The sequence below is a fragment of the Panicum virgatum genome, chromosome 4N, assembly GCF_016808335.1.
Source record: "Panicum virgatum strain AP13 chromosome 4N, P.virgatum_v5, whole genome shotgun sequence".
Classification (NCBI taxonomy): domain Eukaryota; kingdom Viridiplantae; phylum Streptophyta; class Magnoliopsida; order Poales; family Poaceae; genus Panicum; species Panicum virgatum.
Genome location: NC_053148.1, coordinates 22122095 through 22194183, shown reverse-complemented (window position 1 = coordinate 22194183; position 72089 = coordinate 22122095). Strand labels below are relative to the sequence as shown.

At 43.7% G+C, this 72089-nt stretch overlaps 2 protein-coding genes across 2 annotated transcripts; one reads left to right on the top strand and one right to left on the bottom strand.

The window, feature by feature from the left end:
• Positions 1-36524: 36524 nt before the first annotated feature.
• LOC120669750 (aspartyl protease APCB1-like) lies at positions 36525-40743 on the top strand. The gene is made up of 9 exons (XM_039949595.1): positions 36525-37196; positions 38108-38225; positions 38441-38646; positions 38745-38984; positions 39461-39605; positions 39688-39770; positions 39893-40004; positions 40125-40197; positions 40279-40743. Exons 1-9 carry the CDS (start codon positions 36685-36687, stop codon positions 40419-40421), a joined length of 1632 nt encoding a protein of 543 aa, XP_039805529.1. The 5' UTR covers positions 36525-36684; the 3' UTR covers positions 40422-40743.
• A 462-nt stretch (positions 40744-41205) lies between these two features.
• On the bottom strand, positions 41206-46906 carry LOC120669235 (aluminum-activated malate transporter 9-like). The gene is made up of 7 exons (XM_039949018.1): positions 46731-46906; positions 44635-45185; positions 43220-43357; positions 42844-43113; positions 42507-42643; positions 42281-42427; positions 41206-42201 (listed from the first exon to the last, which is right to left on the bottom strand). Exons 1-7 carry the CDS (start codon positions 46904-46906, stop codon positions 41623-41625), a joined length of 1998 nt encoding a protein of 665 aa, XP_039804952.1. The 3' UTR covers positions 41206-41622.
• Positions 46907-72089: the final 25183 nt, after the last annotated feature.

Below are 72089 nucleotides of genomic sequence, written 5' to 3'. Positions count from 1 at the left end.
ACAAAACATCATTTCATCACTTTTTATCACACTAACAAGCATCACATATTAGTTTAAAGCATCTAAACATGGTTCACCACACAATACAATTTGTTCTCAAGTCCTCAAGAGCTAAAACAAATTTATTACATGGCATGTGGCATCCCACACCCACTTCCGGATTTGGAAACCCGGAACCTCCGGGTTTGCCTGACCAGAAACACTGAAAACTGAGTAGAAGCTTTAATCTTCAATAATCTCTCCCTATTTGTCATCTATCACCAAGAAGGGCCTGAGGGGAGTCTTTCTGGGGCTTCTACTACTGATCATCATCCTCATCGTCTTGTCTTCCATCTTGCCTACTCGAACCTTGGACGGCATCACCAACATGTTGGTCAAACATCCAAGCACCATAAGCATCGAATCCATAAGATGGAGGTGGTGGTGGAAACTGAGGAGCCTGAGGCATGAAAGGAGTGGTCGAGGGGTCAACAACAGTAGGGTTAACATAGGATGTGGTGCTATTACCATAGAGCTGCACCCAATAATCTTCTTGTTGATATCTAGTATTCATTTGCTCCATAGTTTCAGGCTCACTTTGCTATCCTTCTGAGCCAATGGGTGAGGGAGGATCATTGGGCAACATGGCTTCTTGCAATTTCTTTAGCTTCAAAGTGTCTTTCTTTCTCCTTTCCCTCTCCTTGTGCACCACATCATTTGTGGACTTGCACATCCCAAAAATCATGTTGAACATCTTTCTAATTGGAGAGGGAGGCTTTTCCCAATTTTGAGATCTAGAGCCACCACGCCTAGAATAGGAGCGAGTAGGGACATGTGGTGCACTAGAAGCATGTGTAGGAGCATGTGGGGCTGTATCACCATCACCTGAAGCTGCATCTTGCTCTCTAGGTGCAATAATTTCAGCAAGAGTGGGTCCGGGGTGTGAGTCCATCTTGACATCAACAGGAGGATGTTTGTAATCACACTCAAATCTTTTGTTGGTCTTTTGATCAATCATGAACATGAGATAAGCTCCAAAACCACAACATTTTTGAGGTGATTCAGATATGGATTTGATTTCCTCCCATATGTAATCAAACACACTGAACTCTGGCTCACTAGGAGTTAAAGCATATATCAAATTCTTTCCATATGACGATATATTGTGAGCATCACCCTCTCTAGGAGCAAGTGTCTTCCTAAAGAACTTGTTAAGATATGCATAAAATGGAATTAGTCCTTTAGGCCCCCCAAACTCTGACTCCCTGCCAGGTAAGTACATGCATTTCATTTCTTCTTTGGGGAGAGGAGAGCTAAGGAGAAGTCTAACTCTTTGTGCATCAGCTCTCCCAAATCCAAACATGACTGCAAACTCAACATAATTAATTTTATACCATTTTCCCTCTGTCATCCAATGGACACATCTCATATCATCATGCGTTTCAAAATAGCAAGTGGCATAAAATTGGGTAATCACTTCTATGTTCCAATCATATTGAAATGCCATGATTTTGTATATGTGCTTAGCCTTGCATGCACTAATGATCTCATTAAAGATTGGATCTTCCATTCTCTCAAGTTTTGGCCAATTCATAAATTGAGAGCGTGCCACTTTGTATTTCTTGCTAAGAATTGCACTCACATAGAAGTCTTGATGGAATTTGGTTTGAAATCTATAATCAACACTTCTTCCTTTCTTAGCACGCAAAGGATTCTTTAATCTTTCTTTTCTTACTTTATCTGTCATTCCCCTCTTCATGTAATCAGTCATGATATAGTCATGGGGAACACTTGGCTTTCTCAACATGACTCCAGTCACAAAGAGTGGCTGACCGGACTGCTGTACATGTTCTTCTTCCTCTTCTTCATCGGGTTGAGCACTACCACTGCCAACTCCATGGCCACCACTGCTGTTGCTGCCCCTCATTTGCCTACCACTTGTTTTTGTTCCATGGGGAGGTGATTCATGATAATTTGGATCACTTTCCTCTCCATCATCACTTGATGTGCTATTCTCTTCTTGAATTTCTGGCTCATCTGCAATGTGCAAGGTGCCTCTGGAAAGTTGCCTCATGGATCTTCTTGTCCCAATAGAAACATTAGGATTTTTGCTCCTTCTCCTCAAAACAAACATTTCCTCATCTGAATTATCTGTGAAAACAAAGGAGGAGCCTTGGATTTAGGACAGGAAAGATTTTGAGTGAAAGAAACCGATAATATGGAAGATCAGAGCTGGATTCCAGTTTTCTGGGTAAATTCGGAACTTCCGGATTTGAAAACCGAAACTTCCGGGTTTGCCCAGAAAACCCTAACTTCGAGCACCATCAAAATCGACCATGGAAACATGATTCTTTTGCTAGGGATAACATCTATGGTCTAAATGTAGGTGTTCTACCAAAGGAATCAAACAGATCAAACCTAGGTAAAGAGATCGGGCAAAAGGAATGATTTTGTACCATTACTCATGGTGGGAAGGATTTGAAATTGATTCCGGAGGGTGGATCCAGAACCTCTGGATTGTAATCACCAAGAGCCGCCCTTCAATCCTTGAAATCCTTGATCAAATGGCCGAATCGCCCCAAAATCGCCTCTCCTGAATAGTGTTTGGGTCGGGCAGTGAGTGGCAGAGAGAATGAGAGGTGAAAGGGTAAGTCACGGGCTGAATAGTGATATACCGGTTGAAATCCGGAACTTCCGGGTTTAGAAAACCGGAACATCCGGGTTTCACATTACCCCTCGGTCAAGACTTGATATTGGAGAATTTGTCCGAGATAAATGTGAGTTCCAACTTCCTAGATATCCATAAAAATTTTGGAAAAAATATATCCATGGAAATTTCTCAGAACTTTGGTGGTGAATATTTTTACCCATTAAATCCAGAACTTCCGGGTTACAAACTCGGAACTTCCGGGTTTACTGCAGTACTGGGTAAACTCCAGAGAATCCGGGAGAAAAGCCAGAATATCCGGGCCACCCCAAAGTATCCGGGCTGAAACCCAGAGAATTCGGACTATTCTCAGAATTTGGGCAAAATATCTCAAAAGTGTTGATAGAGTTTGATTTCTAGATGAGAGGGCCTCGACAAGAGAAAGATTTTGATATTTTGGTTCCTTTGTCTTAGATATCCATTTGAAATAGGAACCTAGGCTTGAATTTGATGAGAGATAGCATTTCCAAAGAATATACCCCTTGAGATGAGATTGGAAAAGATCCTATGGACTTGAGAGAGTCTTGTTGCTTTGTGGTTAGTCAACAATCAAACAAGTGTAACTATAACCACAAGGCAACTTGACATGGTCACAAAGACCAAGAACCAAAAGTTTCCAAACCGCAAACAGCCTAGCATACTAGTTGGGTTTTCGAAAAATCTATCCTATAACACTCATGTATCTAGTAACTCAAGTCAAGCACCGTCCTTAGCATATTTAGCTCATACCTCACAACAATTTAGTTCTCTTGACACTAAGTCAAATTCAAAAGAAGGTATCAACCAAATATCTAAAGTTACACTAAATGACTTTGAATTACTTGATACAAAACATGCACACACTAGCATGTAGAGGGCCTAGATGCAAATTATAAATACTTGACCCTAATAAAACATACCTTGGCCCTTTAGGTTCCATGTCCTTCACAAGAGAAGGATCTCACATACATGGCTTGCACATAATCATTATAAACATAACTTGAACTCTTTTCTTTCGATTAATCATGAAAAGCTCAGAAGTCCAAGTAAATCACATTAGTAGTACATGCCCTAGCTTTGTGCTTGATGATTCTTTAAATGTGGAAGGCAATGAATCGTCAACTAGTAAAGCCTCATAACATGGACTAAGTTTCTCAAGAGTGAATAATGAACACATGTATATGGAAGGTAAGTATATGTGCATCTTTTGATTGATTAGGACCAAATGAGGAACTTAAGCCATATTATGGAGAGCAGCCACACAAAGTGATAATCAATCCAATTTTGAGTTTAGATACACCTTTTTCAAGTTGGATTGGTGACCTTGAAGTCAAATGGCATACTCGTAGTGAAGCATATTACCCTTGTGATCATGTATATGTTTTCTACACACATGAAGCCTTGAAAGCAAGGTTAGTAGCAAGACACAAAATATGAAATAAGCTCCCTCTAAATAAGTGCATCAAGGATAGAATTCTTGAGATATGCACTTGTGATCAATAAAGACACTTGAGGATACTCATTTCATATCTTGGTCAACTAATCAAGAAATATGTCTAGAATATAGAGTAGGTCAAGAATGAACTCACAGTCCCTTGAGTAATGTAGAAATCAAGTCATGGCTACTGTCTGTCCACAGATATCACTCAACAGTGATTCTTTTGGAAATCCAGAACTTCCGGGTTGCAAAATCCGGAACTTCCAGGTTTACCAGACTTTCTTGAATGAGGGTAATCCATGAATTCTTGATCTTTCTTGAATCTTCAATACTTGTAGATGCTCCTGTAATATTACTAAAGCACTAGCTCCACCAAAGAGCTTGTTAAGAGCATCACAATTGATAATTGCATATATTTTACAAATTAACAAAGTGAGCTAATCAATCCCTTTTATTTGAAATTACACAAAGCAATCTCAAATTTAAGAACTTGATTAGCACAAGAAAGAGGTACGTGTTACCGGAGATGCATTGGAATGATGGATCGGTTTGAGTTCAACTTGGCGATTTTCTAGATGAACTTTGGACAATGATATTGAGGTGAAGCTCTTCTCATGTTCGCCAAGTCCACAATGCGTCTCTGAGTACCTGCTAATTCTTTCAAGCACATTTTGGTACCCAAGCCAAGTTGGGTCCACGAAAGTTAGTCAACAAAGATTTGGAACCCAAATGGCTCTTGGGCGAGTAGTTGATGAACTCATCATCCTACCAGCACCAACACCATTTGAAGGTCTCCTATAGCATAAAGTTACATTGTTGATCAAGTTTGGCTTAGAAGAGTTACCGTTTGGACAATCCTTACCAAGATGTCTTTTTTCTCGACATGTAAAGCAAACTTTGTGCTTGATGTTGCTTGATGGATTGTTCTTATTGCCTTTAACTGTTTTCCTCTCCAAATATTTTTCTTGAGCCTTCTTGGAACCTTTGTTTGGTTTGAAGTGCCATTGTGATTTCAAAACCGGAACTTTCCGGGTTGTACCATCCGGAACTTCCGGGTTTGCTTGACTTGTCTGGGCAAGTTGCAATTTTGTGTCCCATTTTGCAGCAGCCAAAGCATCTTTTTTTGGCAAGGCTTCTTTGTCTCTTGGAGAGGGTCTGCTGGCCTTCTATCTTGATTGAGCACACTGAGGCATAATGTCCCATGTTGGAGCATTTGTAGCACTTAATATGATCCATATTTTTCTTCCTTGCTTGAGATTTGCTTTCCTTTGACTTGTGTATAAATTTGCATGAGTTTTGCACGGTGGACCCCTTTTCAAGCTTCTTCACCATGGTTTCACAGTTATCTTGAGAAGGTTGCACAACACTCTTGCCTTTTAATTTTGACAAGTCTTGTGAGAGCCTCTCAACCTCTTGCTTGAGCACTTCATTTTCTAGGGCGAGGTCATCATTGCAATCTTCCACGATCACTTGCTCACACCAAGATTGTTTCTTTTTGTTCTCATTTTGTGAGTAAGTGTTGTCAATTTGCTTGTATGATTTCCCCATTGTAACTATGACCTCATGAGCAACTTCTAGATTGACAAATGAATCCACAAGTTGGTCATTGGAGCACTTGAGTTTTTGATGCAGATTTTGAAGGTCCATATGCTTATTAGTAAGCTCTTCCAGTTCAGCCTTGAGAGCATGATTTCTCTCTTCTACTAGAGCAAGACATTTGATTTCATAATCCTTTTTGTTGAGAACCTTCTTTTGTTTCTTTATTTCTTTATCTTGCTTCATCACCTTTTTCATCAGCTCAAGGATTGTTTCTCTGCTCTTCTTGCTCACTTTTCTAAGTTCAAGCATTAGCTCCTCGTCATCATCATCATTTTCACAATTACTACCACTATCAATATCTAAATCTGAATTGTCTTCAGCTGTGGCCACAAAGCACTGATGATGACCATAATGTGATTGAGCAGAACCATTAGAGGCTGATTCATCATCTGATTGATATATTTCAGCATTATTCTCCAATCCGGAACTTCCGGGTTCTGAATCCGGAACTTCCGGGTTCTGAATCCGGAACTTCCGGGTTTGCTGTAATTTCTGGAGTTGAGTCACTGGTTTCTGTAACTTTGTCTTCCCAACTCTTATCAGATGATTTTTGATAAGCTGTGCTGATTACTGATAGTACTGAGCAATCTTTGTCATAAAGATTCTTGAGAAATTTCCAAATGAGATGAGCATTTTCTCGCATTTCTTCATCCTCAAGAATGATATCATTAATTTCTGCGCATACAATACTCAACAAATAATCAGTGACTAACACGTTGAGTTGCATGCAATCCATTTCCCTTTTGTTTGTTATGTCAACATTTTTCCAACTAAAATTTGGAGGAAGGATGCTTGCAACTACAATCCGTTCAGCAAGCGGACCAAGCTTCCGCAAATGTTTACAAACTTGAATGGACCAGGAAGCATAATTTGAGCCATCACTTACAAGCGGCTCAATGGGTACCTCATAGGACGTTGACCTCGTTTCTTCACGGCGGTTAAGCTTTGATGTGAAGTTAGGCTCTAATACCAATTGAAAGGACCGTGATGTCACCTAGAGGGTGGGGTGAATAGGCGCACCTATAAATTTTCACTCAAATGCAGCGGATAAAATTGTCTGTCTACCAAACCCGGAACTTCCGGGATTCAAATCCGGAACTTCCGGATTTGGGCTAGACAGTAGGTGAACTCGGAACTTCCGGGTTTGAAAATCCGGAACTTCCGAGTTCACTCAGAACAGAGTGAACACAATAAGAGTAGTGCTAATAAATGAATGTAAATTCAAACCCCAATTGTGGAGTCTGCTCAGAGAGGTCCCTTGAGCAGGTTCATGCAGATCCTGCACAAACGAAACAACAATATCTCCAAGACACAAGTGTCTAATGGAGAGCTCCTCAAATCCTCAAACAAATATAAATGCAATGAACACAAGGATTTGTTTTACCGAAGTTCAGATTCACCCGTGCACCCACGTGTGAATCCTAGTCTCCATTGAGAAAGCTTATATCGACCCCAAGGTCAAGCTATTTCCTCCTTCCACTATATGACCATGCGCCCTCGTGGCACAAGATCGGTGCTGCAACAAACTTGCCGCTGCTCACCACAATCCTTGGGAGCTAACCGGCGACACCTAGCCGTCTAGGAGGCTTCACCTCGAATCACACAAATCACGGCTAATCTCAAGTGCTCAAGGTTTGCTGTGCTCTCTAGTGCTCTCAAGCAATCACTCTCTCAACCCAACTCAAGGATATACACTAAACACACAATCTCACAAAGAGAGGTTGGGGAGAGCTCAACTATGGATACCAAGCTTCTTGGGACGACCAGCAATTAACAGAATAGAGCCTGGAACAGCAGCCCACCAAGGAGGGGGCTAAGGGGTATAAATAGCTGGTCCCAACAAAACTAGCCGTTAAGTGATAGTTAGAATCCGGAACTTCCGGATTCTACAACCCGGAACCTCTGGGTTTTCAAACCAACTTCCGGATTTTACAACCCGGAACCTCTGGGTTTTCAAACCAACTAGCCGTTAGTACCACTTGTGCCAAATCTGGAACTTCCGGATTCCAAATCCGAATCTTCCGGATTTGCCCTGGCAGCAAAGTTAAAATGTGTACGTGAGGCTTTTGTGTCTCTCTCAACTCACATGGGTTACTTGAGCACTGAGACTAAACCAAAGACCATTGTGATGCATCCCTCTTGATAGTACGGCATACCTAAACTCAAGATCAAAGATAAATTACATTTCAACTTCTTGAGCTTCTGTTTTTCATCCTATGCCATGTGTTGATCAATCACAATCTGAGGCATGCATCCCACTTGGCTTCTTTACTTTGAGCACATCTTCCTTGAGCTAGTGACCTTGAACCTTTATCATTGAATGAAATCCACTTCTAGTTCAAGTCACCGTCTTCAACACAAGATTCTAGAAAGATTGATACTTGCCAACATGAACACCACACATGACCAAGATTCTTCAAGTTGAACCCAAAGAACATTTCGTCACCCAAGCATTGGTTCCTCGGCACAACCACAATTGCCCTTCTCCAAGCTTAGTACCTAGAAACCCATTCCCGAATTCCAACTATTCATCCTTGCATCACATATAGCTTCATGTAAGCTTGTATCACATTTAACTTACAATGAAATCCATTTTGATCATGCCATCCTTTCTTCAGTACTTTGTGGGCATCAACATCTTCATTCTTTGAGCATACCCGCTTTGAGCTAGTGACTTTGAATCTTTGATTTGCATAGGAGTGAAATCCAACTTGATTCACAAGTCACTTTCTTTACTTGAATAATGACACTCTTCAACATAGAGCTCTCCTTGACTCTAGAATCTTCGGCCTTTGACCCGTATCGGTTTCTTTGCTCCCCCCGAAGCCGTCGCTTGCGTAGCCTCTTGAAACTCACCTCTCGGTCCTCTACCTTTATCCTAGCCGTCCATCTTGAATTCATATTGATTTGTGTCATGTATGAAATCTTCATTGTCAGTTTGAATTCTCAGTTCAATCTTATATGCAAGCTTTTCAATTTGAGACATCATATATGCATCAACTCATGTCTCATCTCTTTTGTCTTGCTTGCTTCTTTAGTTAATAACCATTTATCACATGTGACAAGATCTTCCACATTTGAGATTATGCATAAGCATATCACATCTCATTCACAAAACCTTTACTTGTCACTTTAAATCCCATTTTAAACCGAAACAAGCCTTCTCATATTAGAGCTTTTATATCAACCATGAATACCTTGCTCTATTTTCTTTTCTTGTTTTGCTTGTCACATACACATTTTACCAATGGGAGAAACACACTTGCTTGCAACACATGAGCCATCTCATTTAGTACCCATTACTTAATTAAATACCTGCTCATGATCTCATGCAAACAAAGTCCTTTAATCGTGTTGTCAATCAATACTCCAAAACCCACTAGGGGCCTAGATGCTCTTTCAATCTTAATATGATTGTATCATCTTGATGTAATTGTCTAAGATCAATAAAGCTTCTCTTTTCAAAAAAAAACAGAAAGTAAACAAAAGCTAGTTCTATTTGGTAGGCACAACCGAAGGAATCCCAATGCAACAATACACTATGGAAGTACTATTATTGAAGGCAAGGACTAATTTTGGTACTTTCTAGAAGATGCATATGTGCAAAACTAGGATGGGAAAAGCTATGGAAACTACTTACCCAGTTGATGTTGATCAATATCATCAAACCATAGCCAGTTTATATATGATGCTTTCCATGATATATAGATGCCCAAATACCCCTTTGTAATAATAATAGTGTAGGAACAATTTTCACTAATTTCTCAGATTTAAATCAGCTTAGGAAAAGCTAAGTACTGGAGAAGATTTGAAATCTAAGCCTGTGGATGTTGTTACTTCCTTTTATTATAGTGTATTCTATGTTCTCAAATATATTCTGTCAGAGGTCAAAAACTTTAATTTGACCACTAACTACTACCATTAATCATGTAGAATTATATATATTAGTAATTCTGATAGTTATTGTTTAGAAAAATTAGTTGTCCAAAGACATGGTGTCTTGACATTTATGTCCAAAATGACAAGTAAAATAAAAGAATTGACTGTGTAGTACTTATTTTCTAAAAAAAATTGTTACCTATTTGACAAAATAAATCTCATGTTATTACAGGCAGAGTAAATGAATGAAAAGAAAAAATAAGCATGTCAACCAACTATAACTGTCGATTGCTTGTAAGAAAGGTGCACTCCACTACTAGAAAACGGGCCAAAGGTCGGCATTAGTACCGGCTGCAACAACAGCTGGTACCTTTGGCCAGCGGCGCTCAAAGGCAACATGTTTGGTACCGGGTTAAAGCATTACCCGGTACCAAAACCCAGGTTTATAGGCGCCGGTTAGTGCCACCAACCGGTACCAAAAGAACAAGGAGGAATAGGTACCGGTTGGTGGCACCAACCGGTGCCTAAGGAGCGGACAATGGCACCAGGTTTTGCCATGATCCGGTGCTGCCAGGTGCCCTTCACAAAGGCACCGGTTGGTAACATGAACCGGTGCCCATGCCTAGATTTTGGCACCGATTTAAGAGCACCAACCGGTGTCTTTGTGCCCCCACTATAAATACCCGGGCCCCTTCCCCCCGCCAAGTTGCTATAAACTCACTGTTCATGGCAGCTGAGTGAGGGGAGGGGGGCGAATTTTTCAAATTTTTTTTAAAAAGTTAGTAAGATTGTTGTCAATACTATTTAGCAAATTAAATTTGTAGATCTAGTTAGCATTTGATTTAGTTTATACACATGACTAATATTTGCAGATGTATTTTGGACCTGATTTAGTTTTATGGTATTATATTATTGTTATAAATTATTAGGCATAAGATGATAACTATTTATTTATATATAGTTAGGATTTGGATTATTTTATTTTTATATTAGGCTTGCATTATATTTATATTTATAGTATATAATTTTGATGACACTCCAATTTAATTTGTTTTGTAATCAATCATTGATTCATTCAATTTATTATTATTATTACTTCTAATGTTTATTTAAAAATGATTTATGTTGACACTAGTTTGATGTTAATAAATGAAATGTGCACCTAGATGAGTCGGCAATGGATGTACATGACAAACCGGCGTTCAATGGAGTTCATCGATGGTGTGCATGAATTCATAAAAGTTGCTGAGAACTACAAGTACGGTGGTTTTGTTCATTGTCCATGCAAAAACTGCAAGAATGAGAAGGATTACTCATCATCAAGAATCATCCACAGTCACTTGTTCAGTAGTGGTTTCATGCCGAACTATTATGTTTGGACCAAGCATAGAGAAAGAGGAATAATGCTGGATAATAATGAAGAAGATGATGATAGAATTCCTGACTTTGCAGGCAATTATGGTGCCTTTTTTTATGACACTGCAATGGGTAAGCCTGAAGAAGATGCTGGAGGACACGATGTACAAGATGATCTCGGTCAGATGCTGCGCGAAGCTGAAGAAATTTGTGAAATAGAAAAGGAATCGAGAGATCTGAAGCGTATATTGGAGGACTACAGAACATTGTTGTACCCATATTGCAAACAAGGCCAAAAGAAGTTGGGTACCACATTGGAATTGTTGCAATAGAAGGCATCAAATGGTTTGTCTGACAAGGGATTCGAGGAGTTGCTGAAACTTATAAAAAACTTACTCCCTGAGGGTAACACCTTGCCGGAGACAACATACGAGGCAAAAAAGATTGTTTGTCCTTTAGGATTAGAGGCACAGAAGATACATGCTTGTCCTAATGACTACATCCTATATCGAGGTGAGTATGAAAATTTGGATTCATGCCCTGTATGCAACACATGCCGGTATAAGATCCCTCGACATGATCCAGACGACGTTGAGGGGATGCGTGTCAAGAAGAGGGTGCCTGCCAAGGTGATGTGGTATTTCCTTGTAATACCACGTCTGAAACATTTGTTCATGAATAAAACGAATGCTAAATTGATGCGATGGCACAAAGAAGAACGTAAGCAAGACAATATGTTGAGACAACCCGTTGATGGGTCGCAGTGGAGAAAGGTGGACAAAACATTCCCAATATTTACAAATGATATGAGGAATATAAGGTTCGGCTTAAGTACGGATGGCATGAATCCTTTCGGTGAGCAGAGCAGTGGCCATAGTATCTGGCCTGTGACACTCTGTATATACAATCTTCCTCCTTGGTTGTGTATGAAGCAGAAATTCATTATGATGCCGGTGCTTATCCCCGGTCGTAAGCAACCTGGTAACGATATAGATGTGTATCTGAAACCACTGATTGAGGATCTTCTATTGTTGTGGAAAGAGGAGGGTGTTCGTATGTGGGATACGCACGCAGAGGAACATTTTAACCTTCGTGCATTGCTTTTCGTAACCACCAATGATTGGCCAGCACAAAGAAACCTCTCAGGACATTCCAATAAGGGTTATAGGGCATGCACCCATTGTTTAGAAGAAACCGAGAACACGTACCTCAAACACTATAGGAAGATCGTGTATATGGGTCATCGTCGATTTCTTCCAATCAAGCACCCATTAAGGAGGACGCATGCTCACTACGGTGGAAAGGTAGATCATCGTACCAAGATTAGGCACCGTTGTGGGAAAATGGTGTTTGAAATGGTCAAAGATACAAAAGTAGTATTCAGAAAAGGACCTGGTAGCAGATCAGTGCAGAGTGATGACAGACGTGCACCTATCTGGAAGAAGAAGAGTATTTTTTGGGAGTTATCTTATTGGGAAGTCTTAGAGGTCCGCCACGCAATTGATGTGATGCACCTAACAAAGAATCTTTGTGTGAACTTTCTAGGCTTCCTTGGTATTTATGGTAAACCAAAGGATACACTGGAAGCGCGGCAAGATCTTCAATGTATGAAACAAAGGGCCGCCCTACATCCAGAAAAAAGGGATAAAAGACATCATTACCTAGGTCCTGCATGCTACACTCTTAGTAAGGAAGAGAAGCAAAGTATGTTCGACTGTTTGAATAGTATCAAGGTCCCATCAGGCTAATCTTCGAACATAAAGAGGCTACTGAACCTGAAAGAGAAGAAAGTCGCACACGTAAAGTCCCATGACTGTCACGTGTTGATGACGCAATTGATTCCAGTTGTACTTAAAGGTATTCTACCAGCTAATGTTCGAGCAACAATCATATTGCATGTCAACCAACTATAACCGTCGATTGCTTGTAAGAAAGGTGCATCCTCTGAAACAAAAACTATTGACCTGAACAATCCTACCATCCAGATATGTCTAAACCTTCTGATGTACTAGCCATGGTATAGCACAATAGTTACCCGGGAAACAAATTCCTCAACCCTTGCACCCTTGGTGAACATAGAAGCGTATGTAATTGGTGCCGTGCCATCATATAAATATTAATTGGTTGCTCTAGTGTGAAACCCCTATCCTAAAAGAGTTTAGCAACCTATAGTCTTTCCTATCAAGAAACTACTCTATGAAAGTAAAGGCACACAAATTGCTAGTATAAAATGTGGAAGCTTAAAGAGAGAGATAGGAGAAAGCAAACATTTGACGCGGATGTTTATCCCGTGGTTCGGTTAGCCACAAAGGCACACCTACATCCATGTTGTTGTAGCACTCACTAAGAGTATTGCTACTCGGCCACCAAGTCTCTTCCGTGAACACAATCACGATCACCTTGGCCTCGGGTTCCACTAAGGAGCTTCTCCACAAAGGATGGGGGTCTCCACGTCCCCCGCACAATGTTGTCGTTGCCGCTCCACACCAAGTCGGAGGGTCGATGACGTGCCAGCGAGCCTTCAAAGCTCTAAGGTGCCGGCGCACCGAATTCTTCTTTTGGTTCACTAAAGAACCTCAGCACAAAGGCACTTGTCCTTGCAATCTCATTCACTAAGAGCTAATTCTTTACACAACACTCTCAAAGTGTGCTAAGGGCTAAGGATATGAACACTAAGCTCTTGGATGGCTTGGATATGTTCTTGGGTGTCTATGAGGATTGTAGTAACTCCAGCCAACTTCAAATGGCCGGGGGATGGCATATATATAGGCCTCCAAGTCGATCTAGCCATTTAGAGCCGTTGGCCACTTTTCTGCGAGGGCACCGCATAGACCGGTCAGGTAGCACCGGTGTATCCGGTCACACACGGCTCTGACTTAGCCGTTGGCCCTCTGACAGCCGACGTGGCTGTCACTGGTTAGATCGGTGTGATGCACCGGTTCATCCAGTCCTGAATCTTTTCTCTTTAGCCTTCCTGATATTGCACCAGTGCATTGTTCAGGTGGGCTCCGGTGTAACCGGTCCTGAAGTCCTCCTCCCTGGCCGGCTTGACATCGTCTCTGGTGCATAGCATAGTGATTGCACTGATACCTTCAACTTGCCACCACCGGTGCATCCGGTGACACTTGAGTTCCTCCACGTGGCCTGGACTTTGCACGGCCCACTACACCGGTCATAGGGCACCGGTGCATCCGATGCCAACCAGTTAGACCGGTGTGGCATCACCGGTGTATCCGGTCCTACTGTTGCTTGTAGAACTCGTCCATTTCAACCTTTCTTTGAGTTCTTTTCTCGTGTTTTGCTTTGCTTAGCCTTTCTACTTCATCCCTGGGATCTATTAATGTTTACTTGACAAACGCATTAGTCTCATTGATTGTGTTGTTACTCAATCACCAAAATCACAAAACAATGGCTTAGCGAGGCCATTTTCCTTATAATCTCCCTTTTTTGGTGATTGATGACAACACAATCAAAGCAAGCATAAATTTGCAAAAATTTACAAATTGATACTAATTAAAAACAATTGAAAACCAATTACACTTGTTTGGATGCTTACCATCATCCAATAATGACTTGGCCTCCCCCTAAATCCATTATCCCTCTTTGTTTCTCGCAATTTTTTCTTCTTTTCTTCCCCTTTTGAATCAAAGTTGCTCCCCCTTGTGAAGATATTCATTTGCACCTTGCTTTGATCCAAAATTCTCCTCCTTTGGAATCAAATCACCTAAAAAGGCTTTTGGCAAAATAATATAGCTCAAAGGGAAAAGTTAGTAGCCTAGAGAGTTAGTCACATGAATCATGATCCAATTGTATGATATCAATGAAGATACCAATTGAGTAATTACTAAGGTGGATCACAAAAGCATGACACTAGCATGACATGAGCTAAGCTTTCCACAAAGAGTATGCACAACATGATAATGTGAAAATCAAGTGCACAACTAGATATTGAATGAGAAAGCTTAGATCATATCATGCGTGGAGGTAGCCCTAAAAAGCATAGAATTGACAAGAATACCAATTGAAGGGGTTATAGACCATACATGCCTCCGGGGTCTTTGTTATCTTGCATGTACCAATTTAAAGGTGACTTATCATGATACCAATTGAAATTGAATACCAATTGAAAAGTCCTTGAATTGAAGAACACTTGGTACACCAAGATGAACTATGAGCACATAGCCTATGATCTTAGATATGGAATTTAGTTTCATAGACCATGACTCAAAATGAGACTACAAAGGATAAGCTTGTAAATATGTTAGTATCAAAATCACAAATCATAGGATGAACTCCCTCTAAATGTGTGCATTTAGTGTTTAATTGAATCACCAAGCAAAAGTATGCACATTGTTTATGACAACAATAGGAAGTCTACCATATAGCTTATGTTCATAGTACACAAATGAAATAATACCTTATGAAGTCCAAGTACCATGAAAGGGTAACCTTGTGTAGTTTTCTACACACTTATCAAATCATGTAGGTTGCTCATGGGTTAGAATCATGACACAAGCAACCCACCATATATAACACTAGGTGATGCAAATGCAAACAATCTAGCAAGAGCAATGGAGCTACATGATGCTTGAACTGAAATGTAGCTACCATTATCTTATGGAAGATTTGGGCAACAAATATCTAAAATTGTGAGCTCAGCTTCTTAGCTTGAATCCTTCATCTTCTAGGTAGCCAAGCCTCCAAATCCCCCAAAGCCGTTCTTGGGCTTCAAGTCTCCTTTGGAACCCACCCCATTTTAGGCCCTTCATATTGGTGATGACATCCTTGGGCACCTAAATGGAGTGATTCCAACTCCTTTCTTGCTTCCCAATCTTGTGAGCAACCACCTTGCTATTAGTTTTCTTTTTGATCACATAGGAGGTGCTATGGCTCTTGTTCCTCCGGTTGGGCTTGGTGTAGATGAGAGAACTCTTGATTGTGAGTTTCTTCTTGTTCTTCTCATCCGAAAGCTTCTTCTTCGGTTGAGAATACTTGTTGGACTTGTGGCCTTTATGATGGCACTTTGAGCAAGTCACGGTGGACCCCTTCTCAAGCTTCTTCACCATGTCTTCACGATTATCTTGAGAAGGTTGGACATTGCTCTCTATGCCTTTACCCTTCATCCTAGGCAAGTCCTTCATGAGCCTTTGTACTTCTTGCTTGAGCTCATCATTTTCTTTGACAATGAAATCATCACAAGATTCTACAACAATATCCTCAAAGCATTTCTCATTGCAAGGGTTAGATTTATCAAGGCAAGAAGTTGAAGCATGGTTAGTGTCATTAATGCTCTCAATTTTTAACTTGAGCTCTTCATGTTCTTTGCTAAGCAATTTGAATTTGCATAACAAATTTTTATAATTTGTAGCGAAGATAGCATTAAGATCATTAAGAGCATTAAGATTTTCAATTTTATTTATTTGTTTTTTGATTACTTTTTAGTGCTCATGAACAAGTTCAAGAAGTTCTTCATAAGAAGGAGAATCGGAGTCATCATCACTTACATCGCTGTCCATACCTTTGGCCATGAGGCAAGTGTTGGATGATGATCCCATGTTAGTGCGGGTGGTGAATTTCTTACTTAATTCATCATCACTTGAGCTAGCACTTGATTCTTCACCACCACTAACTCATTCACCAAAAATAGCAAATGATTCATGCTTGGGCTTCTTCTCCTTCTTTTCTTTCTTCTTCTTGAATCTCTTCTCAACCTTCATGAGTTGGTGATGAGGCACATCTTTGAGGAAGACCATATACCCCATTGAGTTGATTTCTTGCAAGTATTTGTTCATCTTTTTGACTTACATGTAGAGGTTGGGGTCCATTGGCTCTTTTTCATCATTTGAGGAGCTTAGGCTTGCATCATCTTCACTTGAGTTACCTTTGATGGCCAACTTCTTCAACTTCTTGACTTGTTTGCATGCAAGTGCGCTATGAGTTGGTGAAGAAGGTGGCGCTCTTGACTTGATGTCATGCCGTAGCTCATGGGCGATCACCTTGTTTAAGACTTGATTTGGTGTCAAGGTGTTGATCTCTTTCTCATAAAGAATTGTGATCACCAAATCATACTCCGGCCTTCGAAGTGACTGAAGCATCTTGCGAATGAGCTCCAAATCATCAATTTTTTTCACATCTAAAGAATGAATCTCATTCACAAGAATATTCAATCGTGAGTACATAGTTTAGGCATTTTCATGATCAAGTTGCTTGAAACTATTGAGTTTATCAATGAGAACATTATATTTTTCATTTGCAACATCTTTAGTTACTTAATAGTTCTTACTAATAGTTTTTCACAATTCATTAGCATTTTTACAAACAAACACACAATTGAACACATTATCACCAAGAGAGTTTAGAATAGCACATTTGGCTATAGCATCATATTGCTTCTCTTGTTGACTATTGCCCTTTATTCCCTCACTAGTTACCCTCCAAATATTTAGACCCTTTGCTTGGAGCTGAGATTGCATTAAGATCTTCCATCATTGGAAGCCCATGCCATCGAAACGTGGAAGAGGTCCTAAAGAATCCATCCCTTCCCTCCCTTCCCCTAAAAGAGCTAACTCACTACGGTGAAGCCTAACCGATCTAATGAGTCGGTAAACACAAATTGCCAATGAAATTGGCTTTTTTTATGAGAGAGGTGAATCCCGACTCTGATACCAATTGGAAGGACCGGTAGCGCGCTCTAGGCTAAGAGGGGGAGGGGGTGAATTAGGCAAACTAAAAACTTAGACCTATGGCTCTAACTATTTACACAATATTAAACTAAAACATGCTATCTAGATGTGCAACTATGGACTTTCCTATCCCAAAAGAGTTTAGCAACCTATAGACTTTCCTATCAAGAAGCTACTCTATGAAAGTAAAGGCACACAAATTGCTAGTATGAAATGTGGAAGCTTAAAGAGAGGGATAGGAGAAAGCAAACTCTTGACGCGGGTGTTTATCCTGTGGTTTGGTTAGCCACAAAGGCACACCTACATCCATATTGTTGTAGCACTCACTAAGAGTATTGCTGCTCGGCCATCAAGTCTCTTCCGTGAACACAATCACGGTCATCTTGGCCCCGGGTTCCACTAATGAGCTTCTCCACAAAGGATGGGGTCTCCACGTCCCCCGCACAATGTTGTCGTCGCCGCTCCACACCAAGTCGGAGGGTCGATGACGTGCCGGCGAGCCTTCAAAGATCCAAGGTGCCGGCGCACCGAATTCTTCTTTTGGTTCACTAAAGAATCTCAGCACAAAGGCACTTGGCCTTGCAATCTCACTCACTAAGATCTAATTCTTTACACAACACTCTCAAAGTGTGCTAAGGGCTAAGGATATGAACACTAAGCTCTTGGATGGCTTGGAGATGTTCTGGGGTGTTTATGAGGGTTGTAGTAGCTCCAGCCAACTTCAAATGGCCGGGGGATGGCATATATAGGCCTCCAAGTCAAACTAGTCGTTTAGAGTCGTTGGCCACTTTTCTGCGAGGGCACCGGATAGACCGGTCAGGTAGCACCGGTGTATCCGGTCACACACGGCTCTGACTTAGCCATTGGCACTCTAACAGCCGATGTGGCTGTCACCGGTTAGACCGGTGTGATGCACCGGTTCATTCGGTTCTGAATCTTTTCTCTTCAGCCTTCCTGATATTGCACCGGTGCATTGCTCCGGTGGGCTCCGGTGTAACCGGTCCTGAAGTCCTCCTCTCTCCCTAGCCGGCTTGACATCGTCTCTGGTGCATAGCATAGTGATTGCACCGATACCTTCAACTTGCCACCACCGGTGCATCCGGTGACATTTGAGTTCCTCCACGTGGCCTGGGCTTTGCACGGCCCACTGCACCAGTCATAGGACACCGGTGCATCCGATGCCAACCGGTTAGACCGGTGTGGCATCACCGGTGTATCCGGTCCTATTGTTGCTTGTAGAACTCGTCCATTTCAACATTTCTTTGAGTTTTTTCCTCATATTTTGCTTTGCTTGCCCTTTTTGCTTCATTCCTAGGATCTATTAATGTTTACTTGACAAACGCATTAGTCCCATTAATTGTGTTGTTACTCAATCACCAAAATCACAAAACAATGACTTAATGAGGCCATTTTCCTTATAAACTTGAAACCGACGGCACAACAAAGATACAATCCAAGGGCACCAGCAGTAGGTATCATCTAATATCTGCTGCGCCATTTGGTGCCACAACACCTAAAACTATGAAATCAACGCGAAACCTTTCCTCGCACCAATGGCCAACCGGACAAGATCAAAATGGCCAGGATCACCAGGTGAGGCGCGCGGTCGCTCTCGGTGCCGGTCCATCTCTTGCCTTTGTTAGGTGGTGCTGATCCAGGGACTGGGATTGAGAGGTCTCAGCATCAGCCATCAGCAATAATGCAAGTGTGTTGTGTTCCCTTTGGGTGAGTTGCTAGCTCTTGCTGCTGCTTTTGTTGTTCCAGCAGTGACCAGTGTATCTTTGGAACCATGCGTCAGGTCAGATACTCCGGGTCGCGGTTGATTCCGTGGCACTCAAAGGTGGCCGGCAACGACGCTGAGACTGACCGTGCAGCCGCCGCGTAGACTAGCGGCAGCCAGGAGCCAATAATGCCTGCCTTGTAAACAACCAGATCGTCTGAAACTGCGGCACTGTACGATAGAGTAACTGGAGGCACCAAGATGTTTTCTCTTAGCTTCAGAGTTTGTAGTCAGGTTCACAGTTCACAGGAATGTCAGTAATCCGGGGCGCTTGAATTCCGGAGAGTTTGCTCACTTCAGGCAGAATAATAGGCACAGGTCCTGACAAAAGTGGCAGGTTATTTCGGGGCCGTTTAGTTCCCAAAGAGTCCCAAAAATTTTCGGACTGCCACACGTTTCCTGTGGAACCCAAAAAATTTTGGTCCTCAGTGCTGCAGGCGTTTAGATGGTGAAAATTTTTGGCCTGCGCAGCAGCAGCATTAAATGCAGGCGAGTGCGGCGAATGAGCCCGGGGCCCTTGCAGCGGGGTCCTAATAGGTGCTGCACTGTAGCATGCAGGCGGCGAAACTTTTTGTGGTGGCGACGTTGGGCTGTTTGTTCGCGAACTCCGGAACGGGCTGAAAGTCAAAAATTTTCGGGGGCAGGCCGAAAATTTCCGGGAACTAAACGGCCCCTTCGTTGCATAAAAGGGCCAGCAGATGATGAGGTGAACCATTGAGTGGGGGGTAAGGGTCAAGAGTCGTTGGTGTTAGACTTGTCTGCAAATGAAAGTTACATGTGTCATCAATATATTAATTTGAGTTGATTCCTTTCTTGTTTCTCCCTTTCTTTTAATGTAAATGAGAATTTTTTTTGGCCCGTATATAAGTTTGCTTGAAAATTTGGATTTTATTTATTCAATTAATTTGCATAAAAAGGACTCTTCTCTGATGTTAACCTCAACAATAAAAACCTAATACAATGCCTTGTACATGGGCCGGAGGACGAGCTCAAAACTCGTGAGCTGGCTCGGCTCGATTGTTTCTCGGCTCGATGGAGTTTTTAACAAACCGGGCAGCTATTTTTGCTCGTTTCATTAACGAGGTGGCTCGAGCCAGCTCGTTAGCTGCTCACGAGCTAACTGAGTTAGAGATGCCAAGAGAGCCAAGCTGAAACAGCCAAATCCGCTCGACCTCCAAATTACTTTTTATATAAAGTTTTAAGTTAAAACTCATGTATTTATTGTTGACTCATGTTCTATGATTTTGTCATTGTATCATTAAAGTCTGATATTAGAACAGAAATAATTAGAAAATTATTGATATATTGCTGTTTGTGCATGCTCCATGCTTGGTGGATTTAGAATTCTAATAAAACTTTATAATGTCTAAATCTTTTGTATTTCACCTATATTGAGATGGTAATTCTAAATTTACATCTACCTCACAAGCCTAACGAGCTAGCTCGAGCTATTAACGAGCCAAGCTGCTATTTTTACTCGTTTTGTTCACGAGCCGAGCCGAGCTGGTTCTTTAGACTAACGAGCCAGACCAAGCTGAACCGAGTTGGCTCGAGGTACACCCCTACTTGTACATACAAACTATAGGAAAATCACACAGAAGAGATTTCTGTTCATAAAGACATGTTCAATTCTTGTTCAAATTTATTTCTTAGTCCCTGTGTTCCAGAATATGGCTAAATATTTTCATTTTTGAACAACAATGTCTCCGAAATAATTCGTTTCAAGTAGGAAAAGTACAAATTATGGTAGCTGGATTTGATGATGAATTTGCTAACATCGTATTTACGGTGTCAGTCTTTATATTTTTGTCCTATTAATAGTCAACGTAAAAAATATTTAACTTCAATAAATAATACAAACATAAACCGAGCTATATGCCGGAAAGGACCAGCATACTACTATGCACACTCTCTCCTCCAAAGGACTTGCAACGAGTGCGAAACAAAGTGGAGAAATTAAGAAGACGTTTGGATAAGTAGATTTTTGGAACCAAAAGGCAAGGGCCACTCACGCTAAATTTATTACTCTCCTATCCAAATTGGATTGGGGCCGGTTTGCATGTTTCCTTCCTTGAAAGGGCATGTACAACGCCCACTAAGGAGCCGTCTGCAGCTGGTTTATTCCTTTTATCGAGGCTAATTAATCTCATTTTCCATCCGAACTGGACGTTGCCGTCGTCTCACGAGACGACGACGCTGGCTCGTTGCCCGAGCTGTTGCCGACGCCCGGTGACGCGTTGTAGGAGGCGCTGCGGGTGGGCGACGGCAGCGTAGATCCGATGCTCCCGCTCCCCTTCTCCACGCGCATGTGCTCCTGGCTGGAATCCGTTGATGGCGGCAAAGTTCCCTGCGCGTTTTTGCCTCCTGCAGCGGCGGCGGCGGAGCAAGAGAAGCAATGGGGGCGGAGCAGCAGTCCAACGCGGCCGCGCGGGACATCCTTGGTGCGGACGCGGCGCGAGCTCGGAAGCTTGCGACGGAGACGACGAATGTGGCACGGGGCAGGAAGCATACGACGGCAGCGTGGGGCGCCAAGGCCGTGATGGCGCAGGAGGCGGCGAGCGGAGGTCCAGATGATGGTGAAGTGAAGACCTCCCCGACGTCGACGCCTTCAAGCTTGCTGATTTTTTTCTTTCATTTTAATATTGCAAGATGTAATTGTTATGTCCTTCGTAATTGACATGGCCTCACCGGTGGTCATCCGGCCATCGGAACAGCCGAGCAGGGCTGATTACATAGTACTATTTCATAGATGCAACAAAAAGACATACAGAGATCCAATTTAGATTTGATCACCTTATGTTATGTGCTCATCCATGTATTAAATAGTTAACAGACACACTACAGACACCCCACTGTATGAGTTGTCTATTCTGTTATCTGTGTGCAGTGTTCTAGACACTTTATAGACAATAAGCCGTCTATGCATTGTACATGCCCTAATACGTTGATGTGACACGAGCGCAAAAGAAGCCCCGTCTTCATTCTAGAGAGGTCTAAGCATGGCAGCAAAAATTTTTTAAAAAGAGGTGTATAAAGTCTTGCTTACGAGATAAACTTACATTCCCGAAATTTGTCTCTATATATGTTTTTTCCTAAAAGTTAGCAGATGAAGATATCCATTTTAAAATCGAAAGGTCACCTGATTTGGTCTCGGTTCAAGGTAACCTAAAACACCATCACGATTAGACATTGCCGGTCTTTAACAAGTGCCAATTCTCACTTTCAACTATATATAGGGTATGGATAATTTTGTCAAATTTCAATAATCTACTGGCTACAGGTGCTCATAGGATAAGGTTTGCGAGGTATAATTATAAGGGTGAGTGTGTGTATATATATATATCATCTGCATCTGTATTGTGTTTCAAAAAAAAACATGTGGGGTCACTCGGATCAAAGTAGTTACTACCTACTAAATCATGGTGTCAAAATCTTTTACCACCCATCCCTGTAAGAACGGGAAATGATCGAATAATACAAAAATTACTCATATGCCATTGGTTAAATTCTAAATGTCTTATATGCTACTGTCAGTGTAACTGTGGAGGGATTACGAGTTTTTTCGGTCGCATAAGAGGAAATTGTTAATCACTAGGAGGATGATCTTGTGCCCGTGTGAAAACAAACCTACATTAATTGTAGAAAACACGCTGAAAGCGTATCCAGCCCACAAGTGGATTACCGCCGGCAAAAACACGTATCCCTGGCGTTGTACCCAGCCAACATGCTCCGAGTTACAGCTTGTGCTTGCAAGTGGCCACGACGAGCCAGCGACAAAGACCACCATGCCCGTGCGGCCACGCCGCGCATACGAGGAGCGAACCACCGAATCTCATGCGGAAATGCCCGTTCTACCATGCACGACCTCGCGGCAGCAGGCCGAGCGCCACCCGCGACCCCCGGCCGAGCGCGCAGACGTCGACCTCCATGGAAATATAGAAAGGAGATGAGAGGAGAGGAATTTTTTTTCTCGCAAAAATTTTAGTTGTTTTGGTTCCTGAAAACCTTCGCTTCTTCGAAAAAATAATAGTCAACACGATGGAAGCAGCCTCAATCATTTGCTTGGCTCTTCTTTCTTTTTTAAATCATGGAAAGTGGAGAAATCTCTCACGGGTTTCTTGCATTGGTCCATGTAAGTCTGCTGAACAATTTCTCGAGAAAAAAGGACTTGCATAAATAGGACTTCTATGATGTTAACGGCCATAATAAAACTTGTCCCAGTTCTCTGTACTATGGGGAAAACATCAAAGCAAAATGATTTCTTCTCATTTATATTTGGCGAGCTAAGCGTAGATCAGCTGTTAAGGTTTTTTGTGATGGAACTTACCCACCAGGGACAGGGTTCAGTCCTAGACTCGACACAGATGCTCGCACTTTCCTGGACTATTCATCATAGGGAGAGGGTGCTTGCGTGTATATGAGGGTTTGTGTCTGTACTTATGTGTTTCACAAAAAAAAAATAGTGTGCCCAAAATAATGTTCTACCACACGTTCTATGGGGAAAAGTATCTAATCACACAAGAAGTAGCCTGGTGGTTACAACAGCCTCAGTAGCACCTGAGGTCTTGGGTTCGACTCTCCATGGGAGCAAATTTTTCAGGATTTAACGACGTTGTGCTTTCAATGGTAGCCGGATAGGGTTTGCGTACATGTGTTCATAGGAGGATCTCAAGGATTTGCCGGCTCAGTGTTCGAAGATGCTCATAGGGATATGGTTTGCGTAGGTGTGTTCATAGGAGGTGAGTATGCATGCGTTGTGAGTGTCTTAGTTGTACTGCGTAATCGCAAAAAGAAAAAAAAAACACATTTTAATAACCAGCCTTTTGGAACCAAGGCTAGGTTACTCATCCCTTTCTTATCCTTTTAATACCTTGACGTGACATAAATGCAAAAAGGTTCAATTATCCGTTTCTTTAGACGTGACAAAAAAGTTGATATTTATGATGGAAAATTGACTATTGGTTTATTGATTCTTTTGAAAGCATAAATGAGGCATGCATTCCTATACACTATTTTTGCGGGGTTTTTTTTTTGTGGGTTCCTATACACCTATTAAACTTGCTGAAACTAGAGTTTTACGGTAGAGATAAATTCAAATTTCTGAGGATTGTCTCCCTTTCTTAAAAAAAGTACGATATGCAAATATTCATTTTCGACTTTAAAGACTAACCTCTATTTAAGACACACTATGTCCCTTTTATTTTTTTAAATAAACTCTAGGTGTCCAATTCTGACTTTATAAAGGATAATAAATGATTCGAGTATTATACGACCTTCCTTGCAGGCAACCTTACATATCTTTTGCAACACGTTAGCATCGCGAAAATAACCCGCATTAGTTCTAGTTAGTTGAACCCCACCACTCCATACCACTGCCAGCAGAAAAACGCCAGCGTACCCCGTCGTGACCGGCCATCCAAGATCATCACACCAGCTTACAGGCGGCCACGAAGTGGCAACGAGCGAACGACAAAGACAGGCAGCGACGACACTACCGTGCTCGTGCTGCGCATACGCGGAGACGACGGCGAGCAATTTAACGAGAGGCCAAACAACCTTTCGGTCGGCAACCGCAACTAAAGTGCGGGAATCCCTGTCCTGCCCCTGCCAGTAGCGGCGCGCGATCAAGTCAAACAGGGCGCGACACCCTGCACTTTTTGCAATTTAACCTTTTCTTTTCAAGTATTTATATATGTTTGGACTCTTAGACAAGCTAAATCCATCTTTGGACCCTGGTGTGGGCGCCGTGACTCACGGCGCCCAGCAGCCCGGCATGCGTGCTCGCACTCATCGGCGGACAGCTGATGGGCCAATGAAGGCGGTGGACGGGGGCGAGCTGAGGGAGCCGGGCACTGGGTGGAGAAGCTCTAGCAGCCAACGATCGGAGTTGGAGGCGTGGCCGGCGCGCGGAGCAGGCGTAGGCGGCGATCAGCGGCCGGATGTGCGCCCGGGCGGTGTGAGAGTGAGAGAGAGCGGAGAGAGAGTACGAGGGTGCGGCGGGAGAAGATGACACAGGGTAGATGGCAGCTACCTCAGTGCTGAAATAAAAGAGGGACAATTACTGAAGTACCCTTAACTCTTTAAACTTATTTTTAACCATCTTTCTCATATTAACAGCTAGAAAGAATTCCTTTTAGAAAAACAGCTAGAAAGAACTAGAAGAAGAAGTGGCTGGAAATACCACCATTACTTTCCAACCATTGTAACAAAATGAAATACGCCTTAAAAACCAGAGGGGGCAAGATGGCGGGATGTGGGTCATAGGTGTCACACCAAACTTTTTGCCCACGTAGGTGCCACATCGGCAGCTGGCTAGACACCTCGGCACCGTGACTCATGTTGCCGAGACGTGTTACCTCAGCATCATGACACGGCGACGATCCTCAGGGCTCAAAGATGTATTTAGTTTGCCCAGAGGTCCAAATGTGAATATATTTTTTTTAAAAAAGCTAAATTGCAAAAAGTTTGGTGCAACACCTACGACTCGCATCCCGCCATCCTGCCCCCCTCTGGTTTTTAAGGCTTATTTCATTTTGTTACAATGGTTGGAAAGTACTGGTGGTATTTCCGGGCACTTCTTCTAATTCTTTCTAGCTGTTAATATGAGAAAGACGTTAAAAAATAAGTTTAAAGTTAAGGGTACTTCAGTAATTGTCCCTCTTTTGTACCCACTCAGAACGCACCGGTCACGGATGCATTGGACATATTTTGATAATGTAAAATTACCCCCTTACCCTTTCTTCTTTACGAATTAAATTAGGCACTTGTCCCACTATTTTTGTTACCAGTGCTTTTCTGTTGGTAGCTCCTATTTTCCACCATTATATTTCTCTTGATGGAGAGTTCTGATTTTTTTCAACCACTACAAAATTTCTCATTTCATTTAGATAGGTGTGTTAGGGTGGTTAGAATACTAGGAGGTATCCGGATGTACCTTTCCTATTTTGGTATGTGTCCCACCTATTTTGGTACGGGTCCTACCTATTTTGGTACTTTTTTTTAGATCAAAGAAGAATTCTATTATATCAAAGCTGAGTACATCATCAAGTTATACACCGCACTCTCAAAGTACACATGCATTAAACAGCTCCAAATCTCAATCCCAAACCTGTGTAAAAAAAATCAAATAAAAGGCCACACAGACGTACACTCAGCAAGCAGGCTGAGAACAAGCTCCCAATGAACGGCGACCAACATCTTCCTGTAGGTTATAATGAGCACAATCTTCTTCTTCCTTCTTGCGTCTTTCTTCTTCCTCTTTCTGCCACTGATGAAGAAGAGAGACTGGTCCCAATCTATCTGATCCAAGACTGATTGGCATCAGCTCGGAGGACAGACTTATTCTCACAAGCCTTTCACTGTGGTTGGATCTAACCACGACAAAATGGAAAAGTGGCCGGAGAAAATTATTCCACGACGACGGCACCATCCCCGCCTCTCGATGACGCCATCCGAATACCTAATTCTCCATGTCGTCGCTTTAAGAAAGTTGCCGAGACCGTAGATACCGCCACCTCCTTCATCGGAGCCGCCATGGAGAGACCCAAGCCACCCTATCTCTTCACCGTTGCTGGAGAGGAGAAGGAGGAAACAATTTTCCCATACCACGAAACGCGGCATGGAGAAACCCTAATCCTAATCTAACCTCGATCTATTAAAGACTATTGGGAGAGATGGATCCCCACTCCCTCCAACCTCCGACGAGATGCCAGAAGTGGGAAGGGAGGGGAACCAATGATGGAGGAGGTGAGAGCCTGTGGATCGGCAGGAGGGGGAGCGCGCCGCCCGTGTCGCCTCGGTGCGACGTGGGGGCAGAGCGGTTCCGTATTGGCAGCAGTCCCCATCTGTTTTGGTACTGAGTGGTACCTTTTCTATATACCTCTTGGTACCTTTTGTATCTCAGCCATCGATTTTAGCCTGATTGATGATCCTCATGTGTTTCAACCATTGTAATTAAAATTCCTCAAGGATTTATAAGTACTCATCTGAGGAAGGTTTTTATTCCCTGGATTAAGCGCTGCACTGAGAATAAAAGAATGCTAGTAGTTGCTAGAATGATAAACATACACACATAAGAGCAAGGCTAATGATTTAGCCAGTCGCTGGCTGTAAGAAGCTTTGCAGCTCATCTGTCAGCATACTTGTATAATAGTTTAGTTCTCCACCATAAATACATGGTCCACTTGTCTTATGTCACAAAAAATTTTGGTTTTTGTGTCAAAACTAGCTGTAAGCTAACAATCCACTTCCTTTCTCTCTCCTCCATCTCTCAGCATTCAGCCTGCTTTTAGCTCACTATAATACTTGCTCTAACTGGTGCAGTACCGTTGCTCATTATCAAAATAGTGCACCACAAGTATGAGCTAATGAATAGGCCTGCGATTCCGTAGAAAGACATCACGACCCCCTGTGGAAAAAAAAAGAATTTGTTGAGATGGAAGTATGGATATCATATTTTTTACCAAGATAACTAGAAGCCCCAACCGCTAAGAATCCTATTGAACCTAGAAAAAGTAGCCACCCCTGCCACGCTGATGATGCTCTGATAATTAATGTCACTTGTCTCCTTCACCAGACGCAAGCAAGAAAGAAGGTGAATGAATATAATCGTCTGAAAACATCATGTCGCGTCTCGCTACTCATGCAAATGGCACGTACAATATTATTGATTAGAAACATATTTAAGCACCAACTGAGTAAGGTATAGTAGCGAGAGAACACGTAGATGGAACAGACGTCGTTAGAAACATACTGGTTTCTGGTCTTGCCGGCAACCTTTTTTTTCAAGTTCATGGTGATGGACGAGATCACAGTCTTTTACTACCCAAGTTATTTTATGTAGGATGACAGACACAGGCTTAACTTTTAGATTCCTTAGCTCTTCCCCTGAACTGAAGGGATGAACCAGAACACAGGCCTTGACTTCAAAGTTCAAACTAACCCATATGCCAGCACGGGGCCTTCATGGATGTGACATTCTTTGGCGCTGCTTGCATCAGAGCCCAGCATGCGTATTCTATTCCAACATTTTGATTCCAAACAATTGTCCAGTTTACATAAGTGTAGCGAAAATGGCATCTCATGCCATATTTCAATATAATGTTTTGGTGATTGATGACACACACAACACTTGGACTAATATGATTGTTAAGATGATCATTCTCAGGCTTTTAGGTTCAAGTGATGACAAAGAGAAGATAGGCGTAGCAAGGCCCGAAGGGCCGCCCCTACGGTGGTTCCAAAGGACAATAATTGAAGAGGCCGCACCTATGGTGCAATGAACACAGAAGCTGCGAGCTAGGGTTTGGCACTGGATTAACCGGCGTTGGGTGTTTTACACTTCGGTCCAACGGACAAGAATTGAAGAGACCGTGAAGAAATCAAGTCAAAACGAATAAGACAGAGACAATTTGCCATCACCGGTTAAACCGACGTTAGGCAAATTGTACTCATCGGTGCAATGGATCCAGAAAGCTGAGACTAGGGTTTTGCGCCGGATGAACCGACGATGCCTGAAGACAACTCGTCGGTGCAATGACTTGAAGTGATGCCAGATCAAGAGACACCGGTTAAACCGACGATAAAGAAAAAGTGAGCGTCGGTGCAGTTGTCCAGAGACTCCATTTTTCAGGGGGTTCTGAACTTACACACACCGTTAAACCGACGTTATTTTTGAGAGCGTCGGTCGATTGATCAAAGGAGCCGTTGGAGCAGTAACGGCTAGTTGCTGGGAAAATACACTCACCGGTTAAACCGGTGATGACAAAAAGTTGAGCGTCGGATCAACCGGCGTTAAGGGTTTTTGTCAGTCTTTTTCCAATGGCTAGTTTGGGGTGTGTGGGCTATATATATGCCACCCCACGGCTCATTTGAGGTTGCTGGAGACTAAGGAAGCATACTACACTTGAAGAACACCTCTAACCACCATAGAGCTTCATTGTACATCATATAGGCTTAAGCACACTTGTGAGAGTGCTTAGCGCTTGTAATAGGGATTAGTTCTTGCGAGAGCTCCCTTGAGAGAAACCTTGCTGCGGCAAGCATCTTGTGATCCGTCGCGTGACCCTCCGACTTGGTGTGGAGAGGCAACGACACTTTGTGCGGGGGAAGAGGAGACCCCCTCCTTGGTGGAGAAGCTCCGTAGTGGATTTCGGCCGGGTGACCGAGAGAGACGGTGGCGGTGAAGCTCCGTAGTGGATTTCGGCCGGGTGACCGAGAGAGACGGTGGCGGTGCACGAGACTCGGTGTCTTGTGGGCACTCGCCTTTACTTGCTGGCAATGCCTTGGTGGTGTAGTGCAAGACGGTGATCGGAAGAGTCTCGGTGTCCCGTGGACGTAGGCGTTTGTGCCGAACCACGTTACATGACCGTGTCTACTCGAGAGTTTGCATCCCTCTTGCACTTACCTCTTTACTTACCTTATTACGTTTCCGCATTTACTTTATCTTGCGTGTCTTTACTTTCCTAGTTAGTTTGTTTAGGATTGGCTATAGGTTGCAAGTATTTTGGGGTAAGTAGAGAGTAGCAAAGATAAACCTTAGTCATAACTAGTATGTATAGGATGTGTTAGGTTTATCTTATGCAAGTAGTTTGAGCCCTAGGTTAAAAAGCGATTAGAGACCCTATTCACCCCCTCCACCTCTAGGGTCGGACACCCCGGTGATCCTTACAATAACAATAAGTAAAGGTATGGATATTTTCCAACCGATAGACCGGAAAAGATCGGATATTATTTCAGATATTTGGTATTTTTTTTGGATGTCAGATACCGATTAAGATACTTCACTCGAATATCGAGTTCGGATATCAAAAGGAGGGCCGGATAATCCGGATACTAGATTCAGATATTTGAAATGTATATATTATAAAAATCTGATTGAATCTCTACAATTTATAACTAATTTATATTAAATCAAAATATATAATAAGTACCAAATTTTTTTTAGAAATACAATCTATCTATTAGTACTCTATTGTAGTTGGATCTTATTAATTTCTATAGTCTAGCTCGAGAACTAAACTCAAACTCTGGCAATAATTAGACGTGTTCCATTTTAATTAAAACTCAATATCATATAACAAATCGAACTCTAGCAATAATTTGATTGCTCCTACAGATTTATGCATGTAATCATTTAGAATATGAATATTATGTAATTGAGAGCCTGTCGGTTTTTAGCTGCCGAGCCTACCTAGGGATACACTAAGATAGTAGATTTGTAGGTAGGGTTTCACCGAGGTCTGGAACCGATAGTGCATTGAGGCTGCTTCTTGGCTGCATTGAGACTGTGAGGTGCTCAAGCTTCGAATATCCTCTTTTATATGGTGCGCGATAAACTCGTGCTTCATATGGAGTCCCCTCCATAGCCCCCGAGCCTTAGGTTAAATTGAAGAATCAGACTTAGGGTCAAACAAGTCTTTTCCCTTTATCTTCCAAAACTTTTGAAAAAATAAGGATTGATGACATGTGTCCCGCATCCCCGAGCCTTGAATCAAAATCCCAAAATTTGAAATTAAGGATCTAAACTTGTGGCAAATTTATCCTGATGGTATTGATGGATCAATTGATTTCTGCAATATGAACACCCTCTTTTTTGGGAATAAAATCCCAGAAAATATAGTTAAATAGATAACTGCATCACAAATCCCTGAATTACTGCTTAGAAATAAATTAAGACACATAGTATCTCTTATTATTCAAGTATTTACCAGACTGCTACCATCACAGGTTATTTAACCACGCGGTAACTTAGGGTTTTTCACCTTATTCGCCCACTGCTCTGGCTGCCATTCGCACCCTTTGCATTCTCCACCGAGAGCAGATCTTTTCTTGAGCTCATCCATTCCTGCACCCAGATCTCCTCCTTTTACTCCCGTTTAGCATTCTTTGTACACACTAGCGGAGCCCCCGAGTGTATGGGCTCGAAGCGTCAGGTGGATTTCCGTATGGCGCCGAAGAGATCTATCAAGGGGAATAAGAAGGATGCCGCAAGCGCTCCTCCCATGCTCGACGATGGGCGGTTGACGAGTAAGTGCTCCTAATCCGAACTCTCTTCTCTTATCAAAGAGGGTCTTCTTCAGCCGCGTCCGATAATTCAATGGCGACCCGCCCTAGGTCATAGTCGACCGTATGAACAGACGGGTCAAGTTGTCACTTTTACTCTGTTTGTTGAGTGCGGATTTGCAATTCCTGCTTCCGATTTCTTCTGCGGCCTTCTGTATCACCAGGGGATTCAAGCACATCACTTGACCCCTAACTCCATCCTCCATATTTCCATCTTCGTGCATTTGTGCGAAGTCTTTCTGGGCATCGAGCCCCATTTTGATCTCTTTCGGTACCCTTTCCATCTTAAGCCCCAGCTACTCGAGAAGGAAATAGCGGTTGTGGGTGGTACCGGACTCCAACTCCGTCAGGGGATGGAGAAGGTTTACATCGCATACAGGCTGTCGGGCAAGTTGATTGACTGAAAGTTGAAGTGGTTTTATAGTGAAAACCATGGTTCATCACTGCTCGAAAGGACGCCTGGTCCTCCCAAGATCCGTGGTGAATGGTCTCATTCTGTCATCGACCAGTTTCCAAGTGAACGAGTTGTTGATTTCGATCAAGGATCTGAGGAGGGATAAGCTGATTAGAGCGGCAGTGGTGATGGACTGGATGACGCGGCGGATTCAGCCTTTGCAGAAGCAAAGCCAATTTGGCTTTCATTATCTAGGAGTCAAGGATCCGTCGCGTTTCTCCTCAAGGAAATCACCAAGGGTGAAGCTTTGCGTCTGGTTCATCGAGTACTCGATGGAGTACCTAGCATCCCAATAGTCCTAGATGCTTTCACTATGGAGAATCCACCCAAAGAGGTACGTGAAAGTAGTCGATTTGAGTAAATCGAATATTTGTTCTTGTATATCTTGCATATTAAAATTTGTATTTCTGCTGAAGGATGGTGTGAATGTATATAGTAGTAGTCCACCTCTCCCAATGTATATACTAAAATGTTATATCATATATATTTAAATTTTGATTAACCAAGCACGATTTAGTTTGAATCTAGCCTCTGGAACAGACCAATCAATTTGAGTGCTTGTCATGTATCATCAATGTAATAAGTTATAATATCGTTAATTGAGTGTACAACCTAAGCTATGTAGCAAGTTGGAATATCATGCAATCAAATCTTTCTCATCTATGCAATAAGTTAGAAATATCATAGGGTGTTAATTTGCTTCATTAAACATAATCTAGTTAAGATTTGGATCGTAGGGTGTTCGAATGTTACAAACATTGTCTTTACTCGGTACCCGAAGAAACATCCGTGCTCGATATTATCCGCATCCTATTTGCTCTGTACTCAACACATATCTATTCATATTCGTAACCGAAGCAATCTGCATTTCTATTTGTATCCAAGTTTATTCGTGCTCGAATCAGGATCTGATAGAAAAATGTGAAAAAAATACAATATTGGTTATATTATACATCCTTAATCAAGGCCTTGTATAACCAGCAACCGCACCTGTGGCTGCCTTTAGGCTTTGCACGTAATCCAGGAGCAAAGCCTAAAAACAATTCTGGAGTTCCTGACCCAGGATGGTTTGTGGTAGAAAATAATATGAAAGCAAAATTACCTCACAAACAATATAAAAACAAAATTAAGTACGAGACACATTTTAATATAGAAACCCTTGCAGAGGACACCACAAGCACCAATTGTGAATAGAACATTCTCAATTATGAACAGCCATATGGAGAACCAGAATGAGCATACCACAATTACATTTTTTATCAATAGAAATAAAAAAGGTAAAGAAATAATAAGATAGTAAAAAGTGGAAGCAGCTTTTAGCCAAAGTACCATGGCAAACTAGAACTACAGAAAATGCAACAGGCATTGGAGATAATAATGCTATTAATGTGCTCCGCTACACCATTTCTTTTTTGAGGGGTAAGAAAAGGAACAAATCAGGTGCAAACCAATCTCTCCGTGCAAACCATGCAAACTCTGGGCCACCGGATCGACATCCAAGGGATATGGGGAATTGGGTAATTTTACAATGGAAAAAGTTCAATTTACTCCCTTCGAGTATAGCAAAAGTTCGAATAACACTCTAAACTATAACTTGGTTCAATTTGACCCCTAAACTATGCAATTTAGTTCATTTTACCCCATATACAATTTGTCTTTTTTGTTTCTCCATACACAAGTTGAATTTTAATTTCAAATATTGCAGGGTAGTAGTGGGCATCACAATGCATATTAAAAAAATTATAATTTTTTCAACATTACTTTTATATAATTTTGTGCTCCAATGATTAATTTATTATTAAATATTCTAAACTATCAAAATAATGATAAAAAATTATGATATATTTTTCTAGTATCATCTTGTAAAATTTCAGCTTAAAACTCCACCTATGCATGGAGAAATAAAAAAGATAAATTATATTAGGAGGTAATTTGAACCAAAAGGTATACTTTGGGGTGTAAAATGAACCAAACGATAGTTTAGGTGGTTATTCGAACTTTGGCCATAGTTCAGGAGAGTAATTTAGACTTTTTCTTTTACAATTAACCGTCCGCCCCTGAATTGGCTAATCACACTTTTGCAAATCCCTCCTCCCACTCCCTCCATGCCCTCCCCTTGGATGTACTCAACTTTTGTAGTCTTGTTCAGTTGTCAGCATGGCATTTGTTGCAAGTTGCAACATAGTACATAACTTTTTCTTAAACACACATCGAAATTTCCAAATTTACGAGAAACAGTGACTTCAATTTTCAATCAGGGAGATCTGGGAACAGCCCGAAATTTAGTGCCCTACTACCCTGGCAGGAAGCCGGGAACTGGCCCGGTCCTCCCCTCACTACAAACCCTGGTCACGCCCCTGCTCAGAGAAAAAAAAGAGAAAGGAGACATTGAGGCCGTGTTTAGTTTCGTTGCAAAAATTTTTTTGCAAAGAAATTTTATTAATTTGAAGTACTAAATGAAATCTATTTATAAAACTTTTTACACAGATGGGTTGTAAATCGCGAGACGAATCTAATGATGCTAATTAATCGATAATTAATCAATAATTAGCGAATGATTACTGTAGAATTACTATTGCAAATCATGGATTAAGTAGGCTCATTAGATTCGTCTCGCGATTTACAGCCCATCCATGCAAAAAGTTTTGTAAATAGACTTTATTTAGTACTCCATGCATGTGTCGAAACATTCGATGTGATTTTTTTTGTTTACGGGGTCGGATCTAAACAGGCTGAACCTGAAACCGACCGCACAACAAAAATCCAAACCATGAAACGAAATCAATGCAAAAGCTTTCCCTACACCAACGAATTCAGATCAAATCGCTCGGCTGAGGGCGGTCGCTCTCGATCAAATCGATCTCTCGCCTTTGTTAGGTGATCCTCGGGGTGGTTTATCTTTATAGGCATCGGTAATCAGCATTGAAGTCTGTGCACTTTTATGTGGGTTGCTCTTGCTGCTTGTCACGCTGCGTTGATTCCGCGGCACTCAAAGGCGGCCGCGCCCGGGCGCAACGACGCTGAAATTGACCGCGCAGCCGCCGCGAAGACGAAGAGGATCAGCGAAACAATGCGCGGTTGCCCTGGACCATCTGATGACAATGTCTTTCCTGCCTGGCATAGGAAGATCGCCTGAAACTGATACAAAGAAAGGATCGCCTGAAACTGAGGCACATCCCAAAACACAAAATGTAAAAATTTTGTAAATCGTTTGCATGATATACTAAATGTAGTCGAAAAATAAATCGCATTACATAAATAGATTGTAAATCGCGAAACGAATCTAATGAGCCTAATTAGGACGTGATTAGACACTAAATTGCTACAGTAACATGCTCTAATGGTGAATTAATTATGCTCATTAGATTCGTCTCGTAGTTTACAGACGAGTTTTGTAATTAGTTTTGTGATTAGTCTACATTTAATGCTTCAAATATTGAAAATTCCCTTCCAAAAGTGTAAAAATACAAAATGCAAAATGAACTAAACAAGCCCTGATTAGAGAGAAAGGGTCGCCTGAAACTGCGTGCAACGTGCGCTACAGTGCTGGGGCACCTGAATTTCACTACTCCGTGGCAGTTCTTCAGAGCTTGAGGATATAGGCACACACTACGTCACCTAAATGCCTGGGAGTCTGTTGGACACAGACCCTGACAAAAAAGTGGCAGATTATCCAGTTGCCTCGCATAGGAATTAGAGAGGCCAGCATCAGCAGGTTGGTCGAACCAGCTACGTCGGTGCCTGCAGATCACTGACGAGAACAATAAGTGGACATTTCTACTTGTAACTCGAATATTTGGCGAGTTTTTTTTCAATTCCAAGGAGACTGAATAAAGTACTAGAAATCCACCTCTTGCTGCTGTCTGTAGCAGTTGTTAGGGCGCCGTCAAGCTAGCAGCCTAGCAGCCAAGAAAACAGAGTGGCTGCTCACGCTAATTGATTGGTGGTACCCTTGCTTAATCTGCAAATCTTCCCAAGGTGACGCCAGCAATTAGGCGAGCGCCTTTCTCAAGTGTATATTAGTTTAGCTTCACACATTATCTGCGCTAACTTCTCTGATTTCTCACTGATTGATTGTCTTTGGAAAAAAAATTTGTTTTTTTATTTATATCCACAAGAAAGACGATCTGACGCAATCAACCATTTTGATTATGCGGTCACTTTAATTAGCATGATTTTACAAGAAAGATTTACAAAGCTGACATCGACCTTCTGAATCTTGATTTGTAAATTTGACTCCTGGCATCACATCGACTTTGTACCTTGAAAAAAAAAGGGAGAAAACTAGATGATCCATGCTGCTTGTCGAACTCTGCCCACAAAATTAGACGCTACGAACATTGGAGCCTGCAAATTACATGCTTCATTAACATAGAGAAACGCCATCGTCGATCGGAGCACTGTGCCACCAACTACATGCCGTTACCGAAGTGCAGCCGAGGCGCAAGCTGACACGAAGCAGCAGCGCGACAGGGACACGCAGGCAGAAGAACAACCCCTTCCGGGTTCCGGCTACGCGGAAATCCCGGTTCTGCCCCTGGCTCCAGCTCGCAAGTCAAACCGGGCGCGCCACCCGCCGGCCGGCCGTCGGGACTCGGGGGGCGGACCAGTAATATACCAAACCCAGGCCGCGAAACAAACCATCGCCTCCCTCCCTCGCAGCTGCGCCGCCTTCTCTTCCGCGATCAGCTTGTCGCCAGCCAGCCTGCTCCTCCGCCTCCTCTGCAGCCGCTCCGACGTCCCTGCCGGCCAGCCGGCCGCAGCGACATGGCGGCCCGTCCGACGCCGTCGTCGGCGCGACCGGTGCAGGGGGATGGGGACGGGGATCAGCAGCAGCACCCGCGGCGTCCCTTCAGCGCCGTCCTGATCACGGTCCCCGACGGCGACGGGCCCGGCTCGCCCTCCTTGCCTGCTTCGTCCTCGGACGCCATGGCGGCCGCGCTCTTGGACCACGCCGGCGCGGCCGGCTCGGACGACGGCGCCCTCATGGAGGCGGAGGACGAACGGCCACGGCCGTGGGGGCAGTCGTTCTCGCTGTGGCACGCCACGGTGGTGGTGTTTGCGCTCGCGGCGCTCGCCGCGGCGGGATACGTATCCCTGTACGCAGGCAGGGGCGCCGGCGCGGCGTGGCGGCTCCTTGAGGCGCGCGAGGAGGGCGAGGACCACGGCGGCCGCAGGTCCTTCCTGCTGCTGCTGTACCCGAAGCCGCGTCGCGGCGGCGCGGCGGGGAATCTGACGGCCGCGACGTCCACGTCCACCGGCAATGTATTCCCGACCGGGTGCGTGCAGCCACTGCGACAATTTCTTCGGTTCCGTAATTCTGTCGAACGGGTTGATGGTTTCCTCCATTTGCCGTTATTTTGTTGTCGAAAAAACTCTTGGAACTTCAAGGAACGAAATACTGGGTTCCTTTTTGTTTATTTTGTACAGTAGGGGGCTCAGGTTTGTCTTCTCCCTCGTCACGCTTGAATGCGGCTTTCTTTGCATCGGTTTTTGGGTTTATCAGTTCCTGATTTTGCGGGCATTCTGCACGATTTCTGTGGTTATGAGTCTGTCCATTCACAATTGCGCACATTTCTGTACAATTTCAGATCATTATGAGTTAATAACTTCATAATTGCGTTCACTTCTGTACAAATTCTGACGATTTTGATTTCGTTGCCTCTTAATTGCGCACATTTCTGTACAATTTCTGACGATTTTGAGTTATGTTTTTGGAAATAGTTTTTTATTTTATTTTCATGTCTATTTTTCAGTCTGGCATGTTTTGTGGATATCCAGCAGTTACTGTTTGTATTTCGGGAGTAGTTAGAACTTTGATTTGTTTACTACTACTTGCAGAGTTTGTACTATACGCGTGCGCCCGTGCCTGACAGAATTAGAAGTTTGTCCATAATATGGAATTGCAGCTCTTTCAATCATTTGGGATTGTAGTAGGGTCTAGTATCTCAGAGTTGTCTATTTAGATGTACAATTGTTCTTAACTTTTTGGGGTTAACAATTAAATAATGAATAAATTAGGAGGAGACTTCTGAGATGACCTTGATGAAGTCAAAACTTTTGCTAACAGTTTGATGATTTAGATTGCTTTTTTTTGTTCACATGTCAAATCATCGACGTGTCCTGTTCACTTCTTTTGTTAATATATGGCACTGCTTTCCTTTCTGAATTTTCTTCCCTTGCCCTGCAGGCTATACTACACAACTGTGCCTATTGGCAATCCTTCAAGGGATTATTTTCTTGATGTTGATACTGGCAGCGACATAACATGGGTCCAGTGCGACACGCCATGCAGAAGCTGCGCAAAGGTGCACACTATTTCAGCTACATGCTTCGTTTTTACAATCTTGTGGCCTAGTGGTTGAGGACTCGAGGTCAAGGGTTGAAGGTCACCGTTCTCTTAAAATAAAAAATAGACAGTTCCTCCGATCCAGTGTTTGCTCCTTTTTCTCTTTCACAAGTTAACTGGATGGTCCGAAGTTCATTAATTACTGTAATTAACATTAATTCGATGCTGTTACAGGGAGCTCATCCTTCATATAGGCCTGCACAATCTAACATAGTTCCTGCCAGTGATCCACTTTGTGATCGAGTTCAACGCAACCCAAATGAGTGCAACTACGATATCAATTATGCTGACAGAAGCTCCTCTATGGGTGCTTATGTAAGGGATAATATGCAACTCATCAGTGAAGATGGTGAAAGGGAAAATATAGAAATTGTGTTTGGGTATGAGCCAACCTTCCAATTGCCATGGCAAATATAATAACGATTTCTGTTAGCACACTGACTAAGAAATTAACTGCCATCTGTTTATTCATATATAGGTGTGGATATGATCAAAGAGGAATTCTTCTGGACACGCTAGAAAATACTGACGGAATGCTAGGCCTGGGCAGCAGGGCAATAAGCCTTCCTACACAGCTAGCCAGCCGAGGGATTATTTCCAATGTTTTCGGTCACTGTATGACGACAGATCCCAGTGGTGGTGGTTATTTGTTTCTTGGTGATGATTACATTCCTAGGTGGGGAATGACATGGGTTCCTGTCCGAAATGGTCCAGCAGAGTAAGTTCCATCTGTCCTTTGGAGAACCAATTCCATGAATGTGGCTATCATTCTTCCCTTGGATGTCATGCATCATTTTTAGTCAATGCGATATGCTATGTTTGCAGCATATCTTCAAAAATCTTACCAATTCTTCTCACTCCCAAAGGCCCGAACCACAATTGGAAGATATTGCCAACTGCTCTGCTGCATTGCTTTACTCTACGTCTCTCCCCAATATTGTACTGATGCTTACAAATTTGGATATTTGTATTTGCTAGTCGTAGTAATCACTGGCACCACACACTTAAAAAATCTGCGTCAGTATTCTTAGTTGGAAAATATGGTTGGAAAAAGATGTCTACATTTTTGCATGGACAGGCTAGTTCAAGTTCCTATAGAAGACTGAAAACTCTGCCATGTGACAGACATTTCACATCAGGAAAGCAAGGTGCATATATAACTGATGAAACTCTCCTTTTTTTTGCGAGCTTCAGTAATACACGTAGATCCCAACTCCAGCAAGTAAACCACGGGGATCAGAAGCTCAATGTGCAAGGGAAGTTGACTCAAGTGATCTTTGACAGTGGGTCTACATATACATATTTCCCACACGAAGCGTATACAAATCTGGTTGCTGCGGTGAGTGTGAGTTTCTCTATACATGGAATAACGGAACAGGTCAACTATTCTGTGTTCCTTACGTTTTCTTGTAATTTAACAGCTGAAGGGTGCATCCCCGAGATTTGTACAAGATGACTCAGATAATACTCTGCCTTTCTGCATGAAAGCTGATTTTTCAGTAAGGTAACATGATGAGAATCTATTAATGGAACAATTTACTTTTTGCTAAATTGTTGGCTATGACACAAAATTGACAAGCAAATCCTTCCCTCTGTCCTTTGCTTTGAATCGTTGTGTATTTTCAGGTCTGTGGATGATGTGAAACATATTTTCAAGCCCCTGAGTTTGCAATTCGAGAAACGGTGTTTCTTCTCTAGAACCTTCAACATTCGTCCTGAAGATTACTTGACCATCAGTGTACATTCCTCTATCCTATGTTTCTTATGCAATGTCACTCTGTCAGGCGTATGATTAATGCCGAATACCCCGTTTCCTGTTTGAAGTACATCATCATGTTTTTCCTTGGATTCATTTCAGGATAAGGGCAATGTTTGCCTGAGGGTGTTCGATGGAACTGCGATTGGTTACGATTCAGTAATAATAATCGGAGGTATTCAGTGGTCACTTTCTTTCATAATTTTCCATTGCCCGATACATTCATTCTAAAAGTATCCCCTTCTATTTCTGGCAGATGCTTTTCTTCGTGGAAAATTGATTGCTTATGACAATGCTGAGAATCAGATCGAATGGATTGATTCAGACTGCACTGACCCAAGCAAACAAAGCAGAATTCCATTCTTCCTGCGAAGAGTGTTGCGCAACAAACTTCTGTAGACATTACACAGTTACTACCGTGAGATCGCCTGACCATATCTGTTATTACGGATCTTGCAATTCTGCATCCAGATTCTGATAAAATCGTGTGAAGGAACGTAATTACTAGATAGGAAAAACGGTTACGAGGTAGGGAAAGGTAGATAAGCATAGCTAGTATACTTTACTTTGTATTTTTGCTATCTGTATATAGTCAAAAGAAGCAGAAACCTGCATTCTATATTGTAGGGCATATCTCACTCACTTTGTAAGACTAAAGTGGTGAAGCATTTCAATGAACAATCAACAGCAGTTTATGACATTTCTGATCGCTTTTCAGTTCCATCTGCAGTTTTTGGTTAATGAAATAGTGCACGAATTGTAATTTGAAAATCTGTGCTCCAAAATGTAGGTCATTTTAATTTTTCATAAGTCCACTTTGACCAAATTTTATAGAAAAAAATGTACAGACACCGAGGACATCAAATTAGTTTAGTTAGAAAATCCACCATAAAATAAGTCTCGACAAAGCATTATTTGGTAGTAATAACCTACAATTTATAAGAGAGGGAGTATAATCACAAATTTGTCTGTGATCTATGGCTGGGGCTAGAGGAGTTTCCTACCTCTGGGGGGTGGGGCTTTACAGCCCCTTTTGTATCTGTAACACCCGGGGGATAAAACCCCCACCACTTTCTTCTTCTTAATATAATGCTGCGCAATTCTCCTTCGCATTCGAGAAAAAATAATCACAAATTTGAGAGAAGTAAAACAAAGCATGATCATGAACAGGGTACGCAGAAAGTAGACACCAAAAAAATGTTCAAAACAATCCCTTCACGTATGATATGCATACGTGCAATCAGCCAGGTGCAATATTATTTACAGGGCGCTGAAAATACAATACAGTTGATGTGTGATCAGCATTTCACCATAGTGGATCACTTCTGTGGCTGTGAACCGAACCCCAGCAATACAGCTGGCAACCATCAGATTGCAAATTTACAAGTTTAGTGTACAATCCGTACCCCAAAATTCTTCTAAAAATGGAAACGGGATGACAAAACAGGATTGCATGGTCATCTGAAACCTTGCGAGGTCATCATCAGTGTCAACTCTATAATCCTACCAATTTGAGTATTTTACCGAAAACCCCACCATCACTTGTGCCAACTGCAGTAGGCTCCCCCACAGGATCCTTAAAGTTAGCCTTCTCACTGACTCAACTCATTAAATGCTTAACAACATTCTGTAGTCGGGCAACAAACTCAATCAAAAGTGATGCAAATGTGGCCAAGGACAAAGCGCTTGCACTTTCGTATGTTTTGTTGTCCTCATCTTCAAGTGGCAGGTTTGGATGGAACGATCTTCGAGCAGGCCAAGACAGCCTAAAACCATCTATTGTTGACGTTGAATCATATCTGCTTAGAAATGAGTTACCAAGAAAGCTCTTTGATTGATGCACTAAATTTTGATCAACATTGGTAGGTTCCACCCCTTCATTCTTGTTTTCTTTGTTTCTGTTTTCTTTTTCCACAGCACTGGTGCCATTCAGGACTTCTTTGATCCCTTGAGCCTGCTTGCTAGCATCCCATCTTTCAGTATTCACCAGAAGGTATGACTTTTCATCAATCTTTTTCTGCAACTCTTCAGCTGCCATGTGGACTTCAAATAGAATATCTAAAGAACTCAACTTGGTCATCGTCTTAACTCTGTCTCCAAGCTCACGCAACACTTTAGCACCTTCTTGTCCCACTTTCTGAACCTCTGAAGCAAAAACTTTTCTGCTTTCCGGAGGTGCCTAAACGCAATAACATATTTATTTAGGATATATAGATGCAGAACCTCAAAAGTTTGTTGTTTACATTAATTAAACAAACCTGAATTTCTGAAAGAATGCAACCATGCAACGCCATGACTGCAAAGGAACAGTGCCTCAATGCTCCACCAACTTTGGAGAAACTCCTCCATGGATAGTTCATCATTTTGTAAGGACCATGGAGTGGCTCCCATATAGCAAATCCAAGCTGAAAATACCCAAAAGGACCTAATCAAAATGCAACAAATAATCTGGGTAGTAATGTTGAATGCAGAGCAGATACAAACCAGTGTTTCCTCCTGTGTATATGCCTCAACAGCTGCCCTGTACCCACTATATAGAGGATCATCCGATGCTTGGTACACAAGTATTTTTGAAGGAATCCTTTCGTATTCCATGCATTTCAGATATCCATCAACACAACCTAGAGCGAATGCCCAAAAACGGGTATCAAGCATGCAAGAACTTGATATGAATTTGGCAAGAATATTAACAAATCAGACGCATCTATAGTCCATAGTCATTTGACCAATGACACCACAAATCATAGTTTAACTTAGCCGGAACGTGATATAAGGCAACATGTGAAACACTCTGAATTTTAAACAAGGTGCAAGGTCATACCTTCCAAGGATTTTGCAACACCAGTGAAATTCTTTGCTATCAAGTTGTGCAAATCCTCGCCTGCCCAGATTGGGTAAATACCTATGTTGATACCAAGACTGACAGCAGCACCAATAGCAATCAATATAAATCTGCTTGTAGCTGTATCAGTGAACTTCCCAGTGTTGTACCCAGAGACCATAACATAACAGAATGTCAACAAGAACACACGGAATCCATACTCATATGGCTTCATCGTCGGATGCAGCTTTGTCAAGGTTGTGAAAAAGGCTACCAATATGGCAATATAAATCATCAAAGGAAACTGGTTAGATATATTGAAAGGTCACCTTGAGGGGGAACAAATTGATTGCTCTCAGAATGCCTCAGTGCTCACCAACAAGAAGGATGCTCGTTATAAGAATCACTTCCTCTAATTTTCCCAGGTTTTTGGACAATTCTGCAACCGCTAGAGCAAAAGCACCAGCAGTTAGTGTCCCCAATCCCCGATTAAACCCTTTGCTTAAGGTTGCACCTGCATTAAGACAGATTCAAATCAATTACAGAACACAAAAAAATTGTATTTGCACGTGTTCACAGCCACTGGGTCCATGTTCTTTCAGTTGAAAATTTTCTATTTATGGGTCTATGTAACAACATTAAGCCAAAAATGACAGAGAAAACAAAGTACCTAACAGGCTAGTGACAAAAATGAAAGGTATCAAAATGTACAGGTATCTTAGTGTCAAATCAAAAAACGCCACCCCTCATAATTAACATGATGTATCCTAAAAAGATCCCCTGTGCTAAAAAGATCATTTCTCTATGTTTTTGAGGCCTGCACCATTTGCTATTTAACAATCAACATTACTTTTTCTTGCAAATCAAATTCGTTTCTTTAGCCAATGTGAGTGGGCATTATTCTCTGAGTTCTTACATCAGATCTAGACAAAAGGGTTTTTATGTAAATTTAATGACATCTGTACTTTAATAAGCAATTATAGATAACGATAACGTTTCAGAGAAGTGACTGGGTTAAATTTAAGGTACGATAGTTTGGAGGCGTCTCAAGAAGCATCTGGCTTAATTTTTTAAGATTTGATGGTCCATCACCAACATAAATATGGTTCTAAAGTTACACATCCGCACAGCTGCACACAGGTTTGCAATCAAACCTGCCAGCCAACAGCATAAACTATGCACACAGGTTTGCAATCAAAGCTGCCAGCCAACAGCATAAACTATGCAAGCACGAATTTCTTAATCCATCTACCACCAGGTCTTCAGCAATGTAAAAAGCCGCTCTATCACCAGGTCTTCAGCAATTTCAAAAGCTGTGGGGGCACGTTCAACAGATGGACGGGGACCGAATGGAAGGTGAGTTAGTTATCCTTTCTTTGCACGACTGCACGGAATAACTAATTCACATGGTCAACTAAAAGCGGACCCGTTTTGTACATAGCTGGGAGTAGAAACTTAACATCTCTCGTATCATTGACTAAAAGAAGAAAGATGTCATGATAATACTTTAAGCCGACAGACCAGCGTATTGTTTAATTTCGAGTGCAATGCAGATTAGATGAACATTGGGCGGAAATGTTCATTCACTCCTTAATTACAATGGCCATGCTCCAAGAACTGATGTGTCGGGGCCAAGAATAAAAGGCAGCAAAAGGATCCCAACAGGGGATGACGGCACGCAAGGGATTTGAGAAATGGGGAAATTTCAGAAAGGCTGAAGAACAAACGAAAACGAACTGACACCTTTGAAGCCAACGATATGAAAAACCCAGAGGACACCGCAGGGCTCACCGATGCTGAACTCGAAGACGACGACGACGGTGAGGATGGCCCAGATGGAGTGGCTGACGATGTCGCGCGGCTCCCGGAGGAAGACGAGCAGCGAGATGAGCGCGAGCGCGACGCCGACCTTCCCCGCGAAGACGGGCTTCCGCGGGTCGGCCCGCGCGAACGCCCAGAGCTCCGCGACCGCGCCGCACGCGGCCCCGCACCAGCGCGCCACCGCGGCGGAGGCCCGCCGCAAAACCCCCTCCTTCGGCCGCTCCTCCTCGTCCCCGGAGGTGGTCGGGAGGGTCCAGGCCGAGGAGAGCAGCGGGACTGCGGCCCCGCGCTGGTCCTCCAGCGTCGACCACAGCGACCCCAGCCGCGCCGGTGGCGGCGGTGTCGGCTCGGTGTCGGCGGCCGGGCGGCGGCCATGGGGTCGGATCGGCGGAAGGTTCTGCAGGGTTCTCGAGGATCGAGGGTGGGGTCCGGTGGGGGATGCGGAGCGAATCGCATTGGGGCAGCTGGTCGCTTGCGTTTGCTCTGGGGCACTGCGCGCCCGACTTGGGCAGCTGGTGTTTCTTTATTGGTCTATAAAAATAAAATATAAATTTTTTATAAATTATTTGTATGTTATATTAAATATAGTCGAAAAATAAATTGTATGACACAAATAGACTGTAAATCGCGAGACGAATCTAATGAATCTAATTAGACATGATTAGACTCTAAATTGCTACAGTAATACTACAGTAAATATATTCTAATGATGAATTAATTAAGTTAATTAGATTCGTCTCGCAGTTTACAGACAAGATCTGTAATTAATTTTGTGATTAGTCTACTTTAAATATTGAAAATTTTCTTTCAAAAATTCAAAATAGAAAGTAATCTAAACAAAGCCCCGGAGCCGCTGGTGCTTGGCCGCGCTGTCCCTGTCAGTCCGGATGTCTGATCGTGCCGCGCGGCGCGGCTGCTCCAGACGTGGACGGCGCGGCGCGGCGCGGCGCGTTTTTCTGCCTTGTCGGTTTCGGATGGCGATCTGTGTGCAGTGTCGGCCTGGTAGAGGAAAGCGATAGGGCGGTTTTTTTATTTTTTATTTCAGTTTTTTACAAAATATATTTTTGATTTGGAAATTTACAGAAATATATCCCGGCCGCCCCGCTACCGGGCGGCCGGAACCTGGCCGCCCGGCTGCCGGGCGGCAGGGACTTAAACACAAAAAAAAGAAGAAGAAAAAATTACAGACATGTCCCTGGGGCCGGTGGCCCGGCAGCGGGGCGGCCGGCCCCCCTGGCCGCCCGGCAGCTGGGCGGCCGGCCCCCAGCCCTATATAAGGTGTTGGCCCCCCTCACCCCCATTTGGCTTACTAAAAATCCAGAAAAAAAGAAAAGAGAGGGGGTGAGGGAGAGGCAAAGCGGCGAAGCCCTGTCGGATTTTCAAGACGGCGACTTTAAGTAACTAAAATTTTCTATATTTTATAAATAGATTATGTCTTTAGGTAACTAAAATTTTCTATATTTTATAAATAGATTATGTTGTAATTTTTTTTGAAACAGTAAATTAGCAATCAGTTCAATTATTGTTAGAAGTGATTAGTGGTATATTTTATAAGTAAATTAGCAAATAGTAGATTAGCAATCAGTTCAATATAAAAATAAAAAAACCGCAGCGATAGGGAGAGAGAGGAATGACCTGTTTACGAGCTTGGGCTTCGATTGGTACGAGTTTAGGCCCACCTCAAGGAAGGGGGTGATTTTCAAATATTGGACACTTCTGGAAGTGTTAACTGCGAATTCATTAACTGCTGTGGGTGGGGTTCACATAGGGAGATTTCGTAAAATGGCCCACGATATATATTTTCTTCTCAATCATAGTCTCGTTTTCCACGAATATTAGGGGCCGCGCGCGGGTCCTATCTATCTTGTGAAAGCCCAATTAGTTTATATAAATGTTCAACATTTTTTAATCATGTTCAACATTTTTTTAACCATGTTCAACATTTGTCGTTCAAAATATTGAAACTACATACACAAAATGTTGAAATTGTGAACATCAAATGTTGAAACTATAAATTTAAAATGTTGAACCATGTATCTGGGACCTTCTTCTCAGCCTACGGCGACCTTGCGTCGTGCGGCGGCGCCAGGTTGCAGCGGCAGCCGGGGGCGCGGCGGCCCGGCCTCGACGGCAGCCAGGGGCGCGGCAGCGCTCGAGGGAAGCGGCGCGCGGGGGCCCGGCCATGGGCGGCAGCCGGGGCGCGGCGGCGCCCGAGGGCAGCGGCGCGTGGGGGCCCGGCCATGGGCGGCAGCCGGGGACGCGGCGGCGCCCGAGGGCAGTAGCACGCGGGGGCCCGGCCACGGGCGGCGGCGCCGGGGCAAGGGGCGCGCGGTGGCCCGGCCACGAGCGGCGGCGCCGGGTGGCAGAGCAGCGGGGCTGCTGCGGCGGGCGCGCCAGGGGAGGGCCGCACGGCGGCGGTGCGGCCGGGTGACGAAATATTTTTTCATTTTATTCCAATGAAACATTTAGTTGCCGTGGAACATTTTTTATTTTCAAAAGTAAGAATTGTATCCAACTAAACAAATTTTATTTTTTTGTTCTGATGGAACTTCTTTTAACGGAACATTAACATTTTGTTCCAGTAAATATTTTTTTAGCCAATAAGATTTTCAGCCTAGCAGCAGCCCCCGACGCCTTCTGTGATGACTGGCCTCGGGGTCCTGCGAGAGACCCTGAGCAGCCCCTTGTTTCCCGCTGCTTTTAGGAAACATCCATTTTTTTAAGATAATGAGAAAACATCAGTTTTTAAAGATGAAGGAATATTTACTACTACTAATAATAATAATAATAAGTTTTCTAGTCATATCTAGAACTATCAATTGTCATTAATATTGTAGTGTTAAAAGAATTCAACATGTACATTATCAAGGACTATAAATTCATGCTAATCAGAAAAAATAAAATATAAAATTTGGATCTTATGATCATCTAACAACCCAAATGAAACCAAAAGTTTACACTCAATAAAATTAGGACAAAATTTGGGATTAAAAAGGAATCAAGGAAAATTAAAGAGTAGTGTGTACCTCAAGGTGTTCTTAATGACTTCAAGCTACGTACTGACGCAACAACGTGTTTCACCATGCCACAAATGTAGACACACGGATGAATCGTCTCTACATTTATTTGCGCAACGTAGTCACACCAAACGTCTATGGGCCGAACTTGGGGCCAGTGTACCTGCTTCCTGGGATACCTATGAGAGCGTAGCCCACTGGTGGAAGGTGGTAGCTGCTTCGAGTGGACTGTTACCCAAGACGATGTGATTGCTTCTGTTGAAAATTATGAATGAGAGAAATGAAAGAATCTTCGGACACAAATAGTCCTCAATCCAAATGCTACTTGCAAAAATCTTGGAGGAAGCTCGTACCTGGACACCTGGTGCTTAGCAGGAGCTAACTGTCTACGTGAGTTTTGGCCACGAGATAAGGCTAGGCCTCAAGTTTTTTATTTTTCTTTTGGCCTAGGCCTCTTGTTTTGTTCTTACTCTCCTATGTTAATACAAGAACAGCAAAAATCTTGCCGATTTCTTTTTAAAAAAAAAGCAATTTATCTTAGAAGATGGAGTACCCTCCTTAGGTAACATTAACGTCAATTGCATATATGCATAAAGCAAAACTGTAACGTAAAGCCTCATTGACTCTTTTAGTTTTTTTTCTTGAGGTGATATGAAAACACTACTACTACTAATAATAATAATAATAATAATAATAAGTTTTCTAACCTTAGATAAGTACTAAGAGCGTCTCCAAAAGTTTCGCTAAATCGGACTAGTTAAATTTCCATTTAGCTAGTCATTTAGCTAGCCATTTAGCTTTCCAAAAGGTGAGGGTAACCAACAGCTTCTCTAAATCTTTTCTTCCTCCCTCTCTCACGCTCAGCTTCTTCTTTTTCCTTCATCTACCACTAATAGAGCTCGAGCAGGCCGCCTTCGTCGGCCAAATCCGCTCGATTCCTTCCATGGGTTTCAAATCCACGGCACGCCCAAGCTCACTCACATCCCTAGCTCCCTCCCCAACCCCTCATATTCGAGCTCCCCCCACTGGCTCCCCAGGAATCGCGACGACTTCTGGTCCACCTGAAATTCACCTCGTCACCGAACTACCACCTCCAACCACCATTTCCACTGCCCAACAGCTCAAGTCGACCGTACGTGAGCCGGTGATGCTCATGCTCTCCTCGTTCTTGCGTGGGAGAAGAAGGATGTGGTTGGAGAAGTGCAGGCTAGTGGGCAGCCTATGCCAATAGAACCGCACTCCCTGGCCACCACGTGTGCCCTGCTGGTGCTGACTCCGCCTATGCCAAGAGCGGCGTGGAGGAGCACAGGGCGGCGGGCCGGCTGCCACTACCTTACGTCTCTAGCTGATGGGCCCGTGCCACGCCCCGAACCTGAGGTCAACGGGTTCGCGGCCTGGCACTACTACAAGTATTAACCGTGACCCTTGAATATGGCCTCGGAGGCGGGCAGGCTGGCGGCCCGCCTCGGTTAATGGTGGCCGGGCCGCAGTCCGTGCAACCACCTCGGTTAAAAGGTTAACCGAGACAGGCACCTTAAAGAAACACCTCGGTGAATAGTCTATTAACTGAGGTACATTAAGCCAACCGCCTTGGTTAATTTTTAACCGAGGTGGTATGCCTTAACCCAACTGCCTCGATTAATGCACGATTAACCAAGGCGGTTAACCCAACTGCCTCGATTAATGCACGATTAACCACCAGCCGCCCCCTTTCTTCCCCGCAGTTTCTGCTCCATTTTTTTGTGTTTTGAGCTCAAAACACGAAAATTAGCCATTTTAGAGGGGGATGTGGAGGTTTTACCCTTGGATTTGGTGAACGGGGCACCACAAGAGGTTGATTTCTTACTCTCCAACTCTCATCTTCTCTCTTTTACATGATTTAGGTGCTTTTCTTATAGATCTAGAGCAAGATCTAAATGGAGGAGAGAGAAAATCGGATCTGCAGCTTATATGACTTTAATTTCTCGTTGTGTGTGCACGATAGCATTCATGGAAAGGGAAAAGAGGATGTACAAGTTACCAAGGGTTGGCAACGATCTGTCTTTCCCGCATCATTTGAGAAAATTTGTTGGCGCTATAAAATAATATCGTGTGAGTCTGGGTCGGGAGCGCATCATTTGTCTGTGCAATAGTTTCAAGAACAAACTTCTCTAGGGAGATAACATGGTGTAATCTCACTTGATCCTCCATGATTTTGTCAAGAATTACACCATCTGGAAGTTCCACGGTGAAGCAGATTCAAGTGTCACCGGTGCATCTGAAGTAAACTCTTCGACAACCTCGTCGGTGAGTGAAAGAGGACAACAACCCTCATCATCAACAGCAAAAGCGGGCAGCAATGATAGTGCGAATCACAATAACATCAACATTCATAATCTTCTCCAAGATATGGGAGGCAATGATGGTGTTGGGGGAGCCACTCTCGGGTGACGAGTGAAGGCGCGGTGCCCGAAGTCAAGACAACCGCGTGGCGCCGTGGCGCGAAGGTCACGGAGCGAAGCCTCTCGGCGAAGCCCGCCCCTGGTAATCTGAAGGAGGACCCCTAGTAGGACATGGCGCGGGGTGAGTCTGACGAAGACCAGGCGGCGAAGGCTCGCGGGCGAAGGTGCAAGTTCGGAGGAAGGACGAATGTCTAGAGCTGTGGACGCCAAGCCCGAAGGTTGGGCGTGAAGCCGGATGGCGAAGGTCGAAGGAGCCCGCGGAGAGGCCCACTTGCCAGTCCAGCTGTAGCCCACTGCCGTTGTCTTTGTTGTAATGTTACATAAGTAACCGTGGAATATTCTCGGAATATAGCAGTTAGAGGGCATTGCGGAGAATTTACACCGGCGGGTAGTTGAGCCACCGGCTATAAATACCCGTGTAACTGTGTTTGATGGGACATTGAATAGATGGAGTTATTACTCGTGCTTTGATTTTCGTGCTGTTGTCTTGGTCACCATTCTCCCTTGAGGCTTCGCTCTCATAGATTTGAGTTGTTGTGATACGCCTTCGCTCCGAAGAGTATCCTACACCAACAATTTTGGCGCCCACTTGCGGTTCGTTCTGACACGACCACATGGTAGCAAAGAAGAAGAGCAATGCGAGTGCTTCGACGGAGCCCCCTACTTCGGCGGAGACCCCTGCTCCGGTGAACAACGCCATCATCCCAACCAACACCGGCAACAACAATCACGAAGACAATAGAGAAGACACTTTGGTCGACGACCTCGCCGATGGGGAGTTCAAGGTCAAGCTCCTCGACATGGTCATCGCGACCGAAGACATCCAAGCCATGCGAAGAATCAACGTGTGCCTCACACAGCGGTCGTGCCACGCCAGGCAAGCAGCATCCCAGGCCGACCCATCAACCGCAGCAATGACAACAAGGGCGAAGCGAAAGCAAAAGGCACTCACCACCGAAGAGTTGGAGGAGCAACTTAACAAGCTCAGAGAGGAAGTGCTTCGCTGCAACGCGATGCGATAGCAAATCCACGAGTGCATGGAGATGCTATAGCAAGACCAAGCCCCTCGCCATGAGCCAGTACCTGTCGTACCACTCGCCCACCAGCCTGCCAGGCTTTGCCAACAACCCATCATCATCGAAGAAGACGTGTACTCCGACGAAGAAGTCGAGTACAGAATGATGCAACAGCAGCATCGGCAAAACCGTGGAGGCCCGGGCACACTTCTCTCCATGGAATTCGAAGAGCTCCAGTGGCCGCCGCACTTCAACCCGGCCATCCTCCCACAGTACGAAGGAGACTCCAACCCGCGCGAGTTCCTTCTCAAGTACGAAGCGGCAGTCGAAGCAACCGGAGGAGGCGCCGCCTTGAAAGGATCGACACTAGGCCTAGAGGGGGGGGGGGTGAATAGGCCTGTTTAAAAATTTCCTGAAAAACTTGGCAGAAACACGTCAGGCCCGGATGATCCGGCCCTATGTCAGATGATCCGGTCCTTGTCAGGCCCGGATGATCCGGCGTAGGTTCGGATGATCCGACAAGGGAAAAGAATCTTGCACGAGATTTGAAATTTATTTCGCTTTTGACGATTCCCTTTGAATACAATGTTCACAAATAAAGTAACTAAGCCTGTGAACCAGTTTAGCACAAGAGGAATGCAACTAACGAGTAGATCAAGTGAAGATTAGCTCAAGAACAATAAATGAAATGGACACAAGATTTATCCCAAAGTTCACTCCACAAAGGAGCTACGTCTCCGTTGAGGTGCTAAAAAGAGCAGGGTTGCCCTATAACCCTTTCCCTCACTCAATCAACCACACAAGAGGATTGAGTAGCTTACTAGTAAATGTCCACGAATGACGGGGTAATACAAACTTCCGGGTCTCAACCACACAGAAACGGATGCTCACCAGCACCTCTAACCGTCTAGGAGCCAAGCTCCAAGAGTAACAAATGCGAATCGACGAATCAAAGGTTGCTTCAAGTGCTTCTTGAGATGAACAAGTGCTAGCCCTTGGAGTGCTCTCAAATCACACCTCGAATCTCACTTTCTCTCAATACCTAGGTGTTTCCTTGCAAGAATCAAGCTCTAGGATGGAGAGAAGTGAAGAAATGAATGCTTTGGAGGCGTGGTTGGTCGGAGAGTGAGAGAGAAGTAAATGAAGGGGGTGAAGGGGTATATATACTCCCACCTGTAAGGAACATGGCACCATTTATGCCATTTCAAGTGATTTTGGTGATCAAATGACAACACAACACTTGGACTAATATGATTGTTAAGATGACCATTCTCAGGCTTTTAGGTTCAAGTGATGACAAAGAGAAAGAGAAGATAGGCATAGCAAGGCCCGAAGGGCTGCCCCTACGGGGGTTCCGCAACACCATCATTGCCTAAGCAACGATGCCTAAGCATCGGTGCATCCGACGCTTGTCGGAAGAACCGACGCTAGGATATTTGGTGCAGGAGGGAAACGAAGCCAAGTCAGCCTATAGGCACCGGTTGAACCGACGGTCCAAGAAAAGGGCATCGGTGCATTGGGCGTCCTTTGTTCCAGAGACGATGTCAAGTGACCAGGAGAAGTTTCTTCAACACCGGTTTAACCGACGGTGCATCGGAGTATGGCATCGGTGCAATGACGTCAGTGCCCAGGAGAAGATTCTTAAGCACCGGATGAACCGGTGATGCATCGGTACAAAGCATCGGTTCAACCGGTGATCACTACGTCAGCTGTCAGAAGCTCAACGGCTACTTCGATTTATGAGTGACCGGATGAACCGACGCTACCCCTGCCAGAGGCATCGGTTCAACCAGTGATACGCAGAATTTCAGCTGACCGTTGGAGCAACGGCTACAAGACTTGGTGGCCTATATATACGCCTCACCCCGGCCATTTGAAGAGTGCTGGAGTTGCTGGACATCCCACACACACCCAAGAACATCTCCAACCACTATAGAGCTTCATTGTACATCATATAGGCTTAAGCACACTTGTGAGAGTGCTTAGTGCTTGTAATAGGGATTAATTCTTGCGAGAGCTCCCTTGAGAGAAGTCTTGCTGCGGCAAACAACTTGTGATCCGTCGTGTGACCCTCCGTCTTGGTGTGGAGTGGCAACGACACTTTGTGCGGGGGAAGAGGAGGCCCCCTCCTTGGTGGAGAAGCTCCGTAGTGGATTACGGCCGGGTGACCGAGAGAGACGGTGGCGGTGCACGAGACTCGGTGTCTTAGGGGCACTTGCCTTTGCTTGCCGGCATCGCCTTGGTGGTGAAGTGCAAGACGGTGATCGGAAGAGCCTCGGTGTCCCGTGGACGTAGGCGTTTGTGCCGAACCACGTTACATGACCGTGTCTACTCGGGAGTTTGCATCCCTCTTGCACTTACCTCTTTACTTACCGCTTTACGTTTCCGCATTTACTCTATCTTGCATATCTTTACTTTCCTAGTTAGTTTGATTAGGATTGGCTAGGTTGCAAGTCTTTTAGGGGTAAGTAGAGAGTAGCATAGATAAACCTTAGTCATAACTAGCATGTGTAGGACGTGTTAGGTTTATCTTATGCAAGTAGTTTGAGCCATAGGTTAAAAAGCGATTAGCGACCCTATTCACCCCCTCCCCCTCTAGGGTCGGACACCCCGGTGATCCTTACACCACCTCCGAAAGTGACCGTTGTGTGTTTTCTGGTGGTTCCCGGATCATCCGGAGTAACCTCGGATCATCTAGGGTAGGAGCAAAATAGGCCAAAAACACACTTGAACTTCTAGGTCCGGATCATCTGGTGTAGGGCCGGATCATCCGGCCTGGCACTACCAGGCGCTCACAAATGTCCAGGTCCGGATCATCTGGGCTAAGGCCGGATCATCCGGACTTGCGCAGTACTATCCAACAATGTTCGGCCGGATCATCCGGGGCAACCCCGGATCATCCGACCCTGTACAGAAATTTTGTGCTGAGGAATATTTTGTGAGTGTTTTCTCTCATGTATGTCATCTCAAATGAAGCATTTTAACAACCTAAAATTCATTCAAATGCGCCCCCCTTGATAGTACGGTGAACTTATACTTAAAATCCACTATACTTATTTTGAAATTGGGGACCTTCTTTTCATCTTCTTCTTGATTTTCTCATTTTATTCCTGCACACACTTCCTTGAAAGCATCATATCCCCAAAGTGTGATTGACAAAAATCTTCAAAATCATTTAGGAGCCTAGATGCACTTTCAATCTCCCCCTTTTTGGTGATTGATGACAATACCAATTTGGGCTCAAAAAGGGAGAAATAAATTACACGAATTCTAATCAAGAGATAGAAGAGCTCTCCCTAAATATTTGCATGAAAATTTCAAAGTGGCCTCAAATGCCAATGCACATATTTTAAGTGAGCTCCCCCTATATCATTGCATACATATGCTTTTGTGTGATGAAATAACCGTGACACATATGACAAAATCAACACAATAATAAAGTGAGAAATAACATTACATCATCTATAAGCATCACACCATAGATAAATAAGAGGTTCGACATCACACTAGCAAATTTAGTCTCACAAACCGAAATTGTTCACGTGGCACACCACACATAACACCATAACATAGTTCTTACATGTCCAATACATAAATAGGATAGATAGATAAAATGACGAAGAGAGAAAGCGAAAGAGGGGCCTCCAAGCGCCAAATTCACTCCCCCTTTGGCATCAAGCGCCAAAAAGGAAGCTACTTGTCGTTGTCGTCGTCATCGCCATCTCCATCACCATCTCCATCGGACTCGGTCTCCTCATCATCGTCTTCCTCTTCTTCTTCCTCATCATGAGTTTGACCCAGCATTTCTTGACCTCCATAGTCTGGCTCAACATCATCAAAGGGGTTTTCTTCAGGCACAAAGTCATCCCATGGATTGTAGACCCTTGGAGGAGTAGGAAAGTCTCTAGGCTCACGAACTGGAGAGAAAGGGAGATCAACTTTGGCCATGATTTCCTTTTGCCTTTTCTCCAACTTAAGGAGTGCCTCATCCATGTATCTTCTATGCTCACGGATCTCCTGGGAGTTCTGGCGACACATATTGAAGCAAGTAAAAATTCCTTGAGCAATGAAATCCAACTTGCCTTTCTTGCCTTTGGAAGCCTTTCGCCCATGTGAGGTAGATGGTCCTGCAGGTGCTGCCCGAGAAGATGAAGGAGCTCCTCTAGAAGAAGAAGGAGCCGCTCTAGAAGATGATGCACCAGGAGCAAAAGTAGATGCATAAGCACCCGGAAATGGTCCCATAGATGTAATTCTAGTGCTGTGATTCCCAATGTGGAGAGCTTGCTCAATCTTGCCTTTGGTTGAATGATATGACACATGGAAGGTGCTGTGCACAATGTTGAGCTGAGTCACTGTCTTGATCATATGGAATATGTAATGAGCATAGTGACATGCACTAGAAGAATCTGATGAGCAAGAGATGATTTCATTCCAAATGAACTCCATAACTGCAAACTTGCGCTTTCCAAGAGCCATCTGTACTAACAAGTTCTTGGCCCTATGTGAGATGTTGTCTGAGTCACCCCCTCTAGGGGTGAGAGTGAAACAAAACAAAGTGTTGAGCAATCTATAAAATGGAGTGAGGCCCTTGACTTGCCCAAGCACAATCTCACCATAAGCCCGATCATACATGAAGTGCATCTTGGAGGGGTCAAGTTCATTACCTTCATACAGATCCACTTTGGATTCATCATGATTCACAATATATCCACCACCATAGCCAACTTGGTCTGCAGTGTGACCAAACAGTGTACTAAACTGAGCCATGGTGTATGTGAACCTTTTTCCTCCAATTAGAAACTGAAAGATCCTTCCAACATTCACTAATATGAAGTGTGGCATAGAATTGGGCCACAACTTCCTCATTCCAGTGGCAAGTAAAACTCATGATATCAACCAAATCCATCTCCTGACAATGGTCGTAGAAAACATCAACTACCTCCTTGAGTGGTGAAGCTAACCCCTTCAAATAGTTCCAATCAATCCACTTAATCTCTGTGGTGACATGCTTCTTTGTCATAATGACTGACTCATACCAATCAGCCTGATGTGGGAACCAAAAGCGAGAATCACCACGAAAGCTACGCTCAACAACAGTTGGATCCTCACTATACCTCAAATTCTCAACAAAATTTCCACCCTTCTTGTAGTTAACCATGGGAGGGTCACGACGGTCACGTGTTGGACGAGCAATAGTAGCCATGACATTCTCAAGATATGAAAGATCAATATTATCATCAGGCTCAATCCTAGGATTACTAGGATCAGCTAGAGCAGAGCTAGATTTCCCTCTAGAAGTTCTCCCAGTACCTCTGCCTCGTCCTGGTGGATTTGCTGAACCACGACCTCTAACATTTCTCTTGGTCGCGCCCTTCTTAGTGCTTTGCGGCCTAGTGTGAATTTCCTCATCAGAGCTCCCCATATAATCGTTATCACTGTCGGAATCAGTGGGAGGACCCTTCTTCTTGCTTACTTTGGGTTTCACCATCTAGAACACAAGATAAGTAGTCAAGATTTAGGATGTGATGGAGAAGGAATTGAAAAATTCAATGAGCAAGTGATTCTTTCTGGGCACAGCCGGATCATCTGGGTATGGTCCGGATCATCCGGACCTGTCATCCGGGCATACGCCGGATCATCTGGCTCTGCTCGGGAAGAACCCCAGATTCATGAGTCCGAGAATTTAGCAAATGAAATCTAATGAAACTCTAGGCATGACATCTAGATAGATAAAGGAGATGATTCACCAAAGGAAATCGCCTAGAACTTCCTAAATTGCGAGATCGAGGTGAGAGGATTTTGAATGAAATACCTTTGAGATTCCCAAGCGAATCGAAAGAGTTCCGGAGGGGTCCGGATCTTTCGAGACGTGGAGAATCAAAGGAGCAAGAGAGCTCAACAAATCCTTGGTCCAAAAATGAGATCGCCGCACGGAGCTCTTGGGGAGAAAAAAAAGTGGCGACGATGAAAAAAGAAGGAGGGGTTAGGGCACCCCCGCCGCCGGCCCTATTTATACTGGAACTGCCAGGGCCGGATGATTCGGGGTAAGGCTAGATCATCCGGACATGACCAGAGAGGTCTGGACGCACGGGCCAGATGATCCACGGTAGGGCCGGATCATCCGGGTTTACGCAGTAAGGTTTTGGCCAAATGGACCGGATGATCCGGGGTTGGGCCGGATCATCCGGGTTCTACCAGAGAGTTTTGCCAATTTAGATAGATTTGATGAGAGACATTTGATGTAAAGTATAGACATATAAGATTCTTAACTCAAAATGATCTGGCACAATCAATAATACATAACAATGATCATTTGATGTAAAGAATGATCCAACGATCACAACATCAAAATTTTTGAAAATAACTCACACAAATAGCATTTTTCTCTAGTCTAGGCAACAATACAAGATATGTGCAACATGTCAAGCCAAGTTATGAGAATCCAAGATATTTAGCTCACTCCTAAGAAAACAAAACCTTTGCTCATCGAGGGGCTTTGTGAAGATATCGGTTAATTGCTTATCGGTACTCACATGACTTAAAGCGATATCTCCTTTGGTTTCGTGGTCTCTTAGGAAGTGATGTCTTATGTCAATGTGATTGGTTCTTGAGTGTTGGACGGGATTGTTGGCTAGTTTGATGGCACTCTCATTGTCACACAGGAGAGGTATCTTTTTATACTCACAACCAAAGTCACTCAAGGTTTGCCTCATCCAAAGTAGTTGAGCACAACAAGCACCGGCTGCAACATACTCGGCCTCGGTGGTGGATTTTGCAACAGAATTTTGTTTCTTAGAGCTCCAAGACACCAAGGACCGACCAAGAAATTGGCAAGTCCCTGTTGTACTCTTTCGATCAACTTTGCAACTGGCGTAATCCGAATCGGAATAGCCAAGTAAATCAAAAGTGGAGCCCTTGGGATACCACAAGCCAAGGTTTGGAGTTAACACTAAATATCTTAAGATTCTTTTTACAGCTACCAAATGGCATTCCTTAGGATTAGCTTGAAATCTTGCACACATGCACACACTAAGCATAATATCCGGCCTAGATGCACATAGGTAAAGCAAAGAACCGATCATGGAGCGATATACCTTTTGATCCATGGATTTTCATCTTCATTTAGATCAAGATGTCCATTCACGGCCATGGGAGTCTTGATGGGCTTAGCATTGGCCATGTCAAACTTCTTGAGCATATAATTTGTATATTTAGTTTGACATATGAACGTCCCATCCTTCATTTGCTTGATTTGAAAACCAAGGAAGAACTTCAATTCACCCATCAAGGACATCTCGAATCTCTTGGTCATGATCCTACTAAACTCTTCACAAAACTTTTCATTAGTAGAACCAAAGATAATGTCATCAACATAAATTTGACAAACAAAGAGATCTTTATCTACTTTTTGAGTAAAGAGAGTAGAATCGGTTTTGCCCATTACAAAACCGTTCTTGAGAAGAAATTCCCTAAGCCATTCATACTATACTATAGGAGCTTGCTTAAGCCCATAGAGCGCCTTATGGAGCTTGAAGACATGGTTTGGAAACTTGGGATCTTCAAAGCCCAGTGGTTGCTCAATATATACCAATTCGGAGATTGGTCCATTTAGAAATGCGCTTTTCACATCCATTTGATATAGCTTGAAATCATGGTGAGTAGCATAGGCAAGTAAAATACGAATTGTCTCAAGCCTAGCTACGGGAGCATAAGTCTCACCAAAATCCAAACCTTCGATTTGTGTGAATCCTTGAGCAACCAACATTGCCTTGTTTCTTGTTACCACACCATTTTCATCTTGCTTGTTTCGAAAGACCCACTCGGTTCCTATGACATTTTGCTTGGGTCTTTCTACCAAGGACCAGACTTCATTCCGTGTGAAGTTGTTCAACTGCTCTTGCATGGCCATCATCCAATCCGGATCATCCAAGGCTTCCTCAACCTTTAATGTCTCTATTAGCGCCTACCAACGTCACCTGGCGATGACGCCCGCAGACGCCAAGTTTGGAGTGGTGGTATTTCATGAACCACGAATAAATCCGCAAGCGCACAGAATACCGCTGTAGCATTTTACCCGGGAGTATACCGGGGTGTCATTTATGTTTCTGCAGGGAAGGTGATGAGTGGGAGAGTATATAGATTAGTTCGTGAGCTCTATCTAGATTGAATATTCTCATACATAAACGGGGGTAAGATAATAACATGATAGGATGTAGTGTGACACACACAAAAACTACCCTCTTGGATAAATAAAAGATAAAGATTGCTTTAGGCCGGGAGCAAGGTAAAAGTCAGAGCTCGAGTCAGATGTGCTAGGCTAGCTATATCTACACTTTCTCATTAGTTAGCTTGTTAGAGATTAAACTACACAATAGGGAGATCGCTATCGAAGTAACAGGAGGAGCCCGTACACCCCGGCGACTTTATGTACCTCCTACCCCCCATATCGAACGTGGAGGATTACTAAAAGGCTCGGACAGGGCTGTCACCACCTACCGGCTACCTCTACAAACCGTGGGTATAGTTGACATCCAGCAACACTTAGCTAATCTAAACACCATGTCTACACAGGTAAGGGATACTCTAGTGTCCCGCGCGGAGCCCCCACTCTCCGGATGGACAGACATCACACTAGAGCAATCATACGAATACTGGAACAGTTGATAGAGTTCTAAGAACAAAAGACTAACTATCTTCAGCACATGGCAATTATGCAATGCAAGCATTGAATAATAATGCTACCATGACAAGAAGCATATAACCGATAACTCAGAATATACTTCAAGCAGGTATTGGTAACCATAGTCTAATTCTATTACATACGACCAAATATTACAAGAGAGAGCTAGAGATGAACCCATACCAGACTCTCGAGCAACTCCGGCGACTCGATGACTCCTAGACTTCTCCTAAACTCCACTAAGTCCAAAGACTATGCAAGGAATGCAAGAGAGGTGAGTGAAGTGAGGTGTGTGTGTGTGTCCTATTCTCTACCCCCCTTGTATTTATAGGGGGGAGCCACCGGCTGCAGCACCCCAAACCGACATAAAGGAGCAACAGGGAGGCGCCACGTGGTAAAGTTGAGGCGCTGGGGCCCATGGGCCTTGTCGGCCGACCTATAGGTCGGCTGGCCTGCCCTGGCCGCCAATCGCCCCCAACTGCTGGGGGTTGGGCTTGTGTGGGCCTCCTTGTCTGATCCACGCTGGGGTTCGCCTGTCTTGACTTGTTTTGCTTCGGTTCTTGGGCTACACTTGGTCCATTTGAGCCTGAATCGGTACTCTGATATTTTCTGTGATTTTCTGCTGGGCCAAAGTGTGCTTGCAACCTGTATATTAGCTCAAAAGCACAACTTGCATATTCTAGAAGGTAAAGTGTTGTTTAGGGACTTTATTGAATATCAGTATGTGTAAGAAATGCAAACTCTCATGATTTTCTGATCAAGTTGACCCTTGGAAATGGTCGTTAGTGAGCATCAACAGTCTCCAAGGAAGAAACAAACGAGTAATGTTCACAAAAGGTAGCCAAACGAGAACGAGTGGTTACCCCTTTAGTTATGCTTCCAAGGATGTTGTCCACCGGATGATCCTTTTGGATACTTTGATGTACTCTTGGATGAGGAACTTGCATTTGTTGTTGAACTTATTGAGTCTCTTCTTCATCTTGAGGTTGATCTTGATGATCGGGTGATGGTTCTTGATCCATGTCCCGGATACTCCGGTCCTCTTTCCGGGTAGACCGGACTTGAGACCCGGAGTCTCCGGCTTGATTTCTGGAGTTTCCGGGATGCGCTGCGGAATGTGTTCTTGATGGACTTGGAAACACCATCCCAACCTCATCTTGATCCTCTTGTTCTTGAGGCTTTATCTCTCCAATGGCTAGCTTCTTGATTGCTTTGCTTGACGGTTCCTCCAATCGTACAACATCATCAACTTGCTCTCCTTGAGAGACATTAGATTCATCAAATGTCATGTCACACGCAATCTCAACGCAACCGGAGGTTTTGTTAAAGATGCGATAGCCGTGAGCATTTGAGGCATAACCAAGAAGAAACCCTTCATCAACTTTAGGAGCAAACTTAGAAGTTTTGTTTTTCTTGTTTAGAACGAAACACTTACTCCCGAAGACTTTAAAGTATGATACATTTGGCTTTTTAGCAAGAAGTAGCTCATATGCCGTCTTGTTCAAGATCTTGTGAAGATATAGGCTGTTGATTGCATGACATGCCGTATTGATTGTTGCTACCCAAAATTGATCTGAGATATTGTATTCATCAAGCATTGTTCTTGCGGTTTCTATGAGAGTTCTATTCTTCCTCTCAACAATTCCATTTTGTTGAGGTGTTTACGGTACGGAGAACTCATGACCAATCCCTTCTTCATCAAGATACTCTTCTATGTTGTTGTTCTTGAACTCGGTGCCATTGTCGCTTCTTACTTTCTTGATCTTGGTTTCAAATTCATTTTGGGCACTTTTTGCAAATTTCTTGAAGGTTTCTTGTACTACACTTTTGTCATGCAAAAAGAATACCTAAGTGAAACGAAAATAATCATGAACAATGACAAAACCATATTTGTTACCACCAATGCTAATGCAAGCCACCGGCCCAAAGATATCCATGTGGAGAAGCTTGAATGGCTTGATGGTGGTGACGATGCTCTTTGAAGGATGAGGAACACCAACTTGTTTTCCCTCTTGGCATGCACTACACACATGATTTTTTTCAAAGGAAACATTTGTTAGTCCTAGGATGTGATCCCCCTTTAGAAGCTTGTTGAGATTTCTCATCTCAACGTGAGCAAGTCGGTGATGCCATAACCGACCCAAGCTAGACATTGCCACCAAACATGTGTCAAGTTGAGCTTTCTCTTGTGAAAAGTCCACAAGATATAGCTTTCCCTTGAGCACACCCTTGAAAGCAACAGAGTCATCGTTTCTTCTAATGACGGACACACCCTCATTAGTAAAAAGACAATTGAAGCCCGAGTCACAAAGTTGTGAAATGGACAATAAATTGTACCCAAGTGTATCTACTAAAAGAACCTTTGAGAAATTAAATTGTGAGTTTAAAGTAATGTTACCGGTTCCAAGCACTTTTCCTCTTTCATTACCGGCAAATGTGATGTAGTGATCACCACTTGACTTTGTCAAAGAATCAAACATACTCCATTCTCTGGTCATATGATTTGTACATCTACTATCGATCACCCAAGTTGATCCACCGGAGGAGTATCCCTACAAAACAAGATTACTCTTTTCCTTTAGGTATCCAACAATACTTGGGTCCTAGAACGTTAGTCACAAGCACCTTGGGCACCCACACACAACTCTTTACTTTAGTGTTAAATGTGCGGTGACCAACAAATTTAGCAACCACTTTACCATGGTGGTTTCTAGTTAACACAAAATCCGCATAAAAGGATACATGTGATGACGATTCTTGTGTTTGTGACTTGCTTGAGGTCTCGAGCTTGTTTTACTTTGATGAGGATGCAACAATCTTCGCACCCACATCACATGTAGTTCCTCTCTTGATGAACTTAACATGACTTGACTTGACGCTTGATTCTTCTTTTCTCCCTTGCGGAGGGGAGTAGTAATGTTCACAAGACCCCCATTTGCTCCCAATGCGGCGGTCTTATTGTTCTTGACATATGGAATGGATTGTGGAATGCCTTGCTCATTCTTCCCAAGGCCTTTGCCTTTCTCAAATCCAAACTTTCTCATGTACCTTGATCCAAATCCCTTGGTATGCTTCTCAAACTCACCTACCCTTGAATCGGGATTTGTTTTGGATGATTGCTCATTTGTAGATATTTCTTCTTGCAACAATTGAGTGAGCCTACTAATTTCCTTCTTCATGGCATTCATCTCAATATGGTTAGTAGCACAAGTTTGAATATCAATATTATAACAACGTGCACAACCATTACTTGTTGATGGAATGGATGAACTAGATTTCTCACTAGCTTTTGAGTTGCTCTGTAGAGTAGTGTTGTGCTCAACCTCAAGTGCCTTGTGAATGGCTTGCAAGCTTGTGAAGCTTTCTTGGAGTTAAGCATTTTCACTTCTCAAATTTGCATTTGTGTCCTCTACCAAGGAGTATTTTTTGGTTAAGTCAGTCACCTTTTCATTTTCACTAGTGAGCAACTCTCTTATCTCAAGAAGTATGTTATCATTGGTTTTGAGAGAGTCCTTAATCCACTTGTTCTCCTTCCTTCAATAGGCAATGTCATTGTCAAGAGTTTTAGAGGTTTCTCTCTCAAGCCTGAGCAATTCCTCTTGAGATTCAAGAGTTTCTTCTAACTCATCCATTTTCATCATTAATTTCATTATTTTAGTTGCACCCTTTTTACCATATTGGCTAATTAGACTAGCAACTTCATCTTCCTCATCTAGTTCATCATCCGATGAGTTTGGAGAGTTTACCTTCACATTCTTGGCCATAAGACATATGATTTGATCTTGATTCTCATCATCGGTGAGATCTTCAAATAATGTAGTGGAATGATGAGGAGAAGCCTTAAATGCCATGGTGGCAACATCTTCATTCTCGGATTCACTTTCTTCTTGAGAATCCCATTCTTGACCAAGGTGGGCTTTACCGGCTTGTTTCTTGTATCTTGGTCTTTCTTTCTTGTAAGAACCTTCCTTGTTATCTTTGTTCTTTTTATTCTCTTCCGGACAATCCGCAATAAAATGTCCAAGTTTCTTGCACCCAAAACTAGGCTTGTTGGATCTTCTTCTTTGTTCATACTTTCCCTTGTTCTTGCCATAATTCCGGATGTTGCCCTTTCTAAAGACTCTTCTAAAATTCTTGATAAACAAGGCCATTTGCTCATCATCATCATCATGACTAGATTCTTCATTCTTGGATGATTGATTTTCTTTCTCTTTACCCTTAGAGCTAGCTTGTAGTGCTATGCCATTGTTCTTTGCCGCTTGCTCTTGAAGCTCGGCCAAATCTTGATTTATCTTGACTCTTCTTAATTGATCATGATGAGTCTTAATTCTTCAAAGAACATTTTCGGCGCTGAAGTGCTTGAATCCTCTTTCGGCTCTAATCAAGCTAGGTAAAGTGACATCCCTAGCCATATACACGGTCAAGAGCTTGTCCACAATCTCACAATCACCCCATTTATCACCTCCAAGTGATTTGATTTGATTGGTGATCTTCTTCATTCTATTGTACAGTTCCTTGACACTCTCATCCTTTTTCATAGAGAAAAGGCTTAGCTCATCTTCCAATGTCTTGATTCTTGACTCACGAACTTTTCTTGAGCCTTGGTGGTTGACTTGGGGAGTGTTCCAAGCATCCTTGGTGGTTGGTGCATACTCTATCTTGTCAAACTCTTCCGGGCTCACGGATGTGTGAAGGATGTTCAAGGCTTGGAAGTTTCTTTGTAGCACATATTGTTGCAATGGTTTTGGAGTCTCATCTTCATCCGGAATTTCACATCCAACTTCTACAACTTTCCATAAATCCTTGTGAATTGCATTCAAATACCCAAAATCTTGGTTTTCCATTGATTGTATCCGGTTCCATCAAAGAACGTTGGTTTTCCCATATGAATAGATGCACCATGGTCACTAGGAAGTTGAAATGTGTAGTCATGAGACACACGGTGATACTCAAGTTTCTTCTTGTTTTTTGATGACTCACTCTTGATAGAGTTTCAAAATGATCTTAGCTTGTGGTCGGAGTCCGAGTCATCACTTGAGTCAATCAAGATCTTGAGTATCATCTTCACCCTCCTTAACAATCCCGAAATAATCCAATTTCATGTTCCATAGAAGGGACTGCAGTCACGGCTCTTTACAATCCCACGGTCGGAGTAAACATTATTTCTGCTTTGTTCGCTTTCGATCGCTTAGGCGAAAGATGTGTTACTCCAACTACAAAATCCCTTAGAACTGGGCCATGTTCCACATTAAGAGGGATTGGGATTATGCACGAAGTGCCAGTTTGGCACAGGGAAACGGAGATTGCTCTAGACTTCCATGTCTTCGAAGTCCAGGACTTCGACATCTTGATAGGGCATCCCATAGAAAAGCTCTTCCTAGATGTTCTTAATAGGAGAACTTCAGGTGTCTCTTGGGGGAAAACCATTCACTTTGCCTATCGGCCAAGCCAAAAACTCCATGGCCGAATCTGTTCCCCAAGAAGGACCAATTGAGGAAGTGTTGGCAGTCATGCCAGAAGATGACTCTAAGCCCTCCTTAGAACGAGATACTGAACTCTTCATCCAAGAAGAGGACGACTTAGAGGAAAAACTTGAACTGCCTATTCACGAGAAGCCAACACGACCTCCAATAGAACTAAAAGTCCTTCCCGACGGTCTTCGCTATGCTTTCCTCAATGGTGACACACAAACTCCTGTCATCATTTGTAGTCACCTTTCCAACGAGGAGACGGCTAAACTCCTAGCCGTATTAGAAAAGCATAGACCCGTCTTTGGCTACTCACTTGAGGACCTAAAAGGGATCAGCCCTACCCTTTGCACTCATCGTATCCCTACCGACTCTACCTGGACACCTTCTAGGGAGCCTCAGCGTAGGCTAAACAATACGATGAGAGATGTCGTTAAGAAAGAGGTCATTAAACTCTTACATGCCGGGATCATTTATCCCGTGCCACATAGCGAGTGGGTGAGCCCGGTATAGTTGTACCAAAGAAGGGAGGTATGACGATCGTTCAAAACACCAAAAACGAATTCATACCTCAAAGATCTGTCACGGGGTGGAGGATGTGCATAGATTATCGGAAACTTAACTCGGCCACAAAGAAAGACCACTTTCCGCTGCCCTTCATTGATGAAATGTTAGAGCGGTTGGCCAAGCATTCTTTCTTCTGTTTCCTTGATGGGTATTCCGGTTATCACCAAATTCCCATCCACCCTGATGATCAAAGCAAGACCACATTCACTTGCCCATACGGAACCTATGCTTATCGGAGGATGTCTTTTGGGCTTTGTAACACTCCCACATCGTTTCAGCGGTGCATGATGTCTATCTTTTCAGACATGATCGAGGAAATCATGGAAGTTTTCATGGACGATTTCTCCGTCTATGGAAAAACTTTTGATCATTGTCTCGAAAATTTAGACAGGGTCTTGCAGCGATGCCAAGAAAAGGACCTGGTGCTGAATTGGGAAAAATGTCATTTCATGGTCCGCGAAGGCATCGTCCTTGGAAACCTTGTGTCCGAGAGGGGAATTGAGGTGGACAAGGGGATCCGTAACTTCTTAGGTCATGCGGGGTTCTATCGCCGTTTTATTAAAGACTTCTCTCAGATTGCTAGACCCCTTACAAACCACTTAGCTAAGGATGCACCCTTCGAATTCACGAATGACTGCCTTCGAGCCTTTGAAATCCTAAAAAAGGCACTCATCTCGGCTCCAATCATTCAACCCCCAGATTGGAGCCTCCCATTCGAAATAATGTGTGATGCTAGTGATTATGCCGTCGGTGCGGTCCTAGGCCAAACCAAAGATAAGAAGCATCATGCTGTTGCCTATGCTAGCAAAACTCTGACAGGAGCACAATTAAATTATGCCACTACTGAAAAAGAGCTCCTTGCAGTTGTTTTTGCTATTGATAAGTTTAGATCTTACTTGGTTGGAGCAAAGGTTATTGTTTATACTGACCATGCAGCTTTGAAATATTTGCTCACCAAGAAAGATGCTAAGCCCCATTTGATTTGGTGGATTCTCTTACTCCAAGAATTTGACCTTGAAATAAAAGATAAAAAGGGAGTAGAGAATACTGTAGCCGATCATTTGTCATGTATGCAAGTTACTAACCTGCAGGAACCACCAATCAATGACTTCCTACGCGACGACATGCTGCTCAAGGTGAAGGACTCCAACCCATGGTACGTAAACATTGTGAATTTCATGGTTGCAGGTTATGTACCACCGGGGGAAAACAAGAAAATGCTGATCTTCGAGAGCAGACGTCACCTTTGGGATCCACCGTACCTGTATAGGGTGTGTACGGATGGATTATTGAGGAGATGTGTCCCTACAGCAGAAGGGGTACAGATCATAGAGAAATGCCATAATGCAGCGTATGGAGGCCACTTTGGAGCTTTCAGAACACAAGCAAAAATCTGGCAAAGTGGTTTCTTCTGGCCCACAATGTATGAAGACACCAGAGAATTTATTCGAAGGTGCCGAAGATGCTAGCTGCAGGGAGGCATCACTGCTCGCAATGCAATGCCCCTCACATACAACGTCCAAGTTGTACTATTCGATGTCTGGGGTATTGACTACATGGGACCATTTCTAAAGTCCCATGATTGTGAGTACATCCTGGTTGTTGTAGACTACGTCTCCAAATGGGTGGAAGCGTTACCCTGCCGAGCTGCAGATGCCAAGCATGCGAGGAAGATGTTTCATGAAATCATCTTCTCTCATTTCGGAACACCAAGGATGGTTATAAGTGACGGGGCATCCCATTTCATCGACAAGACCTTCCGTCTCTTCCTAAAAGAACTTGGCGCAAGGCACAACATTGCTACACCCTACCACCCTCAGACCAGTGGACAGGCAGAAACTTCTAACAAGCAAATCAAGAGTATTCTGCAAAAAACGGTGAACGAAATGGGTAAAGGATGGAAGAATATGCTACCTGATGCACTTTGGGTATACAAAACAGCATATAAGACCCCCATCGGCATGTCACCATATCAACTGGTCTACGGGAAGACATGTCATCTCCCAGATGAGGTTGAGCACAGGGGCCACTGGGCCATTAAGAAATGGAACATGGACTACAAGCTCGCTGGGAGGAATAGACAAATGCAGCTGGCAGAGTTAGAGGAATGGGGAGAAAAGGCATACCATAGTGCCAAGATATACAAGGATCGTACCAAAAGATGGCATGATAAGAGGATCAAGCCCAAGGAGTTCAAGCTAGGTGACAAGGTATTAATGTTCAATTCTTGGGTAAAACTCTTCGGAGAAGGAAAGCTTCGCATCAAATGGAAGGGCCCATATACCGTCGTCAACACATCTTCTCACGGGGCAATCACACTCCAGGATGATGACGGTGAGTACTTCAAGGTAATTGGCCATCGGCTTAAACCTTTTCATGAACCTTTCCGACCTGGTGAAGTTTTCGATGAAATTAAGTTAGTAGATTTCGATTCTACACATCTTCTCCATAGAAATGAAGCCCATGCACTACCTGATCATCTAGCCCATGACCTTAGAAGCCGACACGAAGAAACTGGGGCCTAGTAGAGCCTAGAGTGGAGCAGCCGAACCTAGGGGTCGGCCGGCCCAACCTCGGGACCGTTGGTGCTGAACCTTTGAAATTTAAACCCTTCAAAGTCCCTTTTCGTGTTTCCTTGTGTGGAGACGCTGAACTTCGGAAGGTTTGGCACCATTTTGATCCTCTCTTCCCTTTAAATTCATCTCCTCTCCTCTCCTTCTTCTCATTCATCCAAAGTCCAAGCATTCCTCAGCCTCTTCTCACCTGCAAAGCACCATTACCATGGCCGGAAAGTCCATCATCCCGTTCGTTGGGTCCGAGTCCATGTACGGACTCAACGGCGAGCCGTCTCCCGCCAACCAAGCTTTAGCAAGGCCTGCAGTAGAAGAAGAGGCAATGCATATTGTCACGACACCACTGGCGATCCTGCCAACACCTGGGAGGAAGATGGCGCTGAGGGGCGCCGAGGAGGGGGCGGCCGACCCCCTAGTTCGGCCAAACTAGGGAGGAGGCCCCTCGGCCTCCCCTTCGGCACGGCGCATCGTCAAGAAGGCCTCTGCCCAAAGGGGCAGGGGAGGGCGCCCAGGTACTACGCCGAGGCCAACGATGGGCGAGCTTCGCCCAAAGGATGTCGTCGTTCACCTCTTCGCCGACCCGATGCCTCCGATGCCCATGGAAGAGGGAATGCAGCATGCTTACACCGTGAGGAACAAAAGCGGTGACGTAGTTAGCCATCATTACACCACCTCTGTCACCCCCGTTAGCGACAACTCTCCAAAGCGCTTTAGGGTCATAGGAGTCCGGACTCCCGGAGGGGGGTACGGTAAGGGTCTCTTTCCCACACTCTCCCCCAAGGAGAAAGGAGAGGCCGAATCCGTTGCGTCCACCCCAAAAAGGGTGAAGAGGCACCTAACTCCTCCTCCCATCACACGTCCTGGGGGGCAGTACGAGAGTGAGGACGAGAAGGTCCTAAAGGGTCCCAAGAGAATCAGAAGCTAGGCGATCAACTGGCGGAGTTGTCCTTAGAGCTGAAATCGGTCAAAGATGACCTTGATATCCTTCGCCGTGGCCTCAGCTCCAGGATCTCACGCCTGGAGAAGGGTAAGGACATCGCTTAGGTGTACGTCTCCACCAAGCGACAGGGCGCATTTACTTTTCATGTTTAAGATCTTGAGTTTACCTTTGCATCATGTAATAAGCGCCCTTTTCATTTCAATATAATAAAGTTTGAGCTCCCCGGATTCTAATCCGGCAGAGTTCCCTTTTTATTTGTGCCATATTTTGTCTTGAGATTTTGTACAGGCACAGAAACAAGTGTGGGGGGGATGCACCTCACAAAATGTGACATAAAACTGACACGACCAGCACGCAAAAGAAGAGGGCGAGAGGGCCCACCTCAGGGGCGGCTGAACCCATGGGTCGGCCGGCCCCTGGTGAAGCCCACTCGACTCCCCCAGCTCCAGATCGTTGGTTTGCGTCTCCAAATCCTTAAACCTCCCTACATTCATTTAAATTCAATGAATTTCTTCGCAGAAAAAAATCACAAACTCCTTATGCATTTTGTTCTTAGCTTTCTTTTTAACCTTGTGAATAAACTCCTATAGGGACCCCATGCTTTCTAAGTAATTGATCAAGGAGATATGACTCGGTTTGATGTCATCATGCTCTTCCTTGCAAAAGCACTTGTTTTCTTTTTCAAAAGTTAAAATAAATATAGCTTGACTCCTCAAATTATCATGAATTCCTACCAAAGCCAAAGACAAGTTTTCATGGTCAACATTCAAATGTTGTTTACCTTTGCTTTGAGCTTTGTCAAATTCTTCGACCCTTGTTAGAAACTTGTCATGCTCTCTTGATCAAGATCACGTACACATACTACTTCCACACTGGGAGATAGTCGCCACATCCATCCACAAAAATAAGAACTTTATGACCTTGCTCTCCAAAACAACTTGGGCTATGCAAAAAGAAAATAAAAGATGTCTACCCAAAGAAGGTAGACCACATGCTCAATGAGTATGTTAAAAAAAAGAGAAAGAAAGAAAAGATGCATACCCAAAGAAGGTTTGCCACATGCTTGCAAAGGCATGTCAAAAAAAAAAGAGTTGATAGCCCGTGTTGGAAATAACAAAAGAAAGAGAGTCATGCAAAAGAGTTCATCCTCAAATCACCAGAAATAGTCCAAACACTTGCACATCTTGATCAGACTGTATGACTCATTTCTGCTTAAATCTTGTTTTTGACTCAGCAATACAAGCAAGGCAAGCATGCCTCTCCACTCCTACCCTGAGCTCCACATAAGCCTGAGTAGATGGTAGGAGAAGGACGGGAGCATCTTTGTCTTGGTGAGGATATAAAACAAAAAGAGTGATTCAGAGAGTAATTTGAGGAGCAAGGCTATCTTTCTGCTTTCAAAATAAAAATCTCCATGTGCTAAGCAGGAAGAGCTAATAGCCTGAATTCTGAGTCGTTCCTTTGTTCAATCACCCAAGACTACATGGTAGCCAGACAAAAATTCACAAGGGTGAGAAGAAACTTGGAATAACTTGTATGCAGGTTGAATTCAAGGAGTAGCATCCACCTTGGTCCTTCAAACTTTACTCGAGGACGAGCAAAGGACTAAGTGTGGGGGTGTTGTTGACGGTCCTTAAGTGTCGTTTTCGACCATCAACTCTTGCAGCTTTTTACCGGAAATAATCACCAAATGTAGATATAGGGCTTACAACTAACCATTTCCACGAGTTTTGAGGAATTGTCATCTGCAGGCACCCACATCTGTAAAAGAGGGAAAACACAAGTGAACACGAGGAAAAACGCACAAAAGATCCACACTGAAACGTGTCACTTACAAGGAGGGCCCACATGTCAGAGAAAACGGGGGAACCAAGGCAAATACACTACGGGATCTTGACATGGGCCCACAGATCAGACTCCCCGAGGAAGATAAGGACGAGAGGCGACCAGGTGGGGCCGGCCGACCCCAAGGGTCGGCCGAACCTGGCCGGCCTCCCTTCTAGGTGCACTTCGACGTGGCGTGGCCCCTACTCCTCCTGATCACCTTCCATATATGCTTTTGGCGGGAACCGACCTTGAAGACTATAAAAGGGGGCTCCCTCCACCTCTCTCTCACACACACACACCATTTTCATATGTGAAGGAGAAGAGTAGAGAGGCTCCTCCTCTTTGTATAATTAGCCTAGGGAGTGTGTGAGGAAGGAGTGCGGAGAAGAGCCGGACTTGTCGGCGTCTCTTTAGCTTTGTACCTCTACGGATATGGTACATTTGGAGTACATATCCGGGTTCTTCTATTTGGTGAGTTCTAGTAAAGTTATTCTTCTGTTCTCATTCGTTCACGGGTTCATCGTCCGTTCTCGTAGCGGATACTGTTGAAGAGGGCCCCTGATAAAGATGGGATAACCCTGTGCAACTCTAGAGTAGTATTCGAAGGCATAGGCATGGTGTCTGGGCCTTAGATTACCTTTGTTTGTCTTGTACTCAGCTGGTATTGTGGGGTAGACGGTAGGTGGTGACAGCCCTGTCCGTTCGCTACGGAGATAGTCTACATGGTTAGTGCACTCCCCCCCTGCCTGGGTACGACATAGAGCGATACCAGATATTCCTTGGCAGACCAGGGTCAAACCATTGCCTGAAGTGAGCAAGTGGAAACATTAGTGTATCTTCGCTTGAACCTATCCATAGATCAGAATCACACTACCCTAAGGTCTCTTTATCTCTTA

Coding starts and splice junctions, on each gene's coding strand:
- LOC120669750 (XM_039949595.1), top strand. CDS start 36,685: ATGGCGGCCCGTCCGACGCCGTCGTCGGCGCGACCGGTGCAGGGGGAT. Junction 37,197..38,107: donor GGCAATGTATTCCCGACCGG/GTGCGTGCAGCC, acceptor CTTGCCCTGCAG/GCTATACTACACAACTGTGC. Junction 39,771..39,892: donor AAAGCTGATTTTTCAGTAAG/GTAACATGATGA, acceptor GTGTATTTTCAG/GTCTGTGGATGATGTGAAAC.
- LOC120669235 (XM_039949018.1), bottom strand. CDS start 46,906: ATGGCCGGGCCCCCACGCGCCGCTGCCCTCGGGCGCCGCCGCGCCCCG. Junction 42,644..42,843: donor TGTTGCAAAATCCTTGGAAG/GTATGACCTTGC, acceptor CATTCGCTCTAG/GTTGTGTTGATGGATATCTG. Junction 42,202..42,280: donor GCATTCTTTCAGAAATTCAG/GTTTGTTTAATT, acceptor TATTGCGTTTAG/GCACCTCCGGAAAGCAGAAA.